This window comes from Amblyomma mixtum, chromosome 2 (genome assembly GCF_055824585.1).
Source record: "Amblyomma mixtum isolate Tamu chromosome 2, ASM5582458v1, whole genome shotgun sequence".
Lineage (NCBI taxonomy): Eukaryota > Metazoa > Arthropoda > Arachnida > Ixodida > Ixodidae > Amblyomma > Amblyomma mixtum.
In genome coordinates, this window is record NC_143013.1 from 97,500,061 (window position 1) to 97,572,149 (window position 72,089).

General features: G+C 45.6%; 2 protein-coding genes and 1 long non-coding RNA gene across 3 annotated transcripts; 1 reads left to right on the plus strand and 2 right to left on the minus strand.

The window, feature by feature from the left end:
- Nucleotides 1-8,793: 8,793 nt before the first annotated feature.
- On the minus strand, nucleotides 8,794-17,616 carry LOC149360235 (uncharacterized). Its single transcript, XM_089569223.1, has 3 exons — nucleotides 17,203-17,616; nucleotides 12,777-12,880; nucleotides 8,794-9,286 (listed from the first exon to the last, which is right to left on the minus strand). Exons 1-3 carry the CDS (start codon nucleotides 17,405-17,407, stop codon nucleotides 9,242-9,244), a joined length of 354 nt encoding a protein of 117 aa, XP_089425349.1. The 5' UTR covers nucleotides 17,408-17,616; the 3' UTR covers nucleotides 8,794-9,241.
- Nucleotides 17,617-25,307: 7,691 nt separating this feature from the next.
- LOC149360236 (uncharacterized) lies at nucleotides 25,308-40,691 on the minus strand. The gene is made up of 2 exons (XR_016288316.1): nucleotides 40,174-40,691; nucleotides 25,308-25,657 (listed from the first exon to the last, which is right to left on the minus strand). It is a non-coding gene; the product is annotated as an uncharacterized LOC149360236 (long non-coding RNA).
- On the plus strand, nucleotides 28,880-45,405 carry LOC149360237 (uncharacterized). Its single transcript, XM_089569224.1, has 8 exons — nucleotides 28,880-29,002; nucleotides 31,498-31,624; nucleotides 33,874-34,580; nucleotides 35,300-35,506; nucleotides 35,876-35,939; nucleotides 37,554-37,716; nucleotides 44,365-44,486; nucleotides 45,262-45,405. Exons 1-7 carry the CDS (start codon nucleotides 28,880-28,882, stop codon nucleotides 44,480-44,482), a joined length of 1,509 nt encoding a protein of 502 aa, XP_089425350.1. The 3' UTR covers nucleotides 44,483-44,486; nucleotides 45,262-45,405.
- Nucleotides 45,406-72,089: the final 26,684 nt, after the last annotated feature.

Genomic DNA, 72,089 nt, shown 5'->3' on the forward strand with positions numbered 1-72,089 from the left:
ATGCCAGCCCTCAAGCTCTGAATCTCTTTATGGTAAGAAGAGCCCCTGTTCTCACCATCAAATAACTTTTTGATCTTTAGGGAAGCCGTGAGGGCTCTGTTATACGAATGAGAAGCAAGCCATAGAGCTGACAAAGACTGTACTTATGTGTGGCTTTATTGGGCGCTAAACTACACCTCTTAATCCCGTTCTGATACTGCGCCTTTGCCGTGCTCGATGTCAGAAGCAGTTGCTCCACGACGGCAGCGCAACGAATGGAGAAAGAGGCACTCAAGGACACAACACGACGTTTCCCTCTATGCCCCGTTCGTCGCGCTGTTATCATGGGACATCGTCGCCAACTCGCCCGACAACTTACCTTGGGGAGCACTTGACTGAGCTAGCAGAATAAAGTTTATGGAATTGCTATGCTGACTTTTTTCTTTTTTTTTTACCTTCACATGCAAACAATACCGCCATTCTGTATTAGAAGTCCCTGGCATTCACAGGGCGGCCCAAGAGCCTACTCTGGAGCTATCAAAGGCTACATGGATGTCTCTTTCAACTATAAACACGTGGAACAATTCAGTCGCCTTTTGTGTGATCAGTGCTCTTTGTTCAATTCGCCACGTCACCTGAAACCTCTAGCGCTGCATCTTTGAGCAGCCCGTCTCAAGTTTCCTTTCAAATAGCTATCACACAACGCAAGCACCCTGCATTCAGTACGCGAAGGCAGGCTTGAAATACGAGGGTGGTGAGGAGGCTGGCCTACGGTGTACTAGGGTAGTCCACTATTCCACGAATGGGGAAGGGGATTGATAAATAGAGAGGATAGGTTTTCTCGCTTTCAAGGGCCTTTGCTTTCACTATCGTTCTGTCAAGGGCATGCTGAGAGTTGCTGAGCTCTTTCGGAGATAAGAACTACTTTCACATCTGGGTGATATGCTGACGAAGAGGAAATGAGAAGGAAGCTATCGTTGAGAAAAAAAAAACTGCTTGTTTAACATAGATAGGCACTGGAGGCATCACCTGAAGGACCTTTCGGTTCTGTTGTCTCAGCTAAACACGTGGTAAGTTTCAGGGAGCGTCTAGAGAGATAACAATGGTGACGACTTAGCTAGCATCCCTCTTGATAGCGATATCAACCTACGTCAAGACACTGTCGTATGATTACACTACGGATACTTCATGTAAGCGCTTCCAGCGTGAAGTGAAGCCACCTACGGACGAACTTTTCCTTTGATATATAAGAAATGGTTGCTCATTCCCACCAGCGTGGACGGTCGCTCTTGCGTACATGCTGGCACACAAGTAAATAAAGGCCACTCAGATGCCCGTGGACTATTTTGCTTAATAAGCTTTCCGTTCCATTCTGAATTTATAAGGAGTCTTCCGGGGAGATTCAAGCAGGACGTTTTTCTCTTTTTTCCTGGAGAAAGGAATGCGCTGTAACAGGATTTCGAAAAAAAAGGGAACCTCCTTGTCGGCGATGCATCTTCACCGCTGAAGGCCCTGAACTCTACCAGCAAGTGAAACATGCGCTTTAAACGCGTAAGTGCTAAGTTCATCTGCTCGTGGAGTTGGGCTTTTACACTGGCCTTAATGCGCCTAAAGCGCCGGCCCTGCGCTCGGCGGAGGAGGCGGGACACGTCATCCTGTGTCGAATCTAAACGTCACTGCCGTAAAGCACATGCTCTCAACTGGCTGGTGCAGCAGTTCGCCCCCTTGCGTAGCTCCCTGACAACGGTGCATTGCGCTAACACTACAGATATCACCGCGGCGGTATACACTGATTGCACACGGCACTGAAGCGGGGGCACCTCATTGCGTCTAAATTGAGGGATTCAAGCATTCCGCGCAGCTTTTCTATTAGGTAATGGCGAAGTCCTTCAGTGACTGATGAGATCATTGATTATGAGGGATGAAGGGTGTCCTTATTTGCTCCGATATAGGATGCAATAATAGAGTCGCCACGGCACGCTCTATAGTCTCATACTTTGCAGAACGTTTTGAATTTGTGGCCTTCCCTTGGTGCAGTTCCTTTAAAATGCTTTTCGTCCCCAAGTCCCCAAATCGGTTTCAGTGAGCTAAAAGGATTTAATGGAGGGTAGTCTTGCAGTCATGGCAACGGGCGCAAAGGACTCGCTTACAGTGAAACCACTGGTGTCATTATCGATGCGCCGTTCTGAATATTCGGGGCAGTTGAATACAGATATTAAAATTCTTGAAATGTATATTTTTTCATTGAGCACACAGATATGTACGGTACTTGACGCCCCCTGGGGTGTGTTCACGGTTTCCTTTTCTTTCTTAAATTCTTCTAATCGATAACGTTTAGCCTCAGACTATGTCTGGTTAGCGCTGCCTGATCTGAATGTGAGGCTTCAAAGCCAAGGTTGCTAGGCGCCTGCTAGGGAGAGTTGGCAGAGGGAGGGTCTCAAAAGGAGGGGAGAAGGGTGCCATATACACATAATTATTGCAATTTTTTATTTTTTACTGAGGTGTGATCAAAAACCTCATCGGGGGAAAAAATGTCATTGGTCATAAAATTCGCCTATTGTCTGGATGCAAGTGACGCCAGCAGAGCGAATAACTACCACTGGCTGGAGAAGTGTAACGTGCACCAGAACTGAAGGGGTGTCGCTTCCGGTGAAGTCATCAAAAGCTTTCAATGCTTCGCATTGACAACACTAGGTATTGAGGTAACCGTGTGAGTATTTTGTCTTTCACTTTAGGACAGCCAGCAAAAAGTTTTGCCTTTTTTCGTTTTTCTTCACCAAAACCCAGAATGTACAACTAGCCTTTCTGAGAGAACATGGCGACAGTTCTTTGAATAGCAAAAGGTGAAAGTGTTACGCTTGTGCACTGTGCTGAGAATTGTGCAGAAATGGAACCAGAGAGGCCGGTGGTCGGCCTAGTTTGCGCAGGTATGTTCTGTAGGCGTAAGCTGATTACTTACCTCCTTCTGTCCGCTTATTTTGTGACGCGAGTGCAACGCGATGCCGCTCCTACATGGTGTAATCGCCTGCTATCTTCTCATACGTCAGGTCGTTCCTTTATTAGATAAGTGCACCGAGTGACGCTCTGTCGGAGATCTCGTCGAAGTGGTGGCGTGAGCAAGCACGACTGAGGGCGTCATCGGTATTATCGAGGTAGCCTACGCCATGCCGGTCGCCAGAACCGCAGCACACCACTGTCCTATTGCAATTCAAGGCTTTAGTGTTTGCTTGGGGTAGGTGATTAGGTGATGTAAATAGACGTAGGGATGAACAGGACACATACATCCTGCATGCCTCTGATAGCTGTAATCGTCATGGCCCTTATCTTATTGCCATCACCTTAGAGTCGTCACGGCTTTAAAATGTGCAGCCTCCACCGGTTCCGTATAATCAGGCTATGCGTCAAAGGCTTACAACCATAGGATACGCATGTGCTTCAAACCTCGACGGGACGGAAATGAAAAGTGCTAAGGGTAACTAGAATAAATGTGCAAACTACCCTTCGGAAACACTGCTGACCTTTAATTCTTTGGCGCTAAGTTATGAATGTGGTGTGAAAAGCCTCAAATGGAGTCCCTCGCCTCCCGGCGCACTTGGGCCCTCATATCCTTCTCCGAAAAGTAAGGAATCTACGCAGCCATGATGAGATCTCTCTGCAAATTAGAAAAATCGCGTAGGAGCGGAAAATTGTCGCCTCACAATGTGAAGCTTCTAATTTGGGACTGATTTTGTGGTGTAGCAATGCAAATGAATAATATTGCCTATTTCTCGGCTATCATCAAACAATTTTGATCACAGACCGAACCGGAAAGAACGCCTCACGAAACACTGATTGATCCTCGTGAATTGATGGAAAACTCCATGGTGGTATTTGATGTGGAGCGCATTTGGCAGGACCTCTGAGATCATGAATGGCAGTTTACCAATATCCCTTGAGCGAAAAGTATACAACAGCAGTATCTTACCGGTACTCACCTATGGGGCAGAAAAGTGGAGGCTAACGAAAAGGGTTCAGTTTCAGTTGAGAACAACGCAGCGAGATATGGAAAGGAAAATGATAGGTGTAACGTTAAGAGTCGGAAAGAGGGCAGAGTGGATGAGAGAACAAACGCGGGTTAATGACATCCTAGTTGAAATCAAGAGGAAGAAGTGGGCTTGGGCAGGGCATGTAATGCGAAGGCAAGATAACCGCTGGTCCTTAAGGGTAAGGGAGTGGATTCCAAGAGAAGGCAAGCGTAGCAGGGGGCGGCAGAAAGTTAGGTGGGCGGACGAGATTAAGAAATTTGCGGGAATACGGTGGCCGCAACTGGCGAAAAACAGGGTTAACTGGAGAGACATGGGAGAAGCCTTTGCCCTGTAGTGGGCGTAGTCGGGCTGATGATGATTATGTCCCAAAGCGACACGAAGTGTAATTAAGGGACCTGCGCGCATAAAATTAACCAATGATAGGAGGAAGAGTTTCTCTGTTAAAAACCTCGCCGTTTAAAAGGCGCATACGTACCAATAGCACCCTGCTCCTCACCTGACACAACGTAGTATCAGCACGTAAGCTGCGCTTCGTCATCTGTTGCAACACGACCGTGCTGGCATGGGTACCGGATTGCTCGGGGATTGCATACGCCTTTGATATAAGGCTTTCGAGTGCCTGGCGATAATGTTACAATCATGCATTGCTCCCCCATCGCTATCTCGACAGAATCTACGTTTCCGCTGACACATTACATAGCATGCTTGCTTGCTCGGTGTGCCCGATATGTTCCAGCGATCGTTGCATGGCCTCTTTTCATACACGGAGGTACAGTCGGCGTATACACTTTACCCTTGACTGGAGCAGTGGAAGATGCCTAATTTGTTGGTATTAGGCGTAGTTTTACAGCCCACTGGAACTACTTGCTTTAAAGACATCTGAGCATGGAAAGACCTCTTTCGGCTTACCAATAGTGGGAGGTGTTTAAAAATCGAACCTTAAAAAATATGGCTGTCGATGCGTGAGTACAGACCATATTTCCGAGGGGACGCCAACTTCGTAATAAAGCGCGCAGCCTAACTCAGCTATACAAGCAAAGAAACAATTATCGTAGGTGCCGATATATACAGGGTGTTTCACCTAAGCTAGGGTTTGCGCAATTTAAAAAAAAAAAATAGGCTGTTTGATTGTGAAGAGCGCTTTTTTCGGCATAGTATTGCCAGCTGTGTAGTATATCAGAATACAGCTTAGGCGTGCTAACTAGCAGGCTGGTTAACTAATATTAAATAGTTTGGTTTGGTTTATTCGGATTTAACGTCCCAAAGCGACTGAGGCTATGAGAGACGCCGTAGTGAAGGGCTCCGGAAATTTCGACCACCTGGGGTTCTTTAACGTGCACTGACACCGCACAGCACACGGGCATCTAGAATTTCGCCTTTAATATTAGAGAGTAAAAATTTTATGTATTACTGTTGGGCTATTTAATTATTGAGAGGCATGTAGCCCACCGTAATATCCATATCAGTTTTTAGAATTTCGAAAGCGCGGTTACCTTCGGCGCGGTGGCCCAACAAACTTTGACGATCTCGACGAGTTGCGTGCACTGGAGGGATTGCTTTGCCTGCAAGCTTCTCTAAAGAGCATGTATTTTGGCGCGATGCAGCCGAAATTTGTTGGGACAAAGCGCCGAGGGTACCCGCGTCTTCGATATTCTAAGAACAAATATGGATATTGCAGTGGTCTACACGCTTCTCGGTAATTAAGGAGCCTCCCGGTCACTCTGCTAACTTCCTCGATGATCTGCACGATGCCATAAATGCTGTTTGCACGCGACACCCCCTGGCGCCTGTTTTCTTACTTGGCGACTTCAATCTTCCTAACCCTGCCGCCGCGGTGGCTCAGCGGTTATGGTGCTCGGCTGCTGACCCGAAAGACGCGGGTTCGATCCCGGCCGCGGCGGCTAGAATTTCTTTGGAGGAGAAATTCTAGAGGCCCGTGTACTGTGCGATGTCAGTGCACGTTAAAGAACCCCAGGTGGTCGAAATTTCCGGAGCCCTCCACTACGGCGTCTCTCATAGCCTTAGTCGCTTTGGGACGTTAAACCCCATAAAACCAAACCAAAACCAATCTTCCTAACATATCTTGGTCTTTTGATACCCCAGTTCAGAACCCTTCTTCTCACTTAAGCACCGATTTCTTAAACCTTTGTTCCACTTTTTCCTTTTCCCAACTAGTCTCTCAACCGACAAGAATTACTAATACCACTGCAAACACGCTGGACTTAATACTGACTACCCATCTCGATATGGCCTCAGAAATCACTTACTTACCTGGTCTCAGCGACCATCTATTGCTCTCATTTGACATTTCCATCGTTACTCCCCCAGCTGAGAAGATTTCTAAACACATCCGCGACTATAAAAAAGCTGATTTTCAGGCCATTAACAGGGAACTCGCCGACTTTCTCGATTATTACTGTAACGGGTTTGATGACCGCTCTGTCGATACTAACTGGAATCTATTCGTTATACACTGCAAAAAAATTCCGTAAATGTCACGTACAAACTCTCAATAACAGAACAAACGCTTGCTCTGTTGCATCAAAATGGATGGAACATCCGTAACACATTCGTAAAGGTGGCCAGCCGTATTATGCATTTTCTGAAACGTAGTCATTCCGTGTTCATGTCATTTTTTTTGCACATTTTAGAAAATGCAAATTGAGCATACTTGTTGAGCCTACATGCCATATTATACCAGCAAATTCACAACAGATCTAGACACTGGGCTAAGCTGTGCTGGTGCTTGCATCCACGATAAAATATAGATGTCTTTAACCTGCCACTGCAGTAACCAAGATATGTGTGGGATATGGTGGCTCTGCCCCAGTAAACCACAAACATTTCTGGACATTAAAGAACGCAGGTCCCTGGACCTTTCACCTGTCTAGTGGACATCCAGATTTGTCCGGCTGGCTCTGTATCAATGTGCAGTAGAACATCAAAAGCTCATCCGGAACTGCAATCTGGTATGTACCAAAGCATTTGAAACCTATATTAGATATTTAGTCTAAGCCAGAAGATGCTCACTGGCTATCCTGTAGCTGACTCTAGGCAAGGACCTGCATTTCATTTTACCCTGAAGGCCACTACAATAGGCAGTAACTGACAATTACGCACATTGGCAATGCTCATGGTTTCTACTGTACGTTTTAACCTTCGAAGCACTTTATAAAGCACACAAGTTAGAGCTCATACAGCAACTTGATTCCCATTTGAAAATGTCCCTTCTGGCTACATGTGGTTAGCTTAAAATGCTGACTGTAAAAAATTTCATGTCATTTTGCATGCATATAGGCATACATAGTGTGGTAGCACTGAAGCATTACTTAAAATGGCATCCAGTTGCAAAATAATTGAAGTTCATCAGTTTAAGTTGCTAAAACACTTTATTGAAACTTATCTAACAAAAAAAAGCAAAAATGCCAATTTCTAATTGGAAAAATACTTTCACAAGAATCATACAAGACTGCTTAAAACTTTTGCTAAGGTTAGAACTGCAAAAAAAATGGCTAGAAAAATGACCAGGACAGTGACTTGACAAACGCATTACAGAACTCTTGAATGATTAGCTCATCCCACAGTGATTTGAAAACAAAACTAAAGCGCCAACAGCAAAATTTGAGAACATTTGGCAATAAAACCATACAAATAGAGATATTATATATACATATATATATATATGTATACACACAGGGTGTCCCAGATAAATGTAACAAAGGTTCTAAAAAAGACCAAGTTTCCTAGCCCAGCTGAGATCAACTGAAGGTTGTTGCCAGTCGCGTGTCTTAGTCTGCAGTGTTTTTTTATTGTGCAAAAGAAAATAATTAGCCGAGACTAATTAGTTAACTTTTTAATTATTGCCTTCAGGAAGAAAGTGTCAATGCAGGAGTTGTAGATCCCTTAGAAAGATAACCGGTTCCCGTGTTTGCAGCCAAGTACCACTGATACAGCTTCTTTTATTTGCTTTAAAAGAAAGCCCGCGAAATACAAAAAGAACCACGTGATAGGTAAGCAGTTTCAGCGCTCCCAGACAACCGGTCAAGCAACGGCATTTGTTAATCTTTGCAACACTGTCCCAAACAGGGTTCGGCTCTTTGCGATGGTTGGGAGATATACGCGAGCAACTCTCACTTGAGCACTAGGGCGACCGCTTCAGCGCGTGACGGTGCAAGTTCGGCGGCACGGCCACATGCCTGTACTCGAGGCGAGGTTTCGCATGAAAAAGCGCTGCATGTGAGCCGCGCTTCACTTCCTTGAAAAGCAGCGCCCGCTTGCTTTCCATGACGCATAAGCGGTTCCTGGCACATATCTCGCCACCACCTCAAAATGCCGAACGCTGTTCTGGACAGCGTTGCAAACATAAGTGGATGTCATTGCTTGACCGGTCATTTGGGAGCGCTGAAACTGCTTCCCTATCACGTGGTTCTTTTTTTGTATTTCGCGGGCTTTCTTTTAAGGCAAATAAAAGAAGGTGTATCAATTGTACTTGGTAGCAAACACGGCAAACAGTTATTTTTCTATGGGATCTACAACTCCTTCACTGACACTTTCTTCCTGATGGAAATAATTAAAAAGATAGCTAATTAGTCTCTGCAAATTAATTACTTTTGCATAATGAAAAACTACCACATACTAGGACACGCAACTGTCAACAATCCTGAGTTGGTCTCAATGGGCTAGAAAGCATCCTCTTTTACAAGCTTGGTTACATTTAGCTGGGACACCCTGTATGTATGTATGTATGTATGTATGTATGTATGTATGTATGTATGTATGTATGTGTGTGTGTGTGTGCGTGTGTGTGTGCGTGTGTGTATACACACACACACACAGACACAAGGCGGCACAAAAAGAGAACTTAGTCTTCACAACAGTCCATAATAAATCAATGAAACAGAAAAACACCACCCACCATAATATAATCATTAAATCACCATTTTGAAATTATGTAGCACTTTTTTCATTTTCACATACATCAAGCAAACAAAAAACAAGAAACTGCTAGAAATTGAAACATTGAATATTCTCTGTGTCAGTGGTGAAATTTTCAGGCACACACACACATACGGCACAAACACGCGATGATCTATAGAATCACACATGGCCAACACATACACAATAAAATGTGGGCTCACACGGTGTGCACACATACACACAGACGTGGGCTCACACATGGGACACAGCTGCACACACAATAAGATGTGGCCTGGCCTAGGAAGTGATGGAAAGTCCATTCAGTTGACCTTGGGCTTGTACGGCTGGGTGCTGGCCTGCATGAGCTAAGTACAGAAACAGAAAGCAGATTAGGTTTGGTTTATGGTTTATGGGAGTTTAACGTTCCAATGTGACTCGGGCTATGAGGGACGCTGTAGTGGAGGGCTCCGGAAATTTCGACCACCTGGGGTTCTTTAATGTGCACTACGTTGCACAGTACATCAACCTCTAGAATTTAGCCTCTATCGAAACGTAACCGCCGCGGCTGGGATCGAAGCCGAGCCGTTCGGACCAGCAGCCAAGAGCCACCCCACTGAGCCACAGCGGCAGCTCAATATGTTCAATAATATACAATTTTTAAATTATCTTTATTTTCTACCCTTTAATTTTTAGAATGTGCAAAAAGACCTAACTTAATAGTTTATTCTTAGCATAAATAAAAGGCTGAAATCAGTGGCGACATGTTTTAGGACTTTCCCACTGATCCTACAAGGCATGCAAAGACTTACAAAATCAGAACTCTCGGAGAATGAATTGTGAACAGCAAGGGTTTTTTTAGTGGTGGCAAGAAACTTGATTCCCTTTATGCAACTTCAATAAAAATGCTTTCTGCATGACACCAATGACAAATAATGTTAGAACCCATCCAAAATAGGGCAGCACAATTCATTTCACAAAACTATAACTATACCATTCAAGCGTCACTCGGGTAATCTGATCCTTCACTACAATCTTCTAGCACGTGACGTGACAACACTCTCCCAAGAATATTTCATAAGTATGCACACTTCTATAGATAAAGTACATTTCAGCTCCATGTTTCATCCTGCACAGCCAAAAGATTGCACAATCACCTCAGTATTACAAGGATATATTGTGACACATTAGCTTTCAACAGACCAGCACTTCCACGAGCCATCAGATTCTGGAATACCCTGCGAAACATCACTTCCCTGTCTAATCCAGATACATTCCATCACCAGCTCATCACACATTTCACTGAAGCCGTCGTTTAGCACGCCTCTGTACACATCTCTATTTTCGTTTATTTGGCTGCAGCTGCTAAGTCCCATTTTGATGTTTCTTTTTAACTTCGGTTTACCTATTGTGCTTTTCATTTCCCTTTTATCTCTGATTTGTCTGCCTTCACCGCAGTATATCACGCACTGATAACATGTGCCATATGCATTTTAGTTTTTATTGTGTTTTAACCTATGTCGCATATTTTATTATATAATTATTATTTCCACGTTGTTTCTTCTGTATTGTATTTTTTCTCTTTCTATTGCTTATTTTAGTTACTAATGCTCTCTTCAGAATTTTACGATCCCTTAAGGGGGGACGAGGGCCTTAAACTAACCATTTTATTCAAGGCTAGAATCTCATGAAATTTTGTATACAGATGTGTTTTTCTTTTCTGATTCCAAAAATGTAATCATAACTGAGCTTGTGGTCTTAGATCAAAAGTTATCTTAAATTCTAGAGATTAATTAGGTAATTTCTTACGCAGCTTTAATGATCTTTCTCATTGTATTTTGTTGCTTTTAGTTACATGAACTGATAGGCAGAGAATTCCCATACCCGATGACATTCTTACTTTTTTGTTTAGGCCACACATAAATAGCAATTTACAATTACCTTAACGAGTTGCAGTGTCAAATACTACAACCTTTTATTTTCGACATTGTAGATCAAAATGACATGCTGTTAGAGAAAAAGAATGTCACCGGGTATGGGAACTCTCTGGCTATCTATTCATGTAATTAAAAGCAACAAAATGCAATCAGAAAGTTCATTAAAGCTGCTTAAGAAATGACCCAATTACATTCTAGACTTCTTAAGATCGAAGGCAACCAGCTCAATTATGATTACATATATGGAATCAGAAGAGAAAAGCGCATCTGTGTGCAAAATTTCATGAGATTCTAGCCATAAATAAAAAGTTAGTAAGACCCTCGTCCCCCCTTAAGCAATGCCTAACAGGCCTGTACGGTAAGGTAAATAAATAAATGAATAACTCTTAACATATTCACAGCGTCGTGGATCACAGGTTGCCCACATGTATTCCTGTTGTGCGGCACAAATACAGTGTGCCGTGATGAAGCTGTGGGCCAGCTCACGTTTTTCAAAAGCGCCTGAGAAAAATCTATATTCAAGGTTGCTATTGATATTTGCTGTTGGTTCCTATAAGTCTGCTTTGCTGAAGGCTCACTGATGGGTGGCCCACTGGTGGGCCACGAAGTATAGGCATTGCACCTCCAAAAATCGTTGCCATAGTGAACGTGTTTATGACTTCATACATGTGCATAATGAAGATATTGCTCTGAACAACTTCAGATTTGTGCTAACATGAAAATTTCAACTACGGTAAAGAATCGTTCCACGCGACACCAGCGGCAATACACAATGTACTACGTCTGTCGCTATGGACGAGGATGGTGCTGGTGAACATTCTAAAGGTTATATTACAAGCAACATAAATACTGCAAAAGTAGAAGATTAGACAGCCGTCACTGTAGCATAGCTGGTAGAGCACCGGATGCATGATTTGGAGGTCATGGGTTCATGTCCCCCTGACTGCGTGTGGTTGCTTTTTCTTCTACTTTGTAGTGAAATAGATTTAATCCGACTCAACTGAGCTATAAATTTCCCATTGACCTACCCCACAAATAATTTTAAAAATGAAACAACAGAACATTCCCTTTGGTTTCGGCGACTTTCGGTTTCCTTCATACGGCATTCTTCAGGAAATCAGTGAATTTTCTGAACAACTCTCCACAGTCTCAGTGTGGCTGCAGAATTATATTACAGCACTTTATCAAGGCATCCCCTTTAGATAGATTGTACAAGTACGAAAAAAAGAAAGTTACAGCACTGCATCAAATAATTTCATTACACTGCACTGTAACACATGGAACATGACATGCAAACACTGAAGGGAGAGAAAGGGATGATATGCTCAATGCCCAGTGTCAGAACACTTCAGCATTTGGTAGCTTGCAAGCTTACTGTGCTAGTAAAGGTAAGGATAGAGTTCCAATACAAGCTCTGCTATGGTTCGGGCTCTGAGCACTCCTCTTGAAAGTGTGTTGTTGTTGGTTCCTGTTAGACCTAAATGCGGGAGGTCAGGTGTATGCATACATTATCTAAGGCAAATGGCAAAGTGTCCAAAAATGCAGCACGGAGTGATGTAGCTGATGAATGCCCTGGCCATCAATATTACTTTGTCAGTACCATGCCCACTGCCATGACAGACGAAGAAAGTTTCACCTGCCAAATGCCATGTACTGAAGTACATGAAACCGGCCATCGACCACATCAACCATTTTCCACCTACCATCAGTGACCTAACATGCATGCCCTGTATGTTACAGTGCAGTGTAATGATGGCACTGTGCCTCATCTGTTTTGTTCTTCAAGATGGAGATACTAAGGACAAGAAAATCTACACTATTGCTTTCTTTAAAACAAAGCGCAGTTAAATTCAGCCTATTTATGAGCATATAAATACCATTTGATACTGATAAACATCCAGAAGGCTTTCACTGAACCCACCTTCCCCAAATCCTCTCGATACCTTGCAGGGGTGTGGCACAGCCAGTCTTTGATGGCAGTTGCAGCAGCAATGTCACTGCAGTTGTACACTGCTTTCACAGCATCTGAAAGAGAAAAGAAAATTTGCCAGCAGATTGTGACTTTTTCACAAGAATTTTATTGCTAGAATGATAAAGCAGCTAGGCGGGTACTATTGCCAAGATGGGTCTGTTGCTTAAGAACAGTTATAGATATATCAAAACACATGGTTTTTCACATGGGCATAGGCTTGCCTTAAGGGAATCAACAGTCACGCATTCTCATACGACTTTCATATATACATGCAGAAACTAGAAATGTCGAACATAAGCAACATCAGCATGTTCCTAGATACTTCAGCAAGGTATACTCTTGACCTAGTTGGTTCATTACCTGTTGGAAAAATAAAAGAAAAGAATGCTGACATAACAAAGGTGTGACAAGGAAAGCACCCATTCTGTTCACCTCCTCATGTCTTCGTCTTATAGGAAACCTGAGCATAAGTTTGTCAGAACGAGAACAGCGCCACCTCATTACAGGCGAAATTCTAGGGACTTGTAGAGACGTGTTCAGACAGATGAAACATGATTCAAATGCAATATTCTCTCACTTTTGACAATGGCATCGATTTGTTCATTTTTGCATAATGTTGTGTTGTGAAGGGCCATAGCAGTCTGCAGAATTCACGAAGAGCCAGAGGCAAGTGATATGAAAAGCATAGGTGCAAAGCGTGAATTGCATCAGTCTACAAAGTCTTGTGTTTTCTTTACAATAGTACCAGCTTAATTCACATCGTGTAAGAGTATTAGTAATCAGAGGCATAGCTCTGAGACACCTCTCTCTGACTCGAATCAACTAAGCATGCATCCTCTCAAACGACGTAACTTGTTTTATCTTTGTTTTTCTGTATCACAGTGCATTTTTGTTTCTTCGTTGCTACTGTGCCTTGTTTTGGTTTCTTGTGCGTCTTACAACTTTTGCAATGACTGACGCTTCTAATATGACCACTGCATTTTTTGCTTAGATGTGTATTTGCCATATGTCCTGCATTCATGCTATTAGTAAGCACCTTGTACCTATGTATATTTTCACATTTAAAGTTATGCCTTGTACAATAGTTTCTTTTTACCTTTTTCCCTGCATTTCATGTTGTATTAATTAGTTTCTCTTGTATATAAGCCCTTTTTTGTCCCCCTTACCCAATCCCCTGCTGGGCATTGTAAGGTAAATAAAGGTAAATAAGGTAAATTGTAAGGTAAGGTAAATAAATAAAAATAAGGTAAATAAATAAGGTAAATAAATAAGGTAAATAAATAAAAATAAAAAAGCTGGCATAGCCCACAACTGACTCGCTCGCTCAAGAGCCATACATACAAGCTCTCATTGCTTTAACATTAAATGCCTAACATTAAATGATAGGCTGGCTGTTTGAGGCAAGTGTGTAGCGGTGAAGTAGATTCCACAATTCCACCTACAGGTCAAAGTGGCAATGCCCACGGGGCACCTCTTTACACCCCACACTGCTAAATTCGCCAAAAAGTCAGTGCCACTGTTGGCACATTTTCACTCAATGAAACATGCAAATGTTTGTGGGCCACTTGCACGCTTACCACTCTCAAAGCACGCACGTTTAGCCAAAGGCCACACACCCACTATGTCTCATTCAATGAGCACTAATGACACTATTCCTCAGAACAATGAGCAAATACGCAGCCTTTGGATAAGGATTCTTGTGGTAGCCACTGGTGTTGCCATTTACAGCTAAAGTAACCAGACCTGCTGCTCAGTGGCACACACTTTCATGTTGTCTGGGACACTGCTTGCGATAGAGCAGTACCCTACAGTACCAAGACATCCTATAACAGCTGGGTACTGGAAGCCATAGCCTATAGTGCTCGAGCTTAGATTGGCAGTAATAAGGTCACTGCGGCCATAACCCTGCGATAAAGGAGGCAGCTCAAGTGCAATTAGACAAGACAGCAGAGTCACAAGACACAATGACAGGCTTTGAGCAATGCCTCAAACAATATTTAAGTGTGTACAAATAAGCAGCCAAACATGGCTGCTGCACAATGCATGTCAGACATATGGTACAGAAGTAACTGAAGACTGCCGCAGAAGTGTGTCGTCTCCACTCGACCCAGTAGTTTTCTTAAGGTGAAAGCCTTTAATGGCTCATAGTTGCGGCCATGACTCTGTCTGTCCGTCCATTACATCCAAAGTTAGTCATAACTAGTGCCCGGAAATTTAGGCATTTGCCTAAACGTGCCTATAAATGTCTAAAGGGGGGATTTTTGCACTTGCCTGCCTTTTTGTCACTTTTTAAAAAATACTACCTACTTAACCGCACTTTTTGCCTTTAAATGCCTAAATCCGGCACTTCGGTCCTCGGTGCCGTTTTTCAATTTTGAGACATCTGTCTATGTATGGTGAAAGGCGCGCACCGATGCACGCTCAAAAGGCGCGGGTCTCGCCATACGTTTTTCTCGAATTGTAACTTGAACGTGGTGTAACGAAGTGTTTATCTCGAAGTGTAGCAAGAGGCGAGTTTGGAAAGAGACCTGACATACATTAGTGCAATATTTAAACATTGACAGAAAGAATGACAAAGTTGGAAAAGGCTGGACTCTCAATAGATGAATCGTTGAAGGTCGTGGCAGAAGTACGGCAGCACTTCGCGGACTGGAGGTTAAAGGGCGCCACTGCTTCTACGAAGATGCAACAGTTGGTAGAAAAAAACAGATGGCTAGAAACAAATTCCCAAATCAGAGTCTTTCTACGCGGGGACGATACGGCCACGTCATCTGAAAGCCTAAGCCTTTATCAACTCTCACTAAGTTCATGTGATGTCAAAAGAAACCTATGAAAGTACAAAGCTATGCTCAGTGAAAACCTAAAGAGCTTCAAGTTCGAAAACCTGAGAATGTGCTTTATTGCTTCAGTTGACTGCGTACGCTCCATGCTTGACTAGCAAATCTTGTACTTATGAATAAAGAGTATTATTCAAAGCGCCTATTTTTGCTTTATAGCGCCTATTTCAGTATTTTTTAGAGCCTAGATGCCTGCCTATTTTGGGGTTCTTTCGTGCCTAAATTTCCGGGCCCTAGTTATAACTAGTCTCAAGTAATGACTAACCCTGAAGTCATGACTGGCGAGTAATTAACTAGTCATGACTGGCGAGTCATTAACTAGTCATGACTAGTTAGTCATGACTGGCGAGTTATTAACTAGTCATGACTGAGGAGTCATTAACTAGTCATGACTAGTTAGTTATGACTGAGGAGCGCGGGCATTGTTGCTGGCGTCTATTCTTTTGGTTTCTGTTCCTCGACCTGCGGAGCGAAGTCCATGGTTGCGCGTACACAGTTCAACCAATATTTTTTTTTATTACCAATACTCCCAACAATGTCAATCATTCGTGGGACTAGTCATGACTGGCGGGTCATTAACTAGTCATGACTGGCGAGTCATTAACTAGTCATGACTGGCGAGTCATTAACTAGTCATGACTGGCGAGTCATGACTGACGAGTCATTAACTAGTCATGACTAGTTAGTCATTAACCAATCATGACTACTTATTCACTAACCAATCACGACAAGTAAGTCTAACTAATTAGTCACAACTAGCTAGTCATTAACCAGTCATCAACTAATTAGTCATGATTAGTTAGTCATTAACTAAACATGACTAGTTAGTCATAAACCAATTATGACTAGCCAATCCAAGTCGCCCCATAGCTGCCTCATGTCTGCCTACGGCAGCAACAGTAGCAGCCAAAGTTACGTGCCCTCTGAATTTTTAAGTGTGCTAAAAGTGGTGCATTTATACAGGAATGTTTGCACAATTTCTTTTACCGTTCCATGCCAGCTCACGCCTGTGGCTGCCACATTCTTTATTCATGATGTAAAGACAGCATTGCAATCAGCATCAATACAACACCGGTAACTTTTGCTGCAGGAGATCAGAAAAACGCACACTACCTCACGGAAAACTGTCACAGAATTTACTTTGCGCGCGCGAGCAGCTGTCTTTATCATGGAAGAACCGAGCAATTGGATGTGTAGCTCAATTTCTTCCTTCCCAGCGTGCGATGACAATTTTGGGGGACAACGACGAAGCACCAAGAACTGGCAAGGCAGTAAAGCCTTTATCAAACGCCGATGTAACGGCGACCAAAATTTCTGACCGAGGTTGGAAGTTTCTGGATTTTGAGCTGCGGCGGTCGTCACAGCCAGACTGCACGCATCAGTGCCCACTTGCTTCGTCGTTCGGTTGCCCTAGCGTTAGCTCAAAATCAACTGTCATGATTCCATTGAACTTCATATTAGTAAAATGCGCGTAATACGGTACATTGTTCAAGCACAATGCGAGGAAAAAGAATACGGCGGCACTTCATTTCACTCACCAAACAGTCGCAGGACCTGTGCCTTGTGGAAGTCGCTTTCCTTTCTGATGCCAGATGATGTCATACCAAGTCCATTCAAACACACGCAATCTTCCGGACAAAATGCTCCAAAACAGCTCATACTGATGACGACTTCTAGGTCATTTAAAAACCGAATTAGCGCAAGAACGCTAGCCCCGTACCGTATTAGCAAACGCTTACCCATCCATGCTGTCAGTGCACGTATGGCGCACGTGATGGTACCGGCTAGACTTCGGAGTGGCTACTTTTGACTGATGGTGACACCCGAAAGGCTTCCGCGCGGCGTTTGAAAAGGTTTACGCCCGTGCAGACGACGCGTGTCGCGATGGTTCTGATAACGCAGCGAGGCATGCAAAGCATTCCGCGCTGTGTTTGGTAAGGCGTCGATGCAGGTGACGCACCAGATTTCGAAGTCCCTCTCCTTTTTCCCTGAGGTAATAGCTTGCTCGACAAACGCACGCTCTTCCAACGAAGTTATTCAGACAGGAAGTGTTAGATGGGTGGATGGATGGAAATTGAAAATTCGTTTTTAAAGCGAAAGCATTTAATGCCTCATACTGTCGTTAGCAGACGCGTCGGCAGCCGTGTCGACAGACGCGTCGGCAGATTTGTCCGCCTTTCGGCGTCACTGCTTAAAAAGAAACTGCGCGGAGGGTGGGAATCGAACTAGGGGTGCGTTCCAATACTCCCAAGTAGACGTCTACTTAGACGTCTTGCCGGACAGCGGCCATTTTGAGACTCGTTCCAATTTTCACGAAGCCGTCCAAGAAGACTGCTTCGCCGAAGTCCACATCGATGCAGGCTAACTTCCTGTCTAAAGATGGCGGAGCAGTTGGTGCAGTCAGAGCTGAGTGAGCCGTGCTCTTGGCGGGCACTGGAGCCCGGAGACGAACCATCTTTCAAGTGTCAGTCATTCCGTTAAGTTGATTTTTATAGGAACTGGTGGCAAATAAAGCCGTCTTTGTGGACCTACGATTATATTTGTGAATCGAGCGAGATCGTCTGCTATGCAGGTGAGATCGTCTGCTGAAGCGGTAGCCATGAACGCACCATTATTGCAGAAAAAATAAAATAAAATAAGTACTAGCAAACTACTAACAGCGCGTTTTTAACTTGTTTTATTAAGAATTTTTAAGAACATAGGAGTGCAACTATTCCCAAATGTTAGTTCAGTTTATCTGCCGCAAGGTGGCGCGTGAAGTAGACACGTTCCAATATGTAGACATGTAGACGGCTTCCTAGACGTCACATTAGACGTCTTGTCGGACGTCTAGAGAATTGGAACGCACCCTAGGGCCTTTGGCAATTGAAGCGGAGACGCTACTACTCCGCCACGAAGGCTCAAGGTTCGAGCATGAATAAAGGCGCATCTAGTGAATGCATGGGTTTCATAAATGAAATAAAAGGAATATAGTCAAGAAAAGGAAAAATAAAAATAAGAAAATAAACAAAAATAAAAACAAAATAAAACTAAGATATGGAAATAAAAATAAAAACAATAAAAATAAGAAAATGACCAAAAATTAAAAAAAAAACAAAATATAAAAAATAAAGTGAATAAAAACAAAGTGCGCCAGGAAACGCTTTCGCCTTGCAGCACTTTAGAGAGCCAAAGTGCCCCTTGAATTTTTTTTAGGAAAGGAAATGACACATTATTTGTCTCACATATCTCTGTGGACACCGGAACCGCGCCGTAAGGGAAGGGATAAAGGAGGGAGTGAAAGAAGAAAGGAAGAAAGAGGTGCTGTTGTGCAGGGCTCCGGGATAATTTAGACCACCTGGGGATCTGTAACGTGCACTCACATCGCACAGCACACGGGCGCCCGTGTGCTGTGCGATGTGAGTGCACGTTAAAGATCCCCAGGTGGTTTAAGGCGCCCGTGTCTCATATGTCTCATACTCGCGGCCATGACTCTGTCCATCCGTACGTTACATCTAAAATGAAAGTCATAACTATTCATTAACCAGTCATCAAATAATTAGCCATGAATAGTTAGTCACTGATCAATCATGACTAGTTAGTCAATTAGTCATGACTAACCAGTCATTAACCAATCATGACTGATTAGTCATAAACTAATTAGCCATGACTAACTAGTAATTACCTAGTCGTCAACTAATTAGTCATAACTAGTTATTAACCAATCATGACTAGTCAGTCATGTCATGACTAATTAGTAATGACTAGCCAATCCAAGTCGCCCCATTTGTGCCAGCGGCAAGTTGCGTGGAAAGGTTTTCGCCTCGCGCACTTTTAGATCGTCAAAAAGTCCCCTGAATTTTTTGCGTTTCGCCTCCATCGAAACGCGGCCGCCGCGGTCGGGTTCGAATCTGGGTGCTCCGGCCAAGTAGACGAGCGCCTTAACCACTGAGCCACCGCGGCGGGTTGAATGGATGACGGATGATAATAGCTTAATCCTTTCTATCGCGCAACGGCTTGCGCCACCCAGGAGGCAAAATTGCAGTGTTGCCAGAATAGAAAACATTCGACAAAACCATGTATATGTTTTACGTGTACTCGAGCATCTTGATAACGTTGCACATTGTGGCTTCCGCTTGAAGCTCGCGCCGCCTCTACACCAACACGGTACTGTGCTAGGCAGTGCCCAAACATTTCAATTCGGACTTTTCGGGCGAGTGTCCACACTGTGGGGAAGTGTTTGCGGACGCGTATCACATAGTGTGGGCATGCCCTGCCAATCCTGCCTACCCACCCCACCCGAGAGGACTGGGAGGCTGCCCTGCTCGGCTGCTCAACTCTCCAGGACCAACGAGCCCTGGTGACAAGAGCCCGGGCCGCCGCTGAGGCCACAGGGGTCCCGGACTAGGGATCCCTCCTAGTGATTGTGAGGGCCGGGCCCTTCAGGCACGGTCCAAGCAATACCTCTCTTGTATATAGTATAAATAAATGTTTTTTAAACACACCATCGCCCTTTTGAAACACCACCTATTTTTTTCTAATCTGCTACCTACACCCGCGAGAAATGTGGAGCAAAAGTGTAGTTCGCACGCCACATCGCATCAAAGGGATGAGGTTGTAGTGGGCGGTGCTGTACACTGATGAAAAATGGCTCGGATTTGGTGCCTATGAAGCCAGTGCAGGCAGAAAAGAGCGATGGGGTTTTTCTACCGCGTGTTACAGACACATTTATGCCTTCACGCATGTCCATAGAGGTGAGCAATTGTATTGTTCAAATACGCCCAGTAAATATATTTGTATCTGACCAATAGTACCTGCGCCTACACTGCAGGTTATTCGGTTTGGTTTTATGGTTTATGGGTGTTTAAAGTCCCAAAGCGACTCAGGCTTTGATGGACCCCGTAGTGAAGGGCTCCGGAAATTTCGACCATCTGGGGGTTCTTTACCATGCGCTGACATCGCACAGTACACAGGCCTCTAGAATTTCACTTCCGTCGAAATTCGACCGCCCCGGCCGGGATCGAAACTGCGTCTTTCGGGTCAGCAGCCGAGCGCCATAACCACTGAGCCACCGCGGCGGTTAACACGTTATTTGACCAATACACACAATACATTATTTGACCAATAGCTAATGGTGCATGGACAGACTGACATTTCTATGTCGTATGCAAAGTCAAATAAAACAAACGGTTCCAAACAGGACCCATACAGGACGAATAATAATGTGGTAATGGGTCAATGCATATATGTCCATTGGATTGTTTGCTAATGAAAATGGATCCGATCGACTGAAATACGATAGCGTTCACTTACCTAGCATATGCATCCGTCGAATGCTCATAACGCACTAACTTTTCAACGTACAATAGACATACCGAGCCATTCGACGATATATAATGTACGCAGCACATGACGTGCGGTGAAATGTGCCGAAAGCACCCACGTTAGATGTGCAGCGGACGTTAGCTTTCTACAGGACAACAGATTTTGCTGGGCGCGCCCACATTTAGGTGCTTGTACGCAGCCCCTATTATTTTCCGACTGCGGTGGCTCAGCGGTTGTGGTACTCGGCCGAAGACCCGAAGGACGCGGATTCGATCCCAGCCGCGGCGGTTGCATTTTGATGGAGGCGAAATGCTAGAGGCCCGTGCGCGGTGCGATGTCAGTGTACGTTAAAGAACCCCAGGTGGCCGAAATTATCGGTAGCCCTCCACTACGGCGTCCTTAATTACAAACGAAACACAAACGAAACACAAACGAAACACAAACGAAACAGAAACCGATCTTTGCGAAGCCATGCACGGAGTCTTCCGGTTCCGGATTTTGTGGTCTAGAAATGTGCCGGGCGCTGCGCTCACCGCGGTGGTGCCGACTGAGCCGCTGATCGAACTGAAGCGAACCGGCGAACTGAGCCACGGATACTGAGGAAAAAGAAGTCATTTTCTCTGCAAACAGGTTAGTAAGATTTTATTCTTTACTCGTTGTTGTGCACATGATTAGTCAAGTTCTCTCATATCTTCAGATGAGGTTTTAATGACTCCTTTCGCTTTGTGCTTTGTTAAGATAACGGGCATACGCGTTCACAGCAATGTACCTCACCCAGTAAAGGCAGTTTTAGTAAAGGAAGGCGCCTCCTTGGATGAATTCAGTAGCAAAAAATTATGCGCATCTGTTTTGCTCAAATGAGGGCAAAAATAGCGAGCTCGAAGTGCCCACGGTGCTCTAAGCGGTTTGGGGCTTTGGCGCCTTTTTTGTCGGGGTTTTCGCGCCTTTTTGGAAGCTTACAGATTGCAGCAGCAAATTCACCGCTTAGAGATAGGAAGTTGCACAAATTGCATACTGAGGTAAAACAATAACTGAATACTCCACCCGAGCGCATCACACGTCCCTGTAACAACGAGTGGGAGCATATCATTGCTTCACAAAGCTGCCGGCATCGGCGTCTGGTTCAAAAAGCGGAACACCGCAGAAAATGTAATGCATGCATGTGGCGGCTGGACGTGAGTGCACAATTAAGCGGCATGGCGCGAACGGAACCCTGGAACAAAATATATATATATATATATATATATATATATATATATTCGTATTCGTAGACTGTATTCGTGCCGCTTGACAGTAACGGTAACTGACTCGCTCTCGGCGCGCTTCTGCAACAATTCTGGAACTCGCGTCGTGTGTCTTAGGTTTTCATAAACCGTCCAGTTAGCGCTCACAATGCACGCGCTGCATGAAACGCAACCGGCATCACAACGCATGCAGGAATAAGGGCACATTCGCGCTGTTGAGTCGCGAACGCGAGAAAAAAGAATAAGCAATCGCGCGCCGTACTTTCATCGATTGGTTACGGTCGCGCGCTACTTGTTCCATTCGTTACTGTCCCAGTTTAACCAAACAAGTAAACATTTCGACACAATTGTCTGGTTGGGCTTTGATAACTTATAGAAAATTGTGAGACGTTTACATAGTTCTCGTAGGGGTGAAAGGGGACGATTTGGTTCAGATGCAAGTGCGTGGTGGTGGAGGAGGGGCAAGCTTGAGGACGGAGTGCGGCCGCAGCGGCTTTGTGACGGCAGGGAAAGGGTTGGGGGGAGAGGGTTGTCAATCTCAGCGGCCAGTTTCCGAGGGTGGTGGTGGAGGAGGGGCAAGCTTTCCGCCTTGATTGCGGCCGCAGCGGCTTTGTGACGGCAGGGAAAGGGTTGGGGGGAGAGGGTTGTCAATCTCAGCGGCCAGTTTCCGAGGGTTGCGCGGGCATTGTTGCTGGTTTCCGTTCCTAGACCTGCGGAGCGAAATCCATGGTTGAGCGTACACAGGAGGTTCGTTGTCCCACGAATGATTGACATTGTTGGGAGTATTGGTAATAAAAAAAAAAATATTGGTTGAACTAAATGTCTCACAACTTTCTATAAAATAAAAAATTAATGAACAACCGCAATAAATTGACGAAATCCTGCCCGCGCGACTCCCTTCTAGCTTTGCCTGGTGTCGACCGTCGGACAATTGCTGCGGGCTTCCGTAAAATGTCAACATTTTCCTTTTACACCCGCGACTCGACAGTGCGCATGAGCTTCTGTGCGGAAGAGCAGTGAGCAGTGTTGTTCTGCACCTCTCGCTTTAATGATTTCGATACTAAGAGTTGCTTTATTGGAATAATGGAGAAGCCGTGGAGGATAACGCTTTTTTTTTTTTTCAAACAATATGGTGCTTATTATTCGCAACTTAAGGGTGCACTGAAACGATGTCCACCCGACCTAGCATGTGTAATACCAGAGATATCGGCAAAAAAATAAAATTGTTTTTGAGGAAATGAGCTAGAGAGAGAGAAAAAGCAGTCTCACTTCTCGGTAGACACCCCAACCTTGCCGTGAAGGAATATAGGAGTGAAAGAAGGGAAAGAGGTACTGTAAATAGTGCAGGCTTTCTGAATAATTTCGACCACCTGGGGTTCTTTAACGTGCACTGACATCGCACAGTACACGGGCCTCTAGCATTCCGCCTCCAACGAAACGCGGCCGCCCTCCGCGTTTCCCTCTCAACTCGTACACCGAACCGAAAAAAAGCAAATACCGATAACACACCGCTCAAGAAAGCGCCACCCAGCCAACCCAGCTCGTTTGTTTTTTTTTTGTTTTGTTTTTTTCGCGCACCGATCCGCTCTTCCACCACGGCTAGACAACAGAGGAGAGGGTAGAAAGGGAGACGCGTCGCGGTGTCCTACCGGCCGTGCGCTCCCCTTCTTTGCTCCGGTTACTGGCGAGCCAATGACAGCCCCCTATCGCTGACGCCACGTGTGCGGCACGATGTTCAAAAGGGGGAAATCGCGCGAAAGACCGGCGCCGGCGGTCGCTGAGAGGCGCAGGAATGGAAATTAAAATTACCCACATAGGCTGGTTCAGTAACTGTTGCGAATGATTTAGGATACTGTGCGAAATCTGTGGGAAAAACGTCGCACGCACATATCAAGCTTGACTAACTGCAGTAACAGCACACTTCCCAATCATGACAAAACAGCCAGACAGGACTGCTGCTTAACACCAGAAATGGCATCATCCACAATGCACTGAAACATATTGTTGCTTGGCGACTAGGATGAAGTGACAAGACGGAACTGGGGGCTCAGACTATCAACAATATTCACGGGCATGCACTTAGATCATTTGTTGTTACTTCGAAATGAGCATTAGAAGTTTCTCAAATAAACAGCCTGACATGGCACTAAATAACTTTTGGTTTATTGGGTCTGAATGCTCTTTCTTATTCCAGTTTTGTCACCAATGTGGAATGGCATCTTGCAATCTGTGTTCACGAACTTTTTCAACACTGGTGGCCTACTTTGACCACTTCACCTACCACAACAGTGTTTTGGGCGGTGCTCTGTGCCCCATCGATTCATGTTCCATGGTTCTGAAGAATTATGCAAGCTTCAGAAGCCACCTGTTCAGGCACCACAGAAAGCGACACTATGAACCAGAACTGGGCGATGCCTGTTTTGTGTGTCCCGTGCTGTCATGTGGGAGACAGGAGTCATCCCGTACCAAATTTGTTTCGCACATTGCGAGTCATCTGGACACTGGAATAAGTGCTGTTGTGTGCCCTTTTCCGGGATGTGTCAGTGTGTCAAAGTCTGCTGGGTCATTCAGAACACACGTTGCTAGGTATCATAGAGAGGCCAGAGACACCTTACATTGCTCCCATGTAGTGAACATGAACACTGAGATGGAGGCAGAACCTGTGGCAGAGTTAGCTCAATGCAATGTTTCAAATCTTTGCTGTACTGAAAGTAGATCGGATCAGGCGCCAAGCACCAGCAGTCACTCAGACCAAAAGCTTTTCATTGATAACTTTGCACTGTTTCTCCTGAAACTTGAAGCACAACAACACGTGCCTGCGAAAACAGTACAGTATGTCATGAAAGAGATGCAAAATATTCATAATCTAAGCCGGCAGTTAGTGCTGAAAGAGATTGGTAAAATTGTTTCAGGTGACGTGTTTAATACCATACAGTCACTGCTTACAGGAGATGCAGTCGACACTGCTGCATCTATGTCACTTCGGTCATCACATTGCCGCCACAACTATTACAAAGAAAATTTTCATTTTGTGCAGCCAGTGGAAATTTCTTTAGGCCTGAATAAAGAGAATGCAACCTCTTTGTACCACTATGTGCCAGTTGAAGGCCTGATACATTTCTTGATGGCTGTGGTACCTGACAAAGGACACGATCTCTCTGATGATTGTTTTCGTGACTATGTCTGGTGTCGATCTTTCAGACAGGCACCAGAAAATGAGGTACAAGTAATCCTGTACCAAGATGAGTTCGAAATTGCCAATCCACTAGGCTCAGCAAAAGGGAAATTCAAGCTCCTAGGTGTATATATGACCTTGGGCAATTTACCTTTGCACTGCAGGTCACGGGTGGAAGGCATGCAGCTAGTGATGCTTTGTCGCCAGAAAGATGTGAAAGAGTTTGGATTGTTTGCAGTGTTGCAGCCTTTGCTAAATGATTTGGTCCACCTAGAGGGACATGGAATGTTGATCAGGGGAGTAAACTACACAGTACGCTTGAAATTCATTGTAGGTGACAACCTTGGAAGCCATACAGTTGGTGGCTTTACCCAAAATTTCAGTTCATCAGCTTACTTCTGCCGGTTCTGCCTGGTAGCACGCACAGACTTTGACAAACAACCTACTGTAGTTGCGGAAAGGCGGACTCCAGAAAACTACAATAAATCCATTGAATGCCTTGCAGAGGACAGTGCAGGGCCAAGTGACCATGGTGTGGTCAGTGACTCACCATTCCATTCTCTGCAGCACTTTCACGTATGCAGCTGTGGCTTGCCACCCTGCATAGGCCATGACCTTTTCGAAGGGGTAGTTCGCCATGATCTGGCTTTGTACATAAACTACTTTGTGAAGAAAAAAGCATGGTTCACATACGAATACTTGAACACAAGGATTCTGACCATGAAATATACTACTCATGATTTGCGCAACAAGCCAGCAAAGGTGCCTACACAGGGTGACAAGCTCGTAGGTCATGCAGTCCAGAATTGGACACTCCTGAGGCTGCTACCTATATACTTAGGCACTAAAGTCCTTGACACAGAGGACTCAGTCTGGCAGCTTGTGCTCTTGTTGATGCAAATTGTTGACCTTCTAATGGCGCCCAGGATAACGCCAGCACAAGTATCGTACCTGAAGGTCTTGATTGAGGAGTATATTGAGTGTCGAAGTTCTCTGTTCCCGGCCCACAAACTGAGACCGAAGCATCATTTCATGCTTCACTACAGTGAGCTCATTCAAGAGTTCGGGCCACTTTGCCATGTGTGGACTCTGAGATTTGAATCCAAACATCAATACTTCAAGAGGTGCATTCGCTCTATTGGCAACTACAAAAATGTCACCAAAACATTGGCCGAGCAGCACCAGCTTTGCCAGGCCTTTCTTGCCACACGAGGCCTGTTCTATACCCCCAGGGAGTTCGTAGATATGAGCCAACGTGAGCAGTCAGAACTGCAGAATAAGCTACCGGAACAAGTTTTTGAGGATGTTGTGTTGTTAAAGAAAGCCTCTCTGGAAGGTTTCACTTACACAGTTCATGATTATGTCCTTGTGTCAGGGACACGCTTTGATGTTGTGTTTGGTTTTGTGGTTGCCATTCTGAAAAAGAACTGTGGCCAAATAGAGTTATTGATGCACTGCACTCCTGCAGAACTTGCGCCAGGCCATTTGTTTTATATCTTGCAAAATCCCACTACAGAAACAGTGCGCCTCAGCCCCAGCAACCTAGTTGACAGAACGCCATACCGGCCATACTGCTTTAACAATGCTTGTGTTATAAGGTTGAATTATTCATTTCCTGAAAAGCTATGAGTGACAGTAGTTCTACTTTCTAGCTGCGCTTTCCCTACTCTAGACAGAGATAGGCTGCGTTTCTTTTCATTTTGCTTTTGGGCTGTCTACTCTCATGAACCTTTGTGCTTCGTTGATATGTCAGAGATATTTTAGCAGTGAAGTTTTATGAACTGAAAACGAGTCACATTATGTGTTCATAATTTTGTCTGTTTTATGTTCATCTGTGCTAGAAAGGCCAGCTTCAAATGTAAGATTGAAATGTGTAAAATCACTCTGTACATTGCCATTGTAGCTTTCATTGTTGATAACATTTCATACCAACTTTCTGTACAATAAACTAAATTCACTTGCTCAGCATTAGGCTACAGTGGTTTGGTACTTGTTGCCTGTTTTTCATCATACTGTTACTGCCACAGTTTCACGTGTGATGGCGATAGGGCAGAAAATAGGCTCATGTGTAGCTCACCTTCACAAAACAAAATGGCTGACTGCATTCCCAGCAGACATATTTCATAAAAGCCGCCGCGGTGGCTCAGTGGTTATGGAGCTCGGCTGCTGACCCGAAAGACACGGGTTCGATTCCGGCCGTGGCAGTCGTATTTCGATGGAGGAGAAATGCTAGAGGCCCGTGTACTGTGCGATGTCAGTGCACGTTAAAGAACCCCAGGTGGTCGAAATTTCCAGAGCCCTCCACTACGGCGTCCCTCATAGTCTGAGCCACTCTGGGACGTTAAACCCAACAAAACCAAACCCAACCATTTCATATAAGTTCGACTTCAGCCAACCTATTTTATTTTTATGATATGAAACATGGTCATTAAGATTGTGTTTGAGATTCTCTAAATGTAAAGGTGGCATACCGCACAGGAGTGTAATGTTAAAAGTAATCTTTTGCCCATGCTTGTGCTAATGATAAGCTCTCTAATGCTGTTGTTATCAGGTAATGAATTATACTAACAATGAACTGTGGGAAGTGTGAGGTTCAACGCTGATTTTCAGCAGTGCAGAAATTTCATTGTCAGCAGCCTAACTACATCCACAGCAACACAAAGGCGTCTCCCATATCCCTCAAATTTACTCTGCCATGTGCCAGCTGTCGCTACATTACGCCTGTAAACTTCCTAATTTAATCCGCCAACCCGATACTCTGGCACCATCTTAGATCTACTCCGATACCTTAAAGGGCCATCGGTTATCTTGCCTTCGTATCACATGCCCGGCCTATGCCCATTTCTTTTTGATTTCGACTAGGATGTCATTAATCCGCGCTTTTTTCCTTTACCCACTCTGCCCATTTCCTGTCTCTTAAAGCTGCACCTATCAATTTCCTTTTCATGGCCCACTGCGTTGTCCTCAATTAAAGCTGGGCCCTTTTCGTTAGCCTCGAAGTTTCTTCCCTGTAGGTTCGTACAGGCAAGATACAGTTGTTGTATACTTTTCTCTTGGGGGATTTTGGTAAAATGCCATTCATGACCTGAGAGTACATGCCAAATCACTGATGTTGCATTGTGGGAAATTTCCCATTTTTCGGAGTCTGAGGAGTAAAACACGGTGGAAAGGGAATTTTCACAGCAATTCAGGGAATTTTAGGAACCAAAATTGTCTTGCTTTTTCCAATTGGACGGGGCTGTCATGTTGCTGCAGGGAAATATGGTCTGAAATGGAGCATTTCAGGTTTGAGTGAGAATTAGATTACGGCATGGAATATCACTATGCCAGATTCACTCCACCCCACTCTTATTCTTCTGGTTAGTTCACCCTTGTCCAGATCTGCAGTCACTACCTGCCCTAACTAGATGTATCCCCTAGCCATGTAGTGGGCTATATTTTTTCCTGTGTCATCCACCTGTTCTTTGTGAACATTCTAGGAACATAGCAACAATGCCACCTTTGAAGCTTTGGAGTGGTGATCACACCGTGAAAAAAATCGGTAATGCGAGCACACTCTCTGAACTTATGAAACAGGCTCAAGAAAAAGGTGTCTGTACCTTGGAAAATGCAAAGGTAAGTTTGCACTTTTAAGTAGTACTTTGTATGGAAGAAGTGCTAGTAGTGAAGAAATAAGAAATTACTGAAGTGCACTACATGAGCTGCACTGCAATTATCTAGCTGTTTTAAAGTTTAGCAGTTCATCTTTGTTTTGAATGGAGCAATATGTCTGTATCTGTTAAGAATCATAAAAACAGCACTGAAGGCCTACAGAAGATAATATACGCACCAGGGCTGAACATCAATTAGTAATTTACTAATCCTCATGATTTTAGCAGTTATAAATTTCACTTAAGCAGTTGCATTGCTACACTGGCTTAGCATCAAAGAAGGGGGCAAAACTACACACTTTGCATTTGAAATTTTTTTTAGTCTGTCCAATATAAGGCACATTTGCCTATTCCAACTGTAGGCACAACAAATAAGTCTTCGATTGAAGCACCAACTAGCCCAGACAACATGTATCCCTTAGCAGTGATATTACGTGTGCTAAGTATACTTAGGGTAAAAAGAAACATCTTCCATGAGCACTTAGGAGCCAAGCTGAAAACCTTTGAGTGTGGAATGAGGGGAAGGTGTCGCCAAGCATGAGTTAGTCATCACTGATAGCATTGCATTCAAACGTGAAAGGGGTTACAAAGTGAACAAGGGAGAGGGGAAAGCCTCGGGATGCTTGTCGATGTTCCAACAAGAGGACTAGTCTTCGTCGGGGCAAAGTGTTTATCAATGGCAGGGTCTAAATGAGGTCTTCACTCTGAGGAGGAATGTCCGCTGATGGGGAGGAGGGTGAATCCTGTCCAGGCTTGATCACTACTAAAGAGGATTGACCAAAACTGTGAAAAGAAAAAGGCCAGCTAAGCAGAAAGGAATCCGGTGGTGCGGAGCGGATAGCAAGCCTGGGCTTGAAAGGCTGTGTATCCAGCTGCAACAGGCGGCTTGGTATGACTGGCTGTGTTGACCTGAAAAGCTCAGATAAAGGAATCAAGTACCATGGTGGAACGAAATACCAAAGGGCAAAAAAAAGGGGATTTAAAGGAATGTAGAAGCGAAGGGTTCCTGAGAAATGACAGCAGGAGGTGCATGGTGAAAGTTAAAAGTAGAAGGATAAATTGAAAAAAAGAGAAAAAAAAGGAGGGAGGAAAAAAAGTGTCTGAGGCGAGAAAGACAAGCTGGGGCAGAGGAGTAGGGTGAAAGATACGATGAAGTGGCGTTATAAAGTACTGGGAAATGCTCTGACCATGAGCAAGACCAGTTCTAAGAATTACGCCACTGCTGGAATGTATGTGAGAGACTCTTAAGTTTCCTCTGGACATACTGATGCCTGCTGGTTGTCAAGTATTAAATTTGTGGATTAGGAATGTCTCTCAGTATTTTCTGTTTCTTGCAGATTGGAAGCCTGACTGAAGAATGAACACTTAAAGTTGATCGAAGTTATGAGCAAGTCATCGAGCTGACACAGCAAGGAATGCACAGAAGGCAGTGTCGGACCATTTTAATCAACGCGGTCACAACTTCGATGAACTTAAAGTGTTAATTTTTCAGTCAGGCTTCAAATCTGCAAGGAACAGAAAATACAGGAAGGCATTCCTAATCCACAAATTTAAACCCTGACAACCAGCAGGGATCAACATGTCCAGAGGTACATTCTGGCACTGGCATAATTCTTTAAACAAGGTCTTGCACATCGTCAGAGCATTTTTCAGTACTTTATAATGTCGCTTTATTGTTTCTTTCATCATACCCCTACGTCCCGGTTCGTCCTTTCCCATCTAAGTCACCCTTTTTATACCCCTCCTTGTTTTCTTTTTGTTCAATTTATCCTTATACCTCTAACTTAAGCCCTGCACCTCCCACTATCATTTCTCAGGAGCCCTCGGATTCTGCAATCTTTTCCCCTGCCCCTACCTTTAGACCATTCTCTGAACTCGACCCCATTTTCTTTTTCCCGCCAATTCCCCTTTCTTTTTGCCCTTCGGTATTTCGTTCTGCCATGCTGATTGATTCCTTATCTGAGTTTTTAATGTCAACCTAGCCAGTCATACCAAGCCACCTGTCGCAGCTGGACACACAGCCTTTCGAGCCCATGTTCACTATTTCTCCACGCTCCAATGCCCCTGGATTCCTTTCTGCTGAGGTGGCCTTTTTTTTTTTTGCTCTGCACAGTCTTGCAGGTCAACTGGTTAATCCTCTTTAGCAGCCACCATGCCTGGACAACAGTCACCCTCCCCATCCTAACGTCCTTCTCACTTCACACTCTTCTCCCCCTCACTGGGCCTTCATCCTCGTATTAAAGATCCCGTTCGAACCTTGCTAATGATGAACGCTTTGCTGAGACGTAGACAAGTCCCCATGTCGAAACGTTGGCAAGCACCCCGAGGCTTCCACCTCCCTTGCTCAGTTTGTGATTCTTAAGAGTCAACTGCCCACCCTCTCTCTACCATGTAAAAGGGATTAGGCAGTTGTTCAATGAGATTAGTTGTTTTCAGAATGCGAATTTTTTATTCCGTCAGGTTTTCCTTCGAGACGGGACAGAAGTTGAAGAAGACTTTTTTCAAGAAGTCGTTGAACATCTTTCTATGGAAGAAAGGATTTTTATTGTCACCGACACTGCACCCATAACTGAAGCTGCATTGCCAGGTGCAACATTTTTTTTCTCTAAATTTCTATGCATTATTCCACAACTGTCTTTCATCTGCATAGGCTTAAAATTATTTGCGTGCTTTCAGGTATATGATGAATACAGGGTGTTTCACCTCAGGCTTAAAAAAAAATATTTGAAAATAGGCTTTTTAAGTTAGAAAACCACTGTTTTCGTTATAACATTGTCAGCTATGTAGCACGTCATAATACAGCTAAGAAGCGCTACCTAGCAGACTGGTTATGCAATATTGAATAATTAACTTTTTAACTATTATTGTTAAGCTCCTTAATTACTGAGAAGCGTGTAGCCCATCATAAGTAATATCCTTATCAGTTTTTAGAATTTCAGAAATGCAGTTACCCTCAGTGCTGTGGCCCAACAAATATTGGCTATTTCTATGAGTTATGTGCACTGGAGAGGTAACTTTGCCTGCAAGCTTCTCAAAAGTGCATGTATTTTGGTGCGATGTAGCCATTATCTGTGGGGCCACAGCGCAAGGGTAACTGTGTTTTTGAAATTCTAAACTGACATCAATATTATGGTGTGCTACACACTTAAGGAGCCTAACAGTAATAGATAAGAAGTTAACTATTCAATATTAGCTAACCAGCCTGCTAGTTAGCACGCTTTAGCTGTATCTGATGTACTACGCTGCTGACAATGCTATGCCGAAAAAGGTGGCCCTCTAACTAAAAAGGCCTTTTTTTTTTAGAAAGAGTTGTTGAAGGGCTAGTTGGCTTGATTCTTGTAATACCATCAAAGGTTATGCACAAAAAAAAGACGACACGAAGACAGAAGACATGAAAGGACGAGCGTAAATTTGTGTAAAAATTGTGTAAAGTGAAACACCCTGCATGCACTGCAAGGCTACGTTATAGCCAGCATTCACTGTTGAAACACACGTGCTTGATTTGATGTTCAGTATGCTTGGATGGAGTTAAAGCATCTGAATCTGCTAAAAAAATTGAACTTGCAAAGAGGCATCTGTTGATGGAGTGATTATGAGCCGCAGCTGCTGCAGGAGTAGCGTGGATGCCAACTTTATTCTAAGCCAGTGGAACTTCAGGTTACTGCTCAGCTTATGTATTTTTGAAGAGGTACAGCCGTCAAGTTTCAGAGTTTAAGTATACAAATGATGATTTCCTGTTCATGCAGTGTTGTCTTCCAGCAAGTTTCAGTAGCCACTATTGCCTACGATAGTTTTTTAGGGAATACCGGTTCCAACTGTGCGTGATGGCTGTTACAATGCAAGGTAGATTTGTATCGTTGCTGAAAATTGCTTAGCTGACAGTGGGTAACAGTGGTACCTAAATTTTAGTGTATTTAGCTACTGGTAGCAGAGCAGCTTTTGTGTTGCTTGCTTCCGTGTTTCTATTGTCACTATTCTGAGCTGACAGCAGTAATCTTGCTGTTCCATGTGTTGAAAATGGCCTTATGCTGAAGTTTGCAATCCCATTCACCAGATAGATACAAGACAAGAATTAACTTCATTGTTTTTTTGTGATGCTAAAGTATTTTAGTTATGTGATTCAGGAGTTAACAGGTATCATTCAAAGTAAAAAGAAATCTTGAACATGGATTTTTTTGTGGTACTTGCACATTTACCTGATGGACAATAGACACATTCATCATGATATGCCATTGCTACCATGTTGGCTCTTTATAGTGTAGAGAAGGAAGACTATGGGCTCAAGTCATTAAATTTGCTTCTTGCAGTGTGTGCGCTGCAGAAGTAGACCAGGCTGATATGGAAATTGTTTGAGTCATTCTAATAGCTTTAGTGCCCATTGCTATCCACATGCAAGTCACATTGTATGGATGACTACAATCAAATGCTTTGGCAAGGGCACCAAACAGGCTCTTTATGCTTGCTGCGCACAAATAACAAACTGCTAGCGAGTATGAGAGTGCCTGACTGCTGCTAAAAACCTAGTGAGACAGGAGTGCAAGTCTTGCATAATAACCAGAACAAATACTTTCTGAGATCTAAGTACCTTGCTTTATATGCAGGATACAGTGGTCAACCAGTAAATAAGTGTTTGAATCCTCTGATAACTATATTATATTATTTCAATCCGAATGGATGGCTCCAAATCACGACATAAGTTTGTGCAGTTTTGTGTCCACTCTTAGCCGGCAACACCAGCCTCATCATTTTGCTGGATTATTTAGCTTCTTATAGCCAATGTACCTTGAGTTGTCCTGCAAATTTTGATGTAATGCCAAATACTTGTTTCACTCGCAGGCCCCTCAGGCACACAGAGTGTGCGTAGTGCAAGTCCTGGAGGGGAGACTGCTGCGCTTCAGCTTGATTTCAGCTATTCCAGCTTTAAGCTCGACAGTGGCAGTTTTCCTCAAAACGTGCTAGCCTGCCTGAGGCCAGGCGGTCCACTTCTTCGCCCAAAAGAAAGGCGGGACCTTGTAAAATGCATTGTTGGACAAATGATGACAAAATGCTCACGGCCCAGAAGAGAATTTATCCGGAGCGTGGCTGAGACTGTAGTGGAAGAATTCCCCATACTACAGGACAGGGGTGTGGATGGGCACCTGCTAGGCCGTGGATACGATTCATTGTTCCAGCAAATGGAAAACAGAGTGGAGAACATAACCCGTGGCAAAAGGCGACCATCCCAAGCACCGGACCAACATACAAAGAAGCGTGCCAACGTTTCCTACGGCTGCCTAAATTGGCAACCAATCCTAGATGCAAGTGGCGACGGCATTGAAGAAAAAATTCGATTTTTGAGGCAGGAGGGCCTCAAGAGTGCCAGAGAAATTAACCTGCCTTTGGCACTCCAATACATGCAAGACACATATGGCGACCAGAGAAACTACATCAATTCGGACAATCCGGTGCACCAGACGAGTCAAATCAAAGAACAGTGGCCTCTGCTTTTCCATGCCCAGTTTTTTTATGGACATGCAGACCAGCTGCTAGGAAAAGATGTAAAGGTGAAGGTTTCTACTCCTTTATTGATCAGAAACATTTGTCATTATTCTGGTGCATAAAACATGATAGGATTATTAAAACAAATTATAATTTAATAAGGGTAGAGTGCTTTTTACATCATGGTATAGTCATTGCTCCAAATCACATTGGCAGCAATGCTTTAGAGAACAGTAATTTCACTTGGGCAGGTACATGTTGCAGAAAGGGAGAATAGCCATGGCTTAGTCTCTTGCAGGAATCAATGCTACACATTTACTTCACCTTTCTCCCACTAGGGCAGCAGCAGCCTGTATCAAAACAGATTTAAATTTTCATGGAAGCTAAGAAAACTTGTGCTGAATTCTTGCAAACTCTTCGGTTCGCCTGCATTTATACTGTACTTCTATACATATAAATCAAAGCACTGTGGTAAAGCTATCTGCCAATCATGCCGGCCATTTATGAAGCTTTTTCATTTGTAGTGCTTGTCACCATCAAGAGCCTGCATTTATGCTGCACTTCTGTACATATAAATCGAAGCACTGTGGTAAAGTTATCTGACAATCACGCCAGCCGTTTATGAAGCTTTTCAGTCATTTGCAATGCTCGTGCCCATCACCATCAAGAGAATTAAAGAGTTCTCTCTATAATTTTTCACCACCTGAGAAAGATGCAGTCTGTTGCAGGGACCTGTCATAATGAATGCAAATGTAGTTTTACTTATTTGCTAAGTTTTTTCCAGGCCATATCTGAAGAAAAAACAGCTCTGTGCGCTCTTGCACTGGCCAACCACCTCAAAACCAGTACGAAAAAGGAGGTGCTCTACTACTATGTGCAAATGGAGCATGAGGAAAGCAGGGGCAACAGAGGAGCAAAAGAAGCCGCTTTTGTGCCACTTCTCGCAGCCCATTTCAAGGATGATGTTGGCCAACTCTTTCGAGTTTTTGAAGTGAGTTCTTTGCTCTTTCTGACCTCGAAACTGTAGTTAGATGCAAATTAAAATAAGAGCAGCTGGCTGCAGCCACCCATGGCTAGCACACTATGTTATTCTGCCTACCAGTCGGTATAATAAGAGAAGTTGACGTAATATGACCTTTTCAAAATGATGCCAAATGCATCTCTTAATATGCTCTTTAATCAGTGCCATAAAATGTGATTTTGTATTGATACAAACAGTCTAGAAGGCAACACTTATGTCGATAGGACATGCTAACATGTTACTTGCGGTTGTCATCCCGTGGATAGGACACAGAGCAGTGCTTATGCTTATCTCGTGTTTCAGTTAGAATGCATTGCGTTGTCTTTTGCTGGTTCTCAGGAAGGAACAAGCATCACAGAAAGGCTACACGAGTTGCCATGCACTCCAACAGTAGTGGCACTTGGTAAGCTTCTCTATACATAATTATTTCTTCAGTGCTACTCTGAATCCCAGGGATGTCACTGTTGTATTCACTCCCGGAAATATCCTTATGTAACAATTTCTTCATTTCTAACAGGATGCAATGAAGTGACTTCATTACCTAGAAGTTACAGACTATATGCTCTATGATTAAAAAATTTAGATTGATTTCCTATGGGACCATTGAAAAGTGGTCCTAGCAGCATTATGTAGGGTGTTTCACCTAGACTACAGAATTTTTAAAAATAGGGTTATTCAGTTAGAAGAGTGCTTTTTCCGGCATAGCAGTGGTGTAGCGTATCACAATACAACTAATACCTGCTAACTATCAGGGTGATTAACTCATACTGAATAATTAACTTCTTAACTATTACTGTTAGGCTCCTTAATTATTGAGAGGCATGTAGCCTACCATAAGTAATATCCATATCAGTTTTAAGAATTTCGAAAAAATGATTACCCTTGGTGCTGTGCCCTAACAATTTAGTGCTATTTTGATGGGTTACGTGCACTGGAGAGGTTGCTTTTCCTGCAAGCTTCTCGAAAGCTCATGTATTTCGGCGCGACTAGCCAAAAATTGTTGGGCCACAGCGCTGAAGGTAACCAACCGCATTTTCAAAATTGTAAAAACTGAAATGGATATTTATTATGGTGAGCTGCACGCCTCTCAGTAATTAAGTGGCCTAAATGTAATGGTTAAAAAGTTAATTTTTCAATATTGATTAATCAGCTGGCTATAGTTCATCATCATCAGCCTGGCTACGCCCACTGCAGGCCAAAGGCCTCTCCCATGTCCCCTCCAGTTAACCCTATCCTTCGCCAGTTGCCGCCACTGTATCCCCGCAAACTTCTTAATCTCATCCGCCCACCTAACTTTCTGCCGTCCCCTGCTATGTTTGCCTTCTCTTGGAATCCCACTCCGTTACCCTTAAGGACCAGCGGTTATCCTGCCTCCGCATTGCATGCCCTGCCCAAGCCCATTTCTTCCTCTTGATTTCGACTAGGGTGTCATTAACCTGCCCACTCCGCCCGCTTCCGATCTCTTAATGTTACACCTATCATTTTCCTTTCCATAGCTCGCTGCGTTGTCTTTAGCTTAGGCTGAACCCTCTTTGTTAGCCTCCTCGTTTCTGCCCCATAGGTGATTACCGGTAAGATACAGCTGTTGTATATTTTTCTCTTGAGGGATATTGGCAAACTGCCATTCATTGAGAGAACCTCCTGTATACGCTTCACCCCATATCTTAGTTGTTCTCTGATGTTCTACAGTGTACACATTGCTATGGCGAGAAAAGTGCTTTTCTAACTGAATAATTCCATTTTTAAAAATTGTATAAGGTCTTCGGTGCAACACCTTGTATGTTGCCTGCAAAGTAAAAAGCCCACTATATAGCAGTTGCGCTGACACTGAGTATATTTTTTGAGCTTATAAAGGGAAGGATAAAGAAAAGAAAATTTCTCGCATAGAAAACTTCCAGCCACCGCTCATTTGATCATTGAAAGCATAATTTGCACAAGTGACTCGTGCTATTAAATACATTTACTTGTGTTGAAATTTAATCACAGTACTCATAATTATCGTACTGCATTCTTGCAGACACCATTTTTCAGAACAAATGCTACATTGCTTGTGAGCAACAAGTGCTCTTTTCTGAGCCCACAAGCTTTGCAGAGGCGACAAGGCTTGCATTCCTCGCCTATTACGTCTTTAACCTGTCCTACCCTGAAAAGGCTGCGACAACTCTTGAATTTCTCCAGAGGTGAGTTTCCGGTTTATACTTTTGAAACATGCCAGATTTACTCAGCACTTGAAGCTGGTACCAAAACTCTTTAGGCACAACGATAAAGAGCGCATAATGCTCATGTCTTAGCACTAATACACAGCTTCAAACTACCAACATACCACTGCTTATGCTAGTGAATAAAACTGTCTAATTCACAACTTGCCATTTGGAGTTAACATTAAGCCCAATGTTTCGAATTCATGAGATGCTGTTTGCATGCTGTGTATTCATTACTACATGGAGTTTGCTTTCAAAGTCTGATGTCAAAACGTTCTCAGCAGCCAGCACTATCTGGTCAATATGTCAGGCGTTACTGTGAGCAAGCTAGGTGAAGAGGAGGGCATGCATGTGCAGACTCCAGCCAGCATCCAACAATTCCTCATCTCATCTCTCATTTAACAAAAGTCGCTGGGGAAAAATCGGAAGCTATTTGTAAGATAAAAAAAAAAACATTTTTTTACTCTGTGCGGGCCTTTGAGTTGGCTCGAGGTCTTTGGTTTGGTCTTTCACACAACTCAGACCAGCTAGACAAAATGGACCAAATCCTAATTGTTACCAATTGGCGGCATGCTGATTTCTCAACATTTAGCGGCACTGCAAAAGTTTTAATATTGGCTATCAAATCCAGGTACGTTATGGTAAATTCCGCTTGTAGATTGGATCAACTTTTCTTGCTTAGCAGCGAATGCAAATTCCACTGGTCGATCAGGATAAGGTTTGTGACTTCTGCTGGTTGTTTCGAAGCGCAGCTGAGCACTCTTTCTAGATCCGCCAAGAGCCAGATTTAGCCGGAACTCCGAGGGTGTGGTGCTGTCACTTCCGTAACAGCTGTGCAGCGTTCGCAGTTTTAAGCACGATTTTAGATATTGCCGGTTAACCCTGGATGTTTGTTGATATTCTGACGTTATCATTGAAACCATAGTTTCTAAATATTACCAAGAAACTGGTTGAAATGAAGAGTGACGCTTCTCACACCAATTAATTCGAAAAGTGGTTGAAGGAGCCCAGAGACCACCGCCAGTGATGATAGCAAGTTGTATGCTCCTATAGAGATATTTATTAAAATAATGTTTCTTCTATCGCCTCGCAAACTATCGAAAAATCAGTGGCTACATTGACCACGCAGCGTGTATTTAATGAGATGCGCACGGTAAAGACATGCAGGGGCATGCACTCACTCCTGGTATTCAGCCCTGTTGTCACTGACCATTGGGCATTACAATATGCGATCCACCTCACAAGTGAAGCGCAAGATACCACTGAAGTGTGCCATCATCGCTCGTTTTTGTCAAGTGAAAATGTGCAGACAGGTGCCAGACACAACTTCCAGGTTGCACATGAGAGCTTCTGTTGGGTTCCTTGTTCGTTCGTGTTCGTGTTTCGCTGGTCAATCATGTTCGTGTTTCGCTGGTCAATCACGAGTAGGTTGCCCGGTGGCATATTCAGTCACCTTGGCGCGGATAATATTTCTCTCTGTGATTGCTATATAATTAATGGATTTAACGGTAAAAATGTTAGACTTTTCCATCAGCACGGTAATGAGATATTTGTGGCTGTGTTCAAAGAGCTCTGTACCAGTGACATGCACGGCCTTAAGTACACAGTACCTGCGGCTTTTAATAGGTTATACTTTTAGTAATACTGCTTTACACCTCCTAAGTTTCCATATATCAGGGTCCTGTGAATGCTTAGAAACACTCACAAAATGATGACATGGTTTTGGGTATACAATAGCAACTGGTGTTTATTTGCATAGGGCTACTCCTTGTTGAGAGAGTATGCATTACACAGGCTGCCAGCGCTTCAGGCAGTTGGCGCTTACTTAGAGGGCTGCATCTACTATGGCTGGAATTAAAGCAACTTGGTTGTCAAGTTATTTAATAATTTCTAAGTTGGGTGACACATCTTAGTAATGCGCCTTCTTACACAGTTTTTCACACTTGACTCGCTCGTTGCAACACTCCTTAAAAGTATGACCTCTGATTGAGAATTGGAAACGCCGACCTGCTTTCCACAGCCTTTTCTTTTCTTCCAAAGAGAGATGTGTGGCACCCACGTGACCTTTCGAAGCACAAAGTGCACAAGCTGCAGTTGGTTTGGATTGGCTAGTAAAAAGAGAAGCTGCTGAACCTTTGGGAATTCTGGGTCTTTCATTCTCTGTTCTTGTTTTGTGACCTTATTTTTCCTCTGGCCAACTTGCACCACCTACTCCCAACTCTACACTTTGTTTTTGAGAAAATGTTGCAAAGTAATAGTGCAAAGCACAGCCCTCTTGTCTGCTGAACAACGCTCTTGGTATCCAGTGACAAGGTAGCTAGGGAACATTTACAGCAGTGAGAAGGTTAGCATTGCCCCATAGCTGTGTTTTAATGCCGAGCGCCGTGAAGAGCGTTTATGCTGCGCTAGGTCATAGAGGTGACGTAGGTTTCTTACCTCCTGCTCGCTTTCGGCAAGTCTGGCAGTTGGGTTAGGTGCTTCTGGATTACCACATCCGTACGTCCGAAACTCGTTCAGAAACTCGATCGGGATGCTGTAATTAGCTCCAGTTGCTTGGCTTCTGTTCTTTGAATACCGGCGACAGTAGGTGCAGCCCTCCCAGTAAGAGCAGACTGCAGATAAAAGAACTTCTGGACTGGGCATCGTTTTTGTGGGCAGCTTGCTGGTAGTGCTCCCAGACGGGCTGCCACTCCGTTTCGGCGCCGTTATATCGCTGCAGCGCTATCTTCGGTAACTAGAGATTTGAGATGGCAGCGCTCCGGGTATACCGTCGCGAAGGGCCCGCGTAGCATCCGCTCCTGAACCGGCACTCGTTCGCTGAGCTTTTTCGGCATGCTGGCTGTCTTGCGGCGTAGGCGGCAACTCTGTCGTTGTCTTCAAGATAATGGCGCGTACCCACTGCGGGCATTGTGGCCAAGACACAGGCTGCGACCAAATGTCGTTGTTGTTGTTGTTGTTGTTGTTGTAGCCTACGACACACTCTGGGGGATCGGCCAAGAATCGGGTGGAAAAGGTTGGTATTCACCTGTACGTAGTAAAGGCAAAAGAAAAGCACACGGGAGAGGAACACCGGGGGAGTCAACCACAAAAAGGGCACGGAGAGGATGAATAAAAAAAAAATCAACAAAACTAAAAACAAATAATAATAATAATCATAATATATATATATATATATATATATATATATATATATATATATATATATATATAAAGGACATTGGATTGGAGAGAGAGAGAGAAAGAGAGAAAAGAGAATAATTTGGAAAAAAAAAAGTGAAGCTTAAAAAGAAAATACTGAAAGCTTTAGCAAGGTAGTCGATGAGATTCCAGCAAGAAATTTTGAACAGCGTCACAAACAGACCTGTGGCTGAACCCAAGTGTGGTGGCACCAAATGATAGCAAGTGTGGGCTGCTCAAACTGAGGCCAAGTTGCTGTAAGGGCAACTCCAGCAGTCTTCTTCTCAAAGAGGAGAAACGACGACAATGGAGCCAAAAATGATCGATAGATTCGTTGTACGCGATTGTACGCGTGTAGTTCACCTCGTCTTCTTCACCAGGCACAATCGACTCGATAGCAGTGTTAACTTCGTTGCGCTGTTTTTAGAGGGCTTCAAGTCTCGCTGACAGTACGTTCAGAGTCTTTTCAAAGTCCGCGGGTGTTTCAAGCGCAGAATCCGCTTCGGAAATCAGTTTGGTCACCTGGGATCTCAAGGCTCCCCGTTCCTTGAACCGACTCATTGCAGTACGTCGTAGTGTGGGTAAATTCGGTAGCCAAGCTTGGCCTAGGATGTGACGTCTCCAGGAATTGTTCCCAGCGCGATTGCACCTCCAAGATCGTTGCGATCATGGCCCAGAATTCGTTGTCTTGCCGACGCCTTCATCGATGTTTACGCCGGATTTCGGCGCCTGACACGCACGCCTCCATGCACGCACGCTATAAATGTGAGATTGTTGAACGGATGGATGATAATGGCTTTAGCCTTTGCATGGGGCGGCAGCTTTCGCCCCCTATAGCTGATAAATCTGCCCCCCCCCCCCCCACCCCTTTTGTCTTTTTGTGCCTTTTAATTTTTGTTTGTCTTACAACGTCTAATTTGACGATATTTTTCTTAAATTTACACCTCCCTTGAGTTCCATCAATCTAATCAGCCCTCTGTTAAGGCAACGCTTTTCTCATCTATTCCGTCCTCCCCAGCAAGTCGGGCCCGCCGCGGTAAGACTTTTTGTTCTTGCATCTTCGTTCTTGAAATCCACCACACACGGACGCGTGTTCGGAGCTGCGAGCGCGTACTGTTTGCTCATGTCGTGAAGAGGTTTTTGTTCGCTTGTTTTGCGACATGCTGTCTGCGCGCTTACCTGAAAGCATCGCTTACCTGAAAGCACTCATATACTGGAGCAGCTATAGCGCTTGTTGTCAGCATTTTTGCGAAGGCTTTCTTCTGTCTGCCTATCCGCAACTGGTTGGACTACTTTGTGCGAACTTCGCCGTGAGCAGTAGCGGCGAGCATACCCCCGAAGCTGAGTTCTGTAATGCACCTAAGCTAAGCTGACAGTACGGTCTTCAAATAGACTCAGTATCATGATCGAGCGCACGGCGTTGCTTCGGCGTCGCGGCGACCATGGCTTGCGTCGGCTGCTAGCAGATACAGCGCGCCCTGGTACCGTAACCGAGGGGGAGCCCGGCTCTGGCGGCGAGTCCGCAAGCAGCCTCTGGCTGAAAAACTTTTTTACTATATTTTTAGTTGTTAAGACTAGGCTTCAAGGCTGTCGCCGGACGCTCCCTCCAGTTTTCCCTGTATGTGTACGGGCCTGCCCACTGCCTCGAGCTGAGCCACAATCGCTGCCACCTACAGACAGAGGAGAGTTGAAAGATGTGAAAGGAAAGACTGAAAGAACAAACGCGCGTCGCAACAACCGCGCCCGCCAAAGCGACGTCGCCGGTTGTAACAGATACTCCCCTATCCCTTCTCCACAGGGATGTTTTGTGCACCTCAGAACTCTATGGTCTCCATTTCAATTTTGCAGGCCATGCATATGTCCAGCTTTTCAAATTTAGCCCCGTACTTTTTTTGTTGTCAAAACCTCCGTCCTGGTGTTCCTTGTCGAGCAAGTATGCATACTACAACTTTCTGTGGCGGAAAATTTTATATACCGCGAATCAAAAGCAAATAATCAGCGAAATTCCGCCGCAGACATCAATATCATTCAGAATATCATTCGCGCTAGATTTGGAAGCAAGGAATGAATACAGTGTGAATTCTTTTTTTTTTGTTTCTGAGGTAGTTAAAGTGACCTTCACCACGAGGCTTCAAAGCCGCTAGGAGAAGCCAGCTTTTAATGTCGTCTGAGCAAAGCATGCAAGTGCAAAGCAGAAGGTGGCTGTGGATATGGAAAGGAGACAGTGCAGGTCGCTGAGAAAGAGAAGGCACTGAAAGAGTAGATTGCAGAAGAGGAAGCAAAGGGCAGAGTTGAGCAGGTCTTGGCAGCCCGAAACGGCAAGTAGCATCAGCAGGGCAGTGTCGGCGGCCGCTGCTGCTCTGAGGCTGCGCTCATTACAGCATCAGAGGCATGACTTCGCTCGATGGTGGCGTGCATCTGAACCGTTGCCTCTCAAACAACATCACTTTATCCACTCCTTGGGCCCTCAGCTATGGTTGGCCTGAACACTTTGAGATTGCATTATAATTATAATATTTCTTTTAATATTTTTCTGAGTTCTCAAACTTCCCTTCGCATCATATTCATGCAAATAAGGTAAAACAGTCATTTTTCCATCGTACTGCTGTTGCTGCTATGGCTACTAAAGCATTAAAAAAGGATGATGTTGCTATATGCTAACACGCATTTTTGTAAAAAATGTTTAAATCTGTTATGTTTCGATGATTTTCCTTAGTATACAAGCCAGAAAAAACAAGTCAGCAGATTCTTCAGTCTTATCTCTTAGTACATTAGTACATTCTTAGTACATCTCTTAGTACATTCTGTCACTTTTATTCCATCTGCTTTCATATCTTGGGGGTGCAAAATGCACGTGCTTGTTCCAGCAAACTCATGTAATGTCGCAGTCTGAGATCATTCAGGATATCAACAAAAAAATAAATAAATAAGCATTATGCTCTCCTGAATTGTCACTGCGCATGCACAGAAGAGGTACAAGAGTCATTTTAGGTGCCTTAGCTCAAAAGCACATTGAGAAAGAGAGAGTTTTTAAGCTTGCAAGCAATGACATGATGTAATAAAAGAGTTTTTGAGACTCTGCCAGGTTAATAAACATAAATATGCAATTAAGCATGTGATTAAGGGTATGATGTGAGTAATATGAAACACTATTACTTGCTAGAAATAAGTAATATGGTAACTTGTCTTTGTGTATGATTGTTCCAGTCTGCATGGTTTCAGCAATTGTTTGCATGCGGAGTACACTTCGCAATCGCTCAGACTTACTGCAGAATGAGCTTCTGAAAAGAAAGTGGCTGTGTGTTTAAAAAAATTTATTCAAGAGAAGTTGCCTTTACTTTTTCTGCCTTTTTGTTTTAAAAAAAATGATTCATATTGATGTGCTAAGTATTGCATATGTGGTCTCTAAAGCTGACATTAGAAAATAAAATGTTCCTGTTCTTCTTACAGAGAAATCTTTGACATCAACCCAACCAAAGGGACCAGGTGGAATGGCGGGCAAAAGTGCCGGACATCTGTTCACGTAAAAATTATGAAACTAGCGGCAAGTCTGCGGCTTCACACCTGAAGGTGTAAGTAGTCAAGACACATTATTTTTCAATGCTCTAAGGCATTTAGGTTATGAGCTTCAGTTTTTGAGCTCTCAGTCTAATGGAGCGCAGACTAAATGTTGCACTATGCTTTTTTTTTGGACTAGCAGAAGTACTATGCATCTTGTTTGAACAGCAGAAAGGATGACTGTGCACTATGCACCTATCGATACTGAGAACACAAAATAGAGAGGTGTTTCATTCTTTGAGATTGCGAAATAATGCTAGGTTCTTACAAATTTCAGAGTTAGACTGATATTTTTGAAGTCCTGATGCTGCACAATCAGTTTGAAACCATGACCACCTCTTTTTTTTTTATGAAACACTAATAACAGCCGCAAAGAGGCAGGTTTCTGAAGCCTGAGATTTTTGATACTGTCACTTAAGTATTGCACAATATTGATGTTTGACTTCAAACCATGCTCAGCCGGTTGGGTTTTATTAATGTCGCATGTAAACAAATGATCTACAGTTGAACTTCATTATAATGAAGTTGAAGGGGGTGATTACTTCGTTATAGCCCGTGTTATAGCTTCCAAGCTTCATTCCTTCGTTATATACATGATTTCGTCATAAACCATTTTGTTATAATGAGGTTCGACTGTAATGCTGTAATGCCCTTTGATGTCTGGCTAGTGCATAATATGTGTTAGCTACTTAGTGCGGCTGCACATAAATAATTACACTATTTTATTACAATGCATTTATTAAACGGTCCGACTAACCCTCTACCTGGCTTTTTTCTACTCCTTTTCAGCCAGGCCACGTGGGAACACAATTTTGCCTGTAAAAATTGCCACTCACTTTCTTTACGGCATTTACTCGAACTTTACTCAAACGGTACTTTTTCAACTGAGTGCAGCTGCACAGAATTGTTCAGGAATAAATACATTTGCTGTTTTGCCATGTATTTCTCTGTTATATGCATGTAAGCCAATGCGTGCATGCTCTCTTGAATGCTGTATGGCACTTTCATCAGATCTACATCAGATCTTACATCAGATCTACATGCAAGATCTACAAGTCACACAAGTAAACTGTGTATCTGCAGTGAACAGTGCGGGCAGAAGTCATACGACACATTTATGTGCATGCACATTACAGATTATTTCCATTTCAGCTCAAATGACTTCCGTGTGAACGGAGGAAGTATGCATGCACATGACGAAACAATTGTTTAGAGTGAACGGAGGAAATATGCATGCATATTATGAAACCTCTGTTAAGTGTGAACGGAGGAAGTATGCATGCACAATACGAAACCTTTGTTCAGAGTGAACGGAGGTAGTATGCATGCACAATACGAAACCTTTGTTAAGAGTGAACGGAGGAAATATTGATGCACATTACGAAACCTTTGTTAAGAGTGAACGGAGGAAATATGGATGCACATTACGAAACCTTTGTTAAGAGTGCACGGAGGAAGTATGCATGCACATTACGGAACCTTTGTTAAGAACACAGCAGAAACATCTGTTGACAAAACACGAACTGGTGTCTGTGTATAGCATGATGGAACTTTTCGTCACCAAGAAGTTAACGTCCGTCTTACGAAACCTCTGTCTCTCAAATTTAGTCCGTAACACAAGTTACGAAAAACCCTCCGGCAACGCATTACCAGCGGGTTTCTCTGTACAGTGGACTATATTTTTTTACAGTGTACCAAGGTTAAAGAACTAACAGATACATACATACCATTGCGGACAATCTGTTCCCACTCGAGAGCCCCGTGGTACAACTCCTATCTTAAACGATTATCCAATCGAAAAAAACGTTTTTACCGAGTTGCGAAAAGGTCTGGCAGTAACGCAAAATGGGAGGCGTACCGCGAAGCTAACGACGTTTACGTAACTGCACTTAAAAGCACAAAAAATAATTTTCTTCACAACACACTTCCTAGCATTCTTTCCACTGATCCTAAAAAGTTCTGGCGCATTGTCAACCCCAGCCACAGCGATACCATTAACTTATTAAACGAGAATGGCCTTGCCATCCCCGATGCAGAATGCCCAGCGGTACTGAACTCCACATTCTGTAATAACTTTGTTCATTGTACTAACACCATTTTTCCACAAGCGCAGACTTACAACTACATAACTATGGATCCCATTTGCATCGAAGTTTGTGGTATCGAGAAGATTATTGAATCCCTTAAACCATGCTCCAGTCCAGGTACTGACTTAATCAACGCGAAATTTCTTAAGGGTTCTCAAACTTACTGTTCATTGCTGCTTTGCAAGATATTTCAACAGTCCCACGACACCGGTGCTCCGCCTGCTGACTGGACGGTCGGGAAGGTGGTCCCAATCCATAAATCAGGTAACAAGAATTCACCCCTTAACTACCGTCCCATATCCTTGACAAGTATTCCATGTAAAGTATTGGAGCACATATTATACACAGGTATCGCGAACTTCCTGGAGTCAAATTCATTTTTTACAGACATGCAGCATGGTTTTCGTAAGCGACTGTCTTGCGAAACTCAGTTAGCATCATTCACGCATAAACTTAATCTCATCCTTGATCGCCGCTCAATAGCTGACTGCGTCTTCCCCGACTTCGCAAAAGCCTTCGAAAAGGTATGCCACAAATTACTACTTTTTAAGCTAAGCAAACTAAACCTTGATCCGAGGCTTTTTTCCTGGCTCGAATATTTCCTTTGCAACCGCACTCAGTGCGTAACTGCTAACAATGCCACCTCTCCATCAACCCCCGTCCATTCTGGAGTGCCACAGGGATCCGTCTTAGGCCCTCTTTTATTTCTTATTTATATTAATGACCTACCTTCTTGCGTAACCTCGAACATACACTTATTCGCTGATGACAGCGTAATTTTTCGCGAAATTAACGACACTAACGACGTATGCGCTCTACAGAATGATCTATCTGCTATATCTGCATGGTGCAAGTTATGGTTAATGCAACTTAATTCTTCTACATGCAAAGTTTTACGTGTCTCCCGCACATCATCTACTACGTACAGGTGCATATTGTCTAAATAATACCATACTGGAGGCCGTCACGTCATATCGCTACCTCGGAGTTCATATATCTTCCACTCTAAATTGGTCGCTCCATATTAACGTCATAATTAACAACGCTAACAGCATGCTAGGCTACCTACGCCGGAATTTCTCCAATTCCCCTACCTCCCTAAAACTCATGTTATATAAAACCCTTGTCCGTAGTAAACTAGAATACGCATCTGCAATTTGGGACCCCAGCTACGCAAATTCAATTAATGCACTCGAGCTTGTACAAAATAACGACGCCCGTTTCATCCTACTTAACTTCAATCGTACTGCAAGTGTCACCTCCATGAAAAATATGCTCAACCTCCCACCCTTAGCCTCCCGTCGAAAATTTTCACGGTTATGTTTATTTCATAAAATTTTTTACAACTGTCCCAATCTACGCGATGAATTGATATCTCCTCCGTCTTTCATCTCTCCACGGCTAGATCACGTTCACAAGGTCGGTATAACGTCGCACGAAACAAAAGCTTGTTCACAGTCGTTCATTCCCCGTACATCAGCAGATTGGAACCACCTTCCCGGATCGACAGCCTGCATTCAAGACATCCTTCGCTTCCGTAACAATTTAGCTAACATTGTATCCTAAGGCTAGCAACAAATGTACTTATCATTCTCCATTTCCTTTGTTTACTTTAGTTTCCTTTGTTCTCTTACCTTGCACTTACATATTATGCTTACTTCTTTTACTGAATTGTATAACCAGGAACATGACGCTTGTATGTTGAATTTTTGTTTTTGTTCACTTTCTGTAATTTGTAACCACTCCCCTCTGAAATGCCTTTGGCCCTGAGGGTATCAATAATAAATAAATAAATAAATTAACAGTAATAGTGCGGTCGGCGCAAGGTTGCTGCACGCCGCTTTCGCGAAGAATCTACGCATGCCCATTTCGCACCAAGCTGATGCGTATACATTGGTACAGAAGATTGTGCTGCCTCACAATATGCTTTCTACCACAGGATTTAAATCAGTCTGTTCATAAAAAAAATGCGAGGACACTTTGGCAACTAAAGTGTTGAGAGGCGAAAGCCGAGGACACTATGCCGCGACGACTTCTGGAGGATGTGACGTCACACTGTTCCCGTGGCTATATCGATACCCATATTATACATCTTTCGGGGATCTTAACTGTTAATTACGCTCAATTACGCAATTTTCCATCTAATTTGACAGAAATCCGACGTTTTTCCGACCATTCTATTTTCACTATGCCTTGACGACTTCTGGGGATGTGACGTCATACCGTTCCCGTGGCTATAACGACGTCTGCGCCATTTCGACGCAATTTAGACAATTTGCCTATAATTAATTAACTAATTAATCTACAGTCATCAAACTTGGCTTCTAGATTCATTTTTTTCTCCTCTATCTGAAGCAACCATTTGTTTTATTCTAACTTGTATAGTTCCCGAGTTAAACGCGTGAGAGACGCTTTGTTAACGGACGACAGCATGAGCCATTAAAGGCTTTCGCCTTAAAATTAATGGTCCGTAAACTCGCAACACTAAGTCGAACTTAGAATGAAATGATATGAAGTTGCGCTGGAGTTGCATACCTGATGTTCATTGAATGCTCACGTCATGTTCTTCGCTGCCTCATCGAAGAACAAACTTCGTACCTCGAGAAAGTACTGCTGACAACAACAGTAGCTGCGTCTCCATTGAGGGCGTATCGACGCTGATGTTCCAGGTAGCTGAATGTAATGCAGCAAGATGGTTATTACGAGGTGTGAGCCATATTTTGCAAATATTGATGCGATAAAACTGCTTTACAGTCAAACTAAGAAGCAAGAAATCTTTTCTTTCATCCATTATTGGTTATGTGCTCCGTCCTGTAGTGCAGACATTTGTATAAAGCGCCTGAATTATGAAATGCCAGAAAATATTTCTTTTAGGAAAAGAAAAGAAAAGGATGAAACCAGTGGCTATATTATGCTCCGATGCGTGCAGCGTGATCGCCTGCCTGTTTAGAAGTTGCCCTACATCTTTGAGCGTAGATTTTTGACCTCACTGCAGCCAAATGTGTGCTGACGGATATTGTAGTGTACACAAATACGTAATTAAGTTCCTGCGCGCAAATATAAAAGGCATGACTAAACAGTACTCAAACCGCCGCCGCGGTGGCTAAGCGGTTATGGTGCTCGGCTGCTAACCCGAAAGACGCGGGTTCGATCCCGGCCGCGGCGGCTAGAATTTCTTTGGAGGAGAAATTCTAGAGGCCCGTGTACTGTGCGTTGTCAGTGCACGTTAAAGAACCCCAGGTGGTCGAAATTTCCGGAGCCCTCCACTACGGCGTCTCTCATAGCCTTAGTTGCTTTGGGACGTTAAAACCCCATAAACCAAACCAAACCAAACAGTACTCAAATCAAAGGGTTTCGGCGCCACCGAAGCGGACTCACGGAATACTTCAATTTCTTTGGCATCATAAACTGTGTGTGCTATTGACAAACAAGCTTTGCAATCGCACCGTTTTATAGCCTTGTGTAGTTCTTTCCTCTTGAACGTGAGTGGTCCTTTCGAAGCACTCCCTAGGCGCATATATTTCAAAGTAGCTACGGACACAAAGGCCTGCCGCTGACAGCGACGAAAGGTTTGTACGAATTTGTGCGTCCACACTACGTCGACTGTTGTGAACGTCGGTGATATAAAGATCCATTGAGCCTGAGCGGAACCAATCGATGCTGAAAGGGTAGAAGCTCCGATGAGTACGTTTGATAGAGCGCGAAATAATGCAAAACGCGATGTGCGCAAGAGTGGCGGCGGGTCAGCCATTCTGCATGCAAGATTATATGTCTGTGGGACCTTTAATGCGAAGAAAGCACAGATGAGAGAGTTTACGGTCAATAGGAGTTGAAATCGCAAAGCCGAAATTGTCGGGAAAAAAAAATAGAGGCAATGAGGGCAAACAGTACGAACCCCTTCTTGGCGTGCGCCACGGTCGGTAACTTACACAATTTGAAAAAAAAAAAGGTATTTAATTTCTTGCAGCCTTTCCTTACTTCAGGGCCAAACATGTTTTCAAGCTTATGGAGGACACTGAACGGGGTGCCATTGCTGACTCGAGACATTATGCCACGACCATCATGGAAGCAAGTTGCTAAAACATTTTTTCCTGACAGGGCTGCAGTATAAAGAGATTGGCGCTGAAATAAAAAACTAAATTTTCTCAAAGGAAACAATGTAAAGTGAACAAATGCGACGATCGAATTTAAATATATAGTGTGAGTAAAGCGCCTGTCCTCTCGCCTTTTCCTTTCGTCTGTCTCCGCTTTCGAGCAGTTTCCTTACTAATGACTGAAATCGTGCTACATGCTGAAGGAAGCTCCAAACTGTTGTAATAACTACCCTTGTGGATTTCCCTAGCTTTACGTCACCGGAAGAATTGCAAGATACGCGGCCGACGAGAAACCGTGGTCTCAACGGCTTGCGATAAGTGGACATAGCACGACGTTGCGGGCAGTGCAGCCGACAGAACGCCTCAGAGCAGCCCCCTCTTCCTAGAGTCCGCTTTCATCTGCTTCCGCTCTCTGGGTTAGGGCTGCAATGCGGTCCTCAGTGGCTGCAATGCGGCTCTCCGTAACGCGCTTACTTCCACACTGAGGCGTAGCTGCAGCAGGGACCTTGAGGAGCGCTAAACGACGGCTGTGGGCTGCTCTTGCTCACTGGTTCTGTCTTTTAAAAAATGCAAGAGGCGTTGCAGTTATTTGCACTAACACATTGCGCTTGCATTCAGTCATTCATAAATATTAGTTGCACATTGAAGCTCATAAATATCACTATGATCCCGTTGATTTCCTGTGTTTGGAATAGCGGAGGGGGAGGAGGTAGGGGTTCTGAAATTTCCATAGAATTCCTCGTGTACACCTTTCATTTCTTCGTTAACCTGTTTGAAGGTAGAGTTCATCGATAGGGTACAGCGTTATAATCACAAAGGGACCATAATCGCCGAGAACGGAGGTTTTGTACCTAGAATGCACCTGAAATTGAAACACAGGTGTCTCCATCACCGGGCGATTTTGTAAGCATAACGCCTGCGGCGACACCGTTTCACTACGAATCCCGGAGGCTACGCTACACAGCCATTCACTTCAAACGGTGATCACGGAGTACTTTTTGGTCTAGACGTGACGAGTTTGAATCGAGTGGAGAGAAAATGGTTAAATCGCATTTTCTCAGCCATTAATCCATCATTTTGCTGTTGGACAAACGTCAACGTACCCAAATGGAGCCACAAAATCGTTTCTTTCTTTCTTTTTTCTTTACTGAGAAGAATAACTGCACGCTGTTATCACTATCCCTCTCTAACCCGGCTAGAGGAGTTCCTTCCCTACCTCATCCTCCCGATGCGGATGGCTTGAGAGGAAATCAGGTTCTTTTCTGGGACCTTGTTAGCCGCAACCCATTAGAGAGGTTTAGCATAGCGCGTACAGTCTACTGTCACCGCTCACCGCGGCCTTGGGCAAGAAAATGCATTGCGCAGACAGATCATGTCAGTTGAATCCCGGGTTGCCGTGCACATGGCCCGTCGGCCCTGTCTACATGGCATCCGCGCATGCGTACTGGAGTCCGACGGTATGCTCTATACCACAACTCTTGGTTTAAGTCTTGACGGTAGCACGAGAAGGATGACCGAGTCTTTCGGCGTGTTAAATGCACATCTTGTCTTCCTCAGCCACGTAGTACTGTATAACAAATTAGTCCGGATAATTCTGGACCAACCGGGGTTCTTTAACGTGCACTGACATCGCACAGTACACGGGCCTCTAGAATTTCACCTCCATTGAAATGCGACTGCTGCGGCCGGGATCGAACCCACGTTTTTATCGTGACCAGCCGAGCGTCATAACCACTTAGCCGCCGCGGCTGCAAATGTGATTTAGGCTGACAATGCACGCGTAGGAATGGCGTTTCGATATGAGTTCTCGAATCTATCTAGAATCTAGCCGATTGTATCGATTCGCGAGGACTAATTGCTTCAAGCGGTGCGCGTCGCTCGATGCGACTTGTTTATCGGTGTTGGTTGTATAGGTGCCCACGTAACCACACTGAAGTCCACCCTTAATCTACGCACGATTTCAACCCAAAAATGAAGCCGTCTGCTGAAGCTCACTGCTACCCTTGCTTGCCGATAATCGCAGCCTGCCCTGGATGCCGTGTTTGAACAATTTCGGCGGTGAAGTAGTGTGTGAGGCCCGAAGGGCCTATCATGTCACTGTATGGAATGAAGCCGGAATAGGATGGGACTGTCGCACTCGAATGCAGCGCTCTGTATCGGTTATAAGAGCTCTCGAACGAGGCAGCCGATAAACGATCGCGGGAGCAGTGAGCGACACCACTCGTCAATGTCAGAGGTTGACTGAGATAACGCCATGCTCGCGACGCCCAGCGAGCCGAGACAAGTGGTGGTCGTGGTCGACTGGAATGGATCCAAATAGCTGCCTGCTGACATCAATAGCCTACTTACCTTGGCTGTGTTGCGAGCTTACAGCTTTATTAATTGGTCCAAGGCACTGTTTCAGTAGTTCTTGTATCTTGTGTACTTCTAATCAGAAAATTGTATTGAGTTTTCTGGTTTTCATTCCCGGAGTTTTATCAAGGGCCTCCACAGTGTTTTAAGCGAGAAATGACCTTGGCTGTCTTTTCTACCTGTCTGTCGTCCTGGTGCAGACCGTAGAAGCGCTCCCATTCAGCTGGAGGTCAGCCAGAACACATCAAAGACCGGTCATAGCTTCCTTGCGCACGCTGCGTAATCTGAAAATTATGCGGATCATCCGCTCTGAATAGAATGGCTGGTAGGCTGGCATGTTAGGTTGTATGTCCCGTAGTTGTAAGCGGATTATGAGCAACGTCGTATGGAGGGCTTCGGATGGATTTGATTTCAACTGAACCGAATGCAAGCGATAGCCGTTCGCCTGAGCAGCAATTGCCTAAGCACCGTGTAGACCAGTGGATGTAGCCTGACAAACGAAAAGCGAAAGAAAAAATGAGAAAGAATGTTGAGGACATTCATGTACAGTGCGAAAGCACGGCGTATCCATATATGCAGAAGTGGTCTTTCCCTACTTAACGTTAATAGATGCCTGGGAGTCCTCATACCCCTCCTAGCGCAGTGGTGCAGCGGTTATGCGGTGCGCCACTGTTTTGGAATGGCAGGTGCTGCCACTGGTGGAATTTGTGCGAACCAGGCTGCTTTCGGACAGACAAAGGCTAGATGATTTTTCTAGGCTGGGACCTCAGTATTAGTGCTTCAGCACTAGCCTTGTCATCTTTGTTTCTGTTTTTTTTTTTCAGAATAATTGAAACCTGCAACAGTCGGTTCCAGTCGCCACTGATTTATCGTGTTCCAGTTATCTGTCGCAACGGATACGAATGACGGAGCAGATGTAAGGCAACCGAGTAAAATCATCATATAACGGGTTCAAGTTGTGTTCTGTTGTCTGACGATCTCAGGCTCGGCAAATCGACGCGCTTCTTTTTCATGATGAGGCAACGGAATCTTCGCGGCATAGAATTAAAGATTTGCTAGGTTGTTTTGACCTATCCCTTAACTTGTCGGGCTTTCTTTGTTCCTGTGAGCTGTACAGTTCACTAAAGTTGACAATCATGCATTCAGTGCTCGTCCACGTAAACGAACGAGAAAGTAACTCGAAAGGAATACGGGAGTAATCTACTACTCACCTTGCGGGCTTCCCCTAAACATTTGACCAACTCGAAAGTAAGCAACACGAACGTGAGAGAGATATTGTTCTTGAGCCTAAGGAGACTGACACCCGTAACTTTCATCCCATTTCTATCGGTATAGCGCCGTGTTACGGCCGGCTCAGCGCCACCTTTCGCCGCGTAAGTCAATCAAAATTTGGACACTCTCGTGTAAGTGCGTCCGTCAAATTTTTCCTCCTTTTTGTTCTTTGCTTTTTGCTAACAACTCAGGGTTGAAACAATGGACCCGAAGAATTCGTGCATATCCCAAACGCTGCGCCGTTTAAGACCCCCATTCCAGTGAAGCCCTTATTTAAGGGCATTATAAGAATGAATAAAAGGAAAAAGAGAACACGTTCGAAGAAACCGTCACAGGGCACGAACATACTTCGAAATGCCATAGAAATTAGGACGTGTCATGTCTAAGTGGTATCTAACAATAAGGAACATGAACTGCCAAACAAAATCCGGCGAACTTAAAGCCACCCTCACAGGAGTGCCAGTTTCTTATTGTTCATAGATTGTGTGTGTGTGGGTCTCAGAACAACAGACAGATGTCTGCTGTCTTCCTCACGAGCTTTGCATGGGCTGTTAGCAGTCCAGTCATAACTTAAGAAGCAATCACAAAGGGTGCTATGGATAAACGGGTAATGTCGCCGCAGATATCGATTATCTCTTCGGCGTGGATGAATGGTGGCGCAAGTTTTCGAGTGAGTGCCAGAACAACAGTTCTTGACCATGAGCTGACGGGTGCGTCACGTGAAGTCGTTGCTACATGGAGCGAGGAAAGAAGCTTATCTAAGGCTACGTCTTATCAGCTATCGTAGCGAGACGTCTACAGAGACTCTCCAAGGAGCCCGTCATCGCGTGGAACTTCTCATATGTACTGCGCCAACGGACGAAATCCTGTCTGTTTGCATTGCTCGGGTATAGTCAGTCCTGCAGAGTGCAGGGGCGAGATAGCTGGTCCCGTCTTCGTATGTCGGGTTCTGATAATGCGCACGAAACCGAGGTACTTCATAAGACTGCGGGTCACATCCGGAAAGAAAAAAGAAAAAGACTGTGAACAGTCGGTCGTGTTGGCGCGGATTTCTGCAAGCTATTGCATTCCTATGACACTTTTTGGGCACCATAAATTAATTTCCACAGTCAGTACTTATCAACATTTCAACTAAGTATTGCAACTTAAGATGCAGCAGACGGCGCAAAATAACGCTCGAAAATCAGTTTTCCGTTTTCTGTGGCTTTTTAAATCTCCCGCCCTCTTCACGCAAAGCATCTGCATGTCGAGGTTTCGGAATGGCTATTCGTCTTGTACACTAGACAGTTTTAGCGTAGCCGGACAGTTGTACGGCAAATAGGGCAACGCGTTGCCGTTGCTAAGCTTGCCTGACCACTTCTGTCGTACGGTAGCAGTTACGCTACGGTAGGGTAGCAGGTGTTACATGAGTGTCACGAAGCAACTACAGCGAAACCGAATCTACAAAATTGGAGGGGACACTTAAATTCCGCCTGAAGGGTATGACGCGCTAGCTTTAATACGTAAATTAATAAATTGGTTTTTGAGGAAAGTAAATGGCGCAGTATCTGTCTCACATATACCAGCGGATACCTCAACAGCGCCGTAAGGGAAGGAGGGAAGGTAGGAGTGAAAGAAGAAAGAGAGAAAGAGGTGCCATAGTGAAGGTCTCCGGAATAATTTCGACCGCCTGGGGTTCTTTAACGTGCACTGACATCGCACAGCACACGGGCGCCTCTTTCGTTTCGCCTCCATCGAAACGCAGACGCCGCGGTCGGGCTCGAACCCGGGTACTCCCGCTCGGTACGATAGCAGGTGCTACGTGAGCATCACGAAGCAACTACAGTGAAACCGAATCTATAAAACTGGAGGGTACACTTAAATTCCGCCTGAAGGGCATGACGCGCTAGCTTAATTCGTCATTCTCGACTGTGCATTAATAGATTCCCGAGAGTTCTCACACCACTCCTGCGGCAGTCGTGTAGAGGTTAAGTGATGCGGCGCTGCCCTGCCATGGCAGGTGCTGCCACTGGAGGGGCTGTTGACATCCTGCTTACTCTGGCCTCGCGGCCAATCATTAATTTAGAGACATATTCTAGAAAACAAGAAAACACACACGAGCGCAATTGCGCTCGTGTGTGTGTACGTGTTTCTCCCTTCCGTTTTGTGTTATTCTGCGCAAAGTTTTCTTGAATGTGTCGCTACACCAATTGGCCCAACGATCTGCTCTATTAATTTAGCTGCCACCTGCCACGGTGGTGGTTGTGACGACGCCACAATGTAACGTAACCTTGGCGACCCGCCTAGTTTGCTCCTAAGGGGAGTTCAGAGCGTTACCTCCAACAGTCCTGTTACTCACGGTCACGTTAATATGAAACACAAGGCCATTCAAGTAGGACCACTCGGTTGTACCATTGGTACCCAGATTGAGGACAACCTAATTGACGTAGAATGTTCGGGGTGTATGAAACGATTCAGCGCGTTACGGAGCAGAAGATTACATACGATTACTAGTCGAAGCAAAGCCTAGCTTACCATAGAGATTCGCACCGATGACCTTTGGTTACCGAAAGCGTGACTTCTTAAAACTCTGGTCAATCCTGCTCAGCTGCCACCATTCACTATGAAGGGCGTCTAAAATAACTCATCCCTGCTGATTGGCGGATTGCGACCAAGGAACGGTCTGCATAGCTGAACATCAATTGTAATGCCTTCTAAAAGATCTGTTAAAAAAGAAAGAGGAAAGCTTGATGTCATAGTTTTCAGACTCAGGGCGAAGACAGAAATGCGCTTATTTTGAAATTCGAAGACCCTCCATGCGGCATAATAATAGGCTGACAATAAGCTATAGTAAGTCGTGCAGCCTATTCTCCTCAAGAAACCTTAGCAGGCTCTGGTTCTTAGCATTGTCCGTTAGCCACAAGGACAGGTGCTCCTCCCTTGTTGCTGTAAGTCCAACTTCCATTAATCTCCTTGTTCTTGAGACTTGCCTTCCTGGGAAATTCCACAAAAGAGGGCGAAGATCCACCTCAGCGGCCGTCATGGAACACTTGGGACACGTGCTGAGCTCTGCACATTCTTGAGATCCCCATCTGCATGTCACCGAGGGGTAGGGCCGCCCATCCATTATACTTCTGTGGGACACATCCTCCAGTATCGTTGAGTTGTGAGGGAGGTGGTGTACGGGGAATCAATGCACGTGTACTTAACTCTCCGTATAGAAGACACCAAAATGGGAAGAGCGGATCGGAGATCGAAAGGGAGACTATAGTAGACGACGCGTTCGTATTTGGGGTTTGCTGCGTAAGGAGGTCTGCGTTCCTCTGGTGAACATTTTGAGTACGTTGTTGTATCCAGTATATCTGGATGCGTTTCTTCATATTTGTATTTAGGGCACGTATCTCCTGCGTGATGTGTAGTGTATTTGTTACCCTTTTAAGTTGTTTACTAGCCGCTTAGGAGTCCGTGGGTCTCCTCTTATAGACGGTATGTCCTTCAGAGAATCCTTTGCGTCACGGATAGTGTAGGGGTCCATCACAAGCGGGCCCGAGTGGTGAGAGAGATTTTCGTGATATGCGATTAACTCAGGATGTGTAGGGGAAGCCAACAGTCTCCGGAACCAAGGAGTATAGAGGAGCTTGTTTTTTTTTTTTTTTTTCAAGTTGGTGGTGTTAAATAATTGGAGGCGAAATTATTTTATCCCTTAAAGATAAGAAGCGCAGCATGCCAAAAAGCAGGCTTCAAACAAATAAACTCACAACAGCTAAATGAGGGGGATGCATGTGCCATAAAACCAAACACAACGCACAAATGAGGGGAATGATCAACATGTGCTAGCGCACTGAGAGAAAGCCTGCTCACTGCTACTGCATAAGTTCGCAACCCTTTTGGCAAGCATTACTGCCTGCTATCGCACTTGAAGAATGCTTAAGGAGCGACGATGATTTTGCACTGCTCTTTTTAAACCACAGATGTAAATCACTGACACCCGGAAATGCCAGTGCGTAAAAAATTAAACCTGCCTGAATGAGGATGCCGAGATGGATGTGGGCTCCCAATCTGAAATCCGCCCTGGACGCCCCCCACCTCCGCCACTCCCCCCCCCCCCCCCCCCCCCCCCCCCCCCCCAAAAAAAAAGAAAAAATCCGGTTTCATGCCTAGATAGTACTTCAATGACAGAAACGTAGTTGCAGCCTGATGAGCCGACAGGCTGACTACATCACCTCAGTAAGGCCCACAAGGAAAGCGCTAAACACCGATAGGGCAGGAGTGTGGAAAGAGGCGCTCTGCGAGCTGCTGTACCGTCGCTCGTTCGGTCGTGACGCCCTTCAGTTCTGTTGATTTGCCGACGTCGCTGTGTGAATAACATTGTCCTCTTATTCACCTGACTGATTAGGCTTCGTCACTGTCGGCTTCGCTTTCTGCGTTTGAGAGGGACTCGCGCCTTTGAGCACGCCTATAGAGAGCTCACTGGACTGGCGAAGTGGCACATGTAGTTTTGGTTTTAGTTTAGCTTTTAAGTTTTTGTTATAGTATTGTAACGGGGGAGCTTGGAAGCGAATGCCGAAACGGATCACCGACGTGCCCTGAGGAGGGCGCGGGAAGGGGCGCCCGTAAAGCGACAGTACACGTTGCTGGCGGGAGTCAAACTGGCTCCTATCCTTGAAAAGCGAGGGAGCGTTTATTTCCCTTTCCCTTCTTCCCCGTGCAGCTGGGTGCCGCGGAGACGGCGCCTGCGGTGTACTTCGCGTCCGCTGACTCGGGGAATCGTCACAGTTTTAATGTCCCAAATTGATCCAGGCTATCGAGGAAGCCGTAGTGGACGGCTGCGGATAATTTCGATCACCTGAGATTCTTTAACGTGCACTGACACCGAACAGTACACGGGCCTCTATCATTTAGCCTCCATCGAAATGCTACCGCGGCGGCCTGGATCCAACCCGGGCACAGGAAGCCGTGGCTATCGACGGAAAGAGACGCCGCTCACTCTGTAGAGTTGGTATGGTCGGTCGCTGTGATTCATTTCAACAAACTTGAAACCTTGAATTGCACTCCGACAGCTCTACAGCAGGGCAGTGCATCTGCGATACGAAGATAGGGGATGCCGTTTCTTGTTCGCAAGCACGAAGCCGCCCTCTTGTTGTTCGTCTGGGAGGAAATATACTGACGGGTGTATCCGGTGAACGTAGCCTAAGCTCTGACTCCCACGTCCGTTACCGTCAGCCGCATGCTCAGAACGCAAAACTAAGCTGCCAGTTTCGAAACAGGCCGCAAATCCTGGCTCAGGCCCACCGTTTCTTTAAAATACGCGTTTAGATACTGCAGAACTATCAGATACTGAATGTTCACTAATTTTTTAGCTCCATGGAAAGGAATATCATAGTACGCTTAGTATCCCCTTTTGGATTCCTCGAAAACGACAAAACTAATTCTTCCGTACGCTTGGCATTTAATCTCTTGGCTGTTTTTTAATTTCATTCTCTAAGCTGTGCACGAAAGCAAAGCATTTGCGTTTGTGCAGAAAAGGCGTAGTGGAAGTACCGCCATGCTGGGCGTAATGGTTCAGTTAGCTGTCTACATATCGAAAGCAGGTTGGCCAGTGGTGCTGGGTCAAGTTTTGTTTGCTTTGTTTTCTCTCTTGTTTCCCTCTGTCCCTCTCTTTTACAAAAGCCATAGTCTATTAGGTAACTTTCCCGACGTAAGCAACTTCGGCCTCGTGGTATGCCAGAACACGCCTGCTGCAGACCAACGAGAATTCTATGATTCCGGGAATCGGTCACCTGAAGCCGTTTCATGCAAGTGGGTCTGGCCTGTCTGTACCTTAGAGCGGATGCTTTCATAACGGCTGAAGGGCCGGGCCGTAAGCTACTAACATCACTTCACCCCAGTGGCAGGTATGAAGCCTGGTAACTTCAGGGTTTTAATATTGTGAACGCAACTGCAAAACTACTCATTTTAGGTATAAAAAATGTTTTGCGAAAACTGCCGGAGAAGTTGTCTGATGATGGAATTTCTGTTTACCCCGCATATATGAGTGGCAGATGACCGGAATTAGGTCTCAGTTGATGCTTTGAAGGCGTTCGGAAACCTTGTTGGCACTTGAGATGGTCAAGCTATTTGCCTTTCTTTTCGTCTTTTTATTCCAGAGTAACTTATTTATATATTTTGTTTTGTAATGCCCATAGCTTCGGCTCTACAGCTCGTCACCGAGAGTGTCAATGCAATAAGGGAGTAATTACTCATTAGCATCCAACCAATTGCAGCCATATGGCTACTACCTCACGACTGCCTTGGTGAGGCCATGGTCCCGGGTTCGAACCCCGAACGAGGACGAATTTTTTTGTGAAATAGGCATAGCTTTCTTTTGCAGTCGTGTGGCTGCGCGTGAGTGGAAGCTAATGGGTAATTACTCCCTAAACGTTTGACCAGAGTATATACAACCGTAGACATGCCTCCACCCCTAGACAGTAGTCCTAGACGCAGCAGTCTGACACACGGTGTAAAGTGGCGCCTCTTGGGCGTCCTATCACGCTGGCGATAAGTTTCGCACGTTGCTCAAGTGGAAAGTAGAAAGTATGGAAAAATTATAGCACAGAGAGGGGCAGAAACAAAGGGGTAGAGATAAAATGAAAGAGAATCCAGAATCCAGAATGTGTCAGCGCGTCGTATCAGAAGTACTCGAGTCCATGATGTGGCAGGGAACAAAAGGCCTGCACACCTTTGACGCCCCTTGAGGGCGTTGCTGAGAGTCCACGCCAGTTATCTTGGAAGGGTGTTTCAGTTATCAGTGCACCGGGAGAAAAAATGCTGCAGACACAAAACAGTGTTCTCACTGGCCGTCACCTATACCGCTTGGCAAAGCGTGATTGCTTACTAGTGGAGTAGTGGGGTGTGGGGATATGCCATTTTCGTTCCTTCATCTATCCGTGCTCATTACCACATTTTCTGTTTTTTTTTTCCTTCTGGCTCTCTATGTCTTTAAATAAAAAAAAAACTTTCTAGTATTCTTCAGCGTCTGACTCATTTTCATTCTAATTTCTAGTAAAAATGGCTCCATTAATTTTAAACCACTTATCGGATAACGTCATAAATGATGTAAAGCATGACGCGTCCACTGAATCACAGGTGGATTCTCGTCATTGCCGTCCGATTTCTGTTTATTCCCTCAACTATAAGCTTGGCTCTTATTTTTTTTTTTCGAATGGACAGTCATGGTCTGCATACGAGAAGTGATCATTCAAAAAATCTCGCGAATCAGCCGAAATCGGTACGAATCAGCTGAAATGAAACATTGCAAAGTAGTAGGGTACAAAAAGGCAGTCGGAATTACGCTATTATCGCTACTGGTTCGGCGCCAAGCAGGAGACGGATGCAGCAGAAACTACAACGCTGCATTCAGATTTCCACAGCGATTACTGTTCGCTTTCTTGGGTACTGTAGAAGTGCAAATAAATCAATCAACCATCAAAATTACCTTGCATTGTCCTGAGTTTGAGCTGGCATGAAATCTCCTAAAGTAACTTAAATGCTATTTTATTCGAAAAATTGTTAGCTCGCTTTTACGTTCCGTTTGGTATCGTTGATTATACTGGTTGGTTTGGTTTATGGGGTTTAACGTCCCAAAGCGACTAAGGCTATGAGAGACGCCGTAGTGGAGGGCTCCGGAAAATTTCGACCACCTGGGGTTCTTTAACGTGCACTGACATCGCACAGTACACGGGCCTCTAGAATTTCTCCTCCAAAGAAATTCTAGCCGCCGCGGCCGGGATCGCACCCGCGTCCTTTGGGTCAGCAGCCGAGCACCATAACCGCTGAGCCACCGCGGCGGCGTTGATTATACTGAAGAAGAACAAAAATGGTAGAACGCTTTTATACTTCAAATTCTGAACTTATCACGTCCATTATGATTGTAGTTTCAGAACCGGCAGCTGCTGATTGCTGGTAAACATCTGCAAGTTATATTTAAGGCTCACAGACACTCACAAAAAGAAAAAAACCAGGAAATCTTGACTTACGCGTTTAATTACACAAAACAACGTCGTCACGTTAAAGGTAATAATGCTTCGCCCGTTGCTGTGTATGCGCAGTGTTGCGTCCCCACGTGTCATAGACACAACGGCCAAAGCTAGGTCAGTGACTCAAGAACGAAGGCAAGAAATTAATAAGTGCCTGCATTTCGCGCGCCCTGTGTTCGTCGTAAATATCCGCTCATTATTTCATTTCTCCGAAACTCCGCGACAACGAAGAGGAAACGACCGCGAAAGGCGACAACCGCGCTGAAAGGCGCTCAGTTCCGTTCCTACGGGGGCATCGCTTTCTGCGGTGCATGGACGGGGTCACTGTCACTTGGTCTGTAACGGTCGCGTTTGATGGAAAGGAGGAAAGGGTCAACATACGGAGTTCACTCACGTATAGCCGGTGCGGCTGGTCTCTTAAGTTCAGAAACATCACTTAGCTTCCCTTTTATTACGTTATGTGTCAGTTCTGACCCTATTAGAGGGATATTGCCTTATAGTCCTTATAACCTGACCCTTTGACATATTTACTCCACAGGAAGCTGGCGCCCTAAAATCGACTGAAGGAACACCGTTATTGACACAATGTAAGCAGAAACTGTATCGTATTGAGCGTGGCGCGGGCCGCGCGATAACATGCATGAATGCATGGCGTCAACATTATGCATGCTTTCAGCTAAATGAAAGGACACCCTCTCTCAGTTACCGTATCTAAGTGACCGATTAATAAACGTTCAGGTTGTTGTTCCCCTTGTTCACGGTCTGCCGTGTCCTGATTGCGTTCAACACGATACAGAAACTACTTTCCAGCTCTTTTTTTTTTTTTTTAGAAAATGGATCTGGCGGCGCATTTGAAGCCATTTCATCGTGGGGGTTGTGGTATGACAGTACAGCCACAGGGAGCACCTGGCCCACTCGATAACTAGTCGCGCCGATCACATCGTATTTTGTCATCTGAACGCGACAGCGTCAGGGACCTCGTGTCGCAGAAAATCCGGAGTCGCCGTCGGCGTCGTCGTTGACCACGAGAGAATTATACGCGAAAAATCCCCAGAGAAGCAACCAATAGGAGACAGGTGGGCCACCTAGGTCACGTGACTTTGCGCCGTCATCACAATCTGCCCACCGGATTGTAAGCAAACTGCCCACAGTGGTAGATGCAAGTTAAACGAATGATTGGTCGCTCGGGAAGAGCAACCTGGGTCGCACATGCCCCACCGGTGGCAGCACCTGTCGTCGCAGGGCAGTGGCGAATTGGTCAACCGCTGCACCACTGCGCCAGGAGGGTGATGAGGACTACCAGGGGACTATGAATGTAAAGTAGACAATAACCAATTCTGCATATATATGCGAATTAACAGCGTCATACCCTTAAGGCAGGGCTTAAGTGTCTGCTGCAATTTTTTTGTTCGTGCCTCGAATCGTTCGATTTGGAGCCCGATGCGCTCAGCTAGCGTACTTATCCGGCCCACGTTCCCTTTTTTTTCTTCCCAGTCGGGCCTCATTGGTACACAGACCATAAATATGGACTCAGTAAAGGCTTCAATCAATCAATCAATCAATCAGACGGACGGACGGACGGTCCGTCGGTCCGTCAGTCCGTCAGTCCGTCGGTCCGTAGGTCAGTCAGTCAGTCAGTCAGTCAGTCAGTCAGTCAGTCACAGTCAGTCACAGTCAGTCACAGTCAGTCACAGTCAGTCACAGTCAGTCAGTCAGTCAGTCAGTCAGTCACAGTCAGTCAGTCACAGTCAGTCAGTCAGTCAGTCAGTCAGTCAGTCAGTCAGTCAGTCAGTCAGTCAGTCAGTCAGTCAGTCAGTCAGTCAATCAATCAATCAATCAATCAATCAATCAATCAATGTAATGGAGAGGCACATCGTGTCTTTGTTCTTGAAAAGGTGGGCGAATTTTCCTCTTTACGGTGACCACGTCTCTGCGTGGATGAGGTCCTGATCAGGCAATATAACGGTAAAATCATAATATAAAAAATAAAGAAGGAATGCGGCTTTCAACTCACGACCGAGATAGGCAGGAAGCAGCAGCGATGGAGTGTTTACGAAACGGCATTTGTTATTTCCCAATCGAGCCCATATCTCGAAAATCGTGCGTCACGTCCCATTTGAGTATTCTGCGCCGCTAGAGATATACATGCATAGTGTAAGTCCGGCAACACGATAACAACGCTCCAGTACCGAGAAAAACAGCCGTGAATTTGACGCTATAGTTACATTAGCATTTCCGTTGGCTGCTTCTAGGTAGCTACCACTGAATGCATCGTTGGAACTGCCTACGCGATGTACAGGAATAGGTCCTATCTCTAGTCATACGGTGTCTTATGCATCCGCTGGTGAAACTCGGTGTGTGGTCGATGCCTGTGGGGTTGCAACGACGAGCTGTGATGGCGGTGTAAGACAGCACTGATTTATTATATTTTACTTCCACGAAGAATGTGTCTGACAGTAATGACACCTAAACCATTATAATTGCCTCCGCTGGCACTTAAAGGAGTGGGGCTATCTATGTGATCTATGTTCACTTGCAGTACCCACTCCGCGAACTCAAAGCTAACCCGCGCGGCAACTCAGCGCTGTGTGATCGCGGCGCTAGATGTGACGTATATTCACACTCCCGCACGTGTCTAGAGAGCACTCGAAAAGCGTGAAAAATAAAGCCGTCAGCGTAAAAATAGACTCAGTAAGGACTTAAACTTCGGCTGTTCGCGCCTTGTCTCAAGCATGCCTTCATGGATTTCTCAGTTACTTCCAACTTCGTTTCAGTATTGTTGCACCAAGCGTGAACTGGTATCTGGTCTTTAATGTCTTCTAAAACGAGTTTATGTTGTTTGGAAAAGCCTTTGGAAAAAAAAAGATACATGCCTTTCTTATTACGATACAAACGCGGTCACTTCATCCCAAGAATAGGGGCACTGTCTGACTGCGTGAGCAGCAGCAGGCGCTGGTGAGTATCTTGGGAAACGGCGTCCAGCGCTGGACTCCTTGACTAAGCGGCCAGGGGTGTTTGTTTATTCTAATAAAGTTTTCGCATTCTCACCCTCTCAATCTTGCACTGTCGAAAAAAAAAAAGCGACACTGTGGGCTGAATTAAGCATTTCAATACTGTTCTGGTAGGACTGATTCCTGAAAAACCACAGCCGCGGGACACACGCACGCACCCCTCCCCCCCTCGCGCACGCATGCACGCATGCACGCATGCACGCACGCACACACACACGCACACACGCACGCACGCGCATGCACACGCACGGACGCACACATGCACGCACACCATGTGTTGACAGTTACCACAGGCCATTTCTTAGGGTAGTGTACTTCCAGCAGGCGTGTGATGCGTTTTCGAGAGCTCGAAGCTTGAACAGAGAGCGATTATACTATAGAGGAGTTACTATAGAGGATTATACTATATAGAGGAGTTAGATCAGTAGAATGACCCGATACCTTGGGAACCCCGGCACAAGTTAAATGTCCTCAACAAGAATGCTGTCATTCTATTTCCGGTGCTGCACCACCACCGCTGTGATGTTGAAACGGCTGTAAAGTCACTTTATAGCTGGCCGTAAAGTGTTCCTCACGGCCATAAATCATCAGCGGCGTTACCGACCTACCAGGACACGTGGGCGTGCTCCCTAAGGGTCTTTTCGACTGGTAGCTCCTCCATATGCTAGCAGGGGCATAAACAAAAGAGTGCGCTAAAGAGTTAGCTTCCGCTGTAATGCTATGTAGCACAGCGCAATCAACAAAGCACAACTGACATGCACACTCTTTCATGATGAGTCACGCTAAATGACTGTAAGGACTATAAGAACAAACTGAAGTCGGCTTGTGCTTATAGACCACTGCGTTTCGATGGGAGAGGTGTTGCTCTCGCTTGAAAGAGCTTTTTCGCTAGCAGAAACAGGGGCCGTATTCTATACGCTGCCCATTTTCTGTTGTCCATTTCGCGTCCATTCGGTACTCTGTGAGTGGTCACTCAGATATGCCCGCGTCTTTCAAGCGTCTGTGGAAAGCAACTCGGCCACTGCGTGCTTGGCGACCGGGCGTTACCATTGGCTGAAGTTGGATGCAATGTGCCGCCAATGGTGAGGGGCATCGAAGCGATCTGTCAAGAGCAGGCGACCAGATCTGACCATTGGCTGCCTTTGGCTACAGTTGGCTGCGTATGCAGTCTTAGGCAGCCAATGATGAGGTCCAGCCGCCAACCACCCATCGGCCGGGGAGCTTTCCCCAGATGCGTGAAATCCGCGGGTATATCGGAGTGACCACTGACAGAGGACCGAATGGATGCGAAATGCACCACGGAAAATGGCAGCTTATAGAATATAGCTTACAGAATGCTTATAGGATACAGCTTATAAATGATTTTGCTAGCTAACTGCCGTGCGTACTAACTGTATTGCATAAGGCGGGTCCTTGAGGCTAAGTTTCACCACCATTCACATCCGAACGGCGACCGCGGTTTCCCTTTCGGTCTTGACGTAACGAATTTGAATAAAGTAGCGGCAAAATTTCGAAATCCACTTGTTTTAGCAACAAACGCGTCTTTTGCTGCGGGACAAAGGTGAACGCATGCCACAAGGTACAAAAAATTGGCTCTTTTACTGAGAAAAGAAATTGAATCCCTTTAAAAAGTGTCCCTTTAAATCTTTGAGAAAGTGTCCCTTTAAAACTTGAAACCTTCTTAAAACTTAAGTGTGAAGAAACGTCGAGCTCGACACGTGCTTCAGAACGATACCAGCAATGTACTACGACATTTCCGCCTGGCGTCACGCAAATTGATCACTCTCTCGCCAAAGCGTGTGTTGGAGACGGAGGGGCCCTTGAGTTGACTGACTCGTTCAGCTCCGCAGGTCCCGGCTCCGAAGGGCGGTGTGGAACTCCGTTACGGAGGAAACTGTACGGTAGGTTTATCAATACATATTTACAGTCGAGATAGGAGTGCTTCGGTCACAAAACAACACCCCGTTAAATAGGACTCGTATTCCCCAGATCCCTGACTGGGGAATAAATTTCGGAAAACGATGTCCAATCAGGTGGGCATATGTGGACACTGGTGGTACCAACCGCGGCAGGGGCGGTGCTGGGCTCTCTCGCAGCTCGGTCGATGGGAAGGGGTAGAGACAGAGTCATCAAACACTGATGTGTCACTTTGACCACTGCGCCAAGTCTTCTGTGCGTTGCCTCCGTGGGAAAGGAATTTCCCGCAGTGTCGCAGCAGGTGAATGAACGTCTTCTAACTCCCCCGCCGGGCGTCCGAAACACGAGACCTCTGTCGAGGACACAGCCGTCTTTCAATTGACATTGAATAGGTTGGGGCAACCGAAAAGGAAATAAAAATAATAGGCCCCTGCCTGCACCGTTTACACACAACAGGCTTAACCCAATTGAAAAATAAAAGAGGAGGCCCGTAGGCAAGTTGTAATTTGACCACCCGTGGGTGGAAAAATAAAATATTAGGGAAAATGCTACATTAGCGACCCACAGCCGAGAGAGCGGGCCCAGGGAGGCTCCCCTGACCTCCCCTGGGAAGTAGCGGAAAGGGAAATGGGACGTGGGAAGGGAATGGGGACAGCGAGTTTTTTGCTCTGATCCTTCAATTATCTCGACTCCATTACTGGCCCGCCTGGCCAGGGCAGGGAGAGCATCGAGATTGCCCAATGGTGCGGCCCCACTCACGGGATGCCCGACCACCCACCATACGCAACAGGCTCCGACCGTCGGAGACAGGAAAACCTAGCACGGGGTCAGTAGCTACCTGGGGCTCCTCATCGCACACTAGAAGGCCTTTCCCACCTGCCGGCTACTAGCCGTCGAAGGTTTTTCGCGGTTTTTCGGACACCGGAAGTATGTGTGATAGTCCCGATCGCCAATGGAGGTCCAGAACGTCAACGGCCTCGCGGCCTCAGAACTGGTCGCTCCGGGGGGTCCATCTGTGCTTCCTCCAACCATCCATGCACTTATTTCCTCTCCTAGCTTACTCTTCTCCTACTGAGGAGAGAGTGTTCAAGGCTGGGCGACCGGGCCACTAACCAAGAACGTGGCTTAGGATGAGATGACCCGGGCCTACTCCACCGGTACTCCATACATCTTCGGTTTTCGCCAGACTCTTACGAGGCAGTACTAAGCCCTCATCCCCCGGCATCCAGCAGGCGGTGAAGCCTGCGGCCGGCCGTAAGGCCGCTTCCCCGAGGCGGCGGTCCTCAGAGCCTGGCCACTATGAACCCCCGCGCGGATCTGGTTTCTCCGTAACCAGAAACCGACGCGTCGGTAGCCAGACTTGCACGCCCCCGCGCGCAGAGGAAGGAAGGTAGCATGTATTTGAAAACCTTTTGGCGTTTTGACATGCCTTCCGGGCCGGATTTCGTGGGTCCAACCTGAGTATAAACCCAGGCCTGCCTCCGCTCAGGCATCGGACCTCACGTGCACGACTGGCCCTCACAGTCGTCTGGGAGTCGCTGCCACTCCCATTGGGGGTTTGCATCCCCAGAGGATGGGTCCCGGCCATCCCATCCCCACTGCTGGCATTGCACCGAAACAAAGCCTAGTAGCCGAACATTGAATAGGTTGGGGCAACCGAAAAGGAAATAAAAATAATAGGCCCCTGCCTGCACCGTTTACACACAACAGGCTTAACCCAATTGAAAAATAAAAGAGGAGGCCCGTAGGCAAGTTGTAATTTGACCACCCGTGGGTGGAAAAATAAAATATTAGGGAAAATGCTACATTAGCGACCCACAGCCGAGAGAGCGGGCCCGGGGAGGCTCCCCTGACCTCCCCTGGGAAGTAGCGGAAAGGGAAATAGGACGTGGGAAGGGAATGGGGACAGCGAGTTTTTTGCTCTGATCCTTCAATTATCTCGACTCCATTACTGGCCCGCCTGGCCAGGGCAGGGAGAGCATCGAGATTGCCCAATGGTGCGGCCCCACTCACGGGATGCCCGACCAACCACCATACGCAACGGGCTCCGACCGGAGACAGGAAAACCTAACACGGGGTCAGTAGCTACCTGGGGCTCCTCATCGCACACTAGAAGGCCTTTCCCACCTGCCGGCTACTAGCCGTCGAAGGTTTTTCGCGGTTTTTCGGACACCGGAAGTATGTGTGATAGTCCCGAGCCAGTGGAGGTCCAGAACGTCAACGGCCTCGCGGCCTCAGAACTGGTCGCTCCGGGGGGTCCATCTGTGCTTCCTCCAACCATCCATGCCCTTATTTCCTCTCCTAGCTTACTCTTCTCCTACTGAGGAGAGAGTGTTCAAGGCTGGGCGACCGGGCCACTAACCAAGAACGTGGCTTAGGATGAGATGACCCGGGCCTACTCCACCGGTACTCCACACATCTTCGGTTTTCGCCAGACTCTTACGAGGCAGTACTAAGCCCTCATCCCCCGGCATCCCGCAGGCGGTTAAGCCTGCGGCCGGCCGTAAGGCCGCTTCCCCGAGGCGGCGGTTCCTCAGAGCCTGGCCACTATGAACCCCCGCGCGGACCTGGTTTCTCCGTAACCAGAAACCGACGCGTCGGTAGCCAGACTTGCACGCCCCCGCCCGCAGAGGAAGGAAGGTAGCATGTATTTGAAAACCTTTTGGCGTTTTGACATGCCTTCCGGGCCGGATTCCGTGGGTCCAACCTGAGTATAAACCCAGGCCTGCCTCCGCTCAGGCATCGGACCTCACGTGCACGACTGGCCCTCACAGTCGTCTGGGAGTCGCTGCCACTCCCATTGGGGGTTTGCATCCCCAGAGGATGGGTCCCGGCCATCCCATCCCCACTGCTGGCATTGCACCGAAACAAAGCCTAGTAGCCGAAACTACACCGGCCCGTATTCGGTGGCGGGGGGGGGGGGGGGGGGGCACGAGCAGGCTGCACAGTCAGATTTCCCCCCCTAGTAGCCGAACAGCAAGAGCTTGACCTTTTGCAACATCACTCTGTCCGGCGACCCGAGCGCAGACCGGGAAACTTGACGCCGTCGCTGCTGCTTCCGCCGTGGCTTCCGTCGCTGCCGCCGCTTCTTTGCTTGTCTGGTATCAATCCCTCCCAGGCCCGTGTTCTCGGATCAAACGGTTGGCGTGTGAGGTTTAAAAGGTACAAACGAAGCAACTTCCCTTTAAATTTTAAAGCTGGACAAGCTCTTTTCAATAGCTGACGAGAATTAATAAGCGATAACAGATATAAGATCAAAATGTTCACTAAGATAGATTAAGGCTCCCGTGGTAGTACGAGAATTTAAGTAGAGCAGTGCTAGTCCACCGGTGAAAGGATAAGGCAGTTAGGCCTCCATTTTGTGCTTGTCTTTTAAAACTTCCTAGCTGCGATATTTCAACAATTCATCACACCAAAAAAGCAAACTATTGGTTTTTTTCTTCTCTTTCGTCAGTTCTGTTAGCTGGTGTTTTTATCTGTTCCAAAATGTTTTTTCTTGGTACGTTCACGCGTTACGTGGACAGTCGCTTGCCTGAGCCAGGGGTTCAGGTCCGCGACTATTTTGCTTGAAGGGTAACAGAAGCTGTCAGCGAAAGACACCTTATTAGAAGGATATGCATGATTACAAAAGTTGTCAAAGTAAACGTGAAAAAAATTGGCAGTGGCTTAGCTTTGGTTAAACCTGGAGCAATGCGAAAGCAACGAGGAGAGAGAGAGAGAGAGGCGATGGAGAGCGCGCGGCAGCGGCGGCTAAAGACTTTAGCGGCGGCGGCCCCGACACGCCACCTATGCGCCGCTACTGCGCATACGCAACTGGCGAGCGCGGCGGCGGCACCACTGAGTCACGTGCGCAGCGACGGCGGCGGCGCGCCAGCTGTGCGCCGTCCCGCACATGCGCAGTATGGCCTTTCCTCAGCTCCGCGAAATGGCTCGGCGACTCGTGTAGTGTTGCTTTCGCAACAGAAAAAGTAGGCGCGCTAGATCACACATGGCTTGCGTTTACGTCATCTCGGCTACTTGCTGGTGAACCATGTGCTTAGTGAATTATTACTACTCAGTGAATGTTCTTGTAACCAGCGAATGCTCTAAGCATTGCATGACTGCGAAATTTTTGAAGCCGTGCTCAAATATTAAAGCCTAGAAAGACAGGCATTCCTGAAAGCACAAGGACAACAGAGTTGGTTCAAGAGTGCTGCGCTGCTGCTGCTGCTGTTTGCTGCCGAGGTGCTGCGTTCGCTTTAGCCCCGCACGTACCGAAACCGCCGAACAAATGCTCGCACGCACTGATACGCCCCGGTGCCCGCTGGTCGCCGAAGTAACCGGCCCCGACCGGATCGAAGCGGAACGAACCGGCTTTCACCCGTGACCGCTGCCGTACACGGGAGTCGTCCTGCAAGTGACCCTGACCTTTAACCCTTGAGTCGCTGGCGGCACTGACCCGCACCGAGTTTCTTCCGCCGAGCGTCGCGGGGTGCCTTTGTGTAAGTAACCGCCCCGCTCTCGCGAGACCTGAGATTCGATCTAAAGAGCGGATTTTGCTCTTCACCCGTTCATCGAAGTGCGCGTCGCAAGGCTCGTATACTGTTGATCGGAAACTACCAGACTTGCCCCCGTCAGTTCAAGGCGCTGATTTTGTCTCCCATCAATGCATCCAGAAAAATTTCTGCTCGCGTCGAGCAGGCATCACCCCCCCCCCCCCCCCCCCCTTCTCACGCACACAAACGCCAGCAGAGGTAGGGCTAGCCGAAGGCTCATGACGTATACTTGTTCAGAAGTCGAGATTGTCTGCCACGTTCTAACACTGGTTTCTCCTTACAAGGCGGCGCACTCTTCCATTGGTGACACTTTTGTGCAAACGATACAAGAACAGCTACGAGTCAGTTCAGGCCA

Coding starts and splice junctions, on each gene's coding strand:
- LOC149360235 (XM_089569223.1), bottom strand. CDS start 17,407: ATGGGTAAGCGTTTGCTAATACGGTACGGGGCTAGCGTTCTTGCGCTA. Junction 12,881..17,202: donor ACAGGTCCTGCGACTGTTTG/GTGAGTGAAATG, acceptor TTTCTCTTTCAG/ATGCTGTGAAAGCAGTGTAC. Junction 9,287..12,776: donor ATCGAGAGGATTTGGGGAAG/GTGGGTTCAGTG, acceptor TTCTGTACTTAG/CTCATGCAGGCCAGCACCCA.
- LOC149360237 (XM_089569224.1), top strand. CDS start 28,880: ATGCCACCTTTGAAGCTTTGGAGTGGTGATCACACCGTGAAAAAAATC. Junction 29,003..31,497: donor GTACCTTGGAAAATGCAAAG/GTAAGTTTGCAC, acceptor TTATTCCGTCAG/GTTTTCCTTCGAGACGGGAC. Junction 37,717..44,364: donor ACTCTTGAATTTCTCCAGAG/GTGAGTTTCCGG, acceptor TTCTTCTTACAG/AGAAATCTTTGACATCAACC.